At 43.9% G+C, this 72,089-nt stretch overlaps 1 protein-coding gene across 7 annotated transcripts; it reads right to left on the bottom strand.

The window, feature by feature from the left end:
* Positions 1–18,094: 18,094 nt before the first annotated feature.
* Positions 18,095–67,703, bottom strand: FAM120B (family with sequence similarity 120 member B). Of its 7 annotated transcripts, none has more exons than XM_084828090.1 (12): positions 67,669–67,703; positions 60,942–61,998; positions 60,443–60,623; positions 55,603–55,698; positions 48,828–49,000; positions 48,639–48,701; positions 44,092–44,184; positions 26,691–26,897; positions 24,941–25,049; positions 23,931–24,071; positions 21,191–21,251; positions 18,095–19,113 (listed from the first exon to the last, which is right to left on the bottom strand). In XM_084828090.1, the coding sequence occupies exons 2-12, from the start codon at positions 61,959–61,961 to the stop codon at positions 19,101–19,103; spliced, it is 2,157 nt and encodes a 718-aa protein (XP_084684216.1). In that variant the 5' UTR covers positions 61,962–61,998; positions 67,669–67,703; the 3' UTR covers positions 18,095–19,100. The 7 variants fall into 7 exon arrangements, with proteins under 7 accessions (XP_084684216.1, XP_084684217.1, XP_084684218.1 ...); XM_084828093.1 differs by having other exon boundaries at positions 18,098–19,113; positions 23,931–23,989; XM_084828091.1 differs by lacking the exon at positions 48,639–48,701.
* Positions 67,704–72,089: the final 4,386 nt, after the last annotated feature.

Raw genomic sequence — 72,089 nt, 5'->3', positions numbered from 1 at the left:
ACTCCATCCAACACAGGCAGAATAACTTCTTCCTGATCTGTCTTTGGACTGATCAAGAGCACCTCTTGTCTTGTCTAGATTATGTTCCCATTTGTTCACCCTCATCTAGTCCATTACCAACATCAGACAGTGTTTTAGAAGTTGAATAGTGTCCTTAGATTCAGATGAAAAGCAAAGCTAGAATTGGGCATCGTCTGTATACTGGCAGAACTGAACCCCAAAACTCCGGCCTCCCAGCAGTTTCATGTATATGTTAAATACCATGGGGGACAAGATGGAACCCTGAGGGACACCACAGGCCAAAGGCTACAGCCTCAAACAGCAGCCTCCCAGTATGGCCACGGTGACACATGCCTTAGTTACATCCTGTTTAGACTACTGTAATATGGTCTACATGGGGCTGCCTTTGAAAAGTGATTGGAAACTTCCCCAGGTTGGGGAAATCTGCAATATGCAGTTCTGTTAAATGGGAATGATCTGCATGTAACATATGAAGATGTCCTTTGCTTCTAAGTTCAGAGGTAATTGTGTTGAAAAGCATACGGTTGAATGTCATGAAGATGCAGGTATGTGAAGTAGGATATGAGGAAGTATGGAGGATTAGACTTATTTGTATCAAGCACTGGCTGCAAAGTTTGCTATAACAGTAATATGGACTTTGTGAAAATCTGATTAAAAATGCCAACATTCTGAAATATGGAAGGATCATTTGCTGACCTTCTCAGAATTCAGAATGCTGAAACGAGGTGAATTATATAGTTGCCAAGTTTATTATTTGTAGTTTGTGCTGTGGTTACAATTTAGGTATAACATCATATACAAGAAACGATTTATAAGAGATATATGGAACAAACCTAGCCCTTTGTAAGGCTGGGCAGGCCACTTAAAGCCATATTATAATGTCCTCAAACAACTCTGAATCAGCAAACTGATATTTTCTTCATAATGGTAGGCAGTAGCATTTCATAATACTATTTACCTTGCAGTACGCCTGTGTAAGAGTTTTCAGAAGTAAAATACATGCAGCTCTCAACTTGAATTGTCTAGGCTGTAATTTTTAAGCCACAAACTCCATAGCAGTCCCATTCATTTCATTGGGGACTATTTTGGTATAAATTATTTGAGGACTTGGAACACACATATATATACTACAAGCTTTGGGTTGTTGTGGTGGGACTGGAGAGGTGTATGTGTTATGTAGAAATGTGATAAATGGAGAAAAGATATAAATCTTACCTGAAAGTGAGGGACAAATAAAAGTATGACAGGAAGCAAAAGTTTAATAGACTGTGAGGGATAACCAAGGAACTTACAGAACATAAGTAGTAGATCTGTTATAAGTTGAAAGTAGGTCACTTTTGTCCTTGTTTACACTAAGGCTGTCCATACTCACTACAATGCTTAGGGCAGCTTTCCCTGATCCAATGACCTCTAGATGTGTTGGACTACAACTCCTATCATCCCCAACCAGCATGACCATCGTTGTAGTCCAGGCTTCCCCAAGGTGGTGCCCTCCAGGTGTCTGGACTATAACTCCAATCAGGCCCAGCCAGCACAGGCAGTTGTAGTCCAAAACGTCTGGGGCACACCAGGTTCGGAAAGGCTGTTGTAGTCTAAACACATCTAGGGATGATGGGAGCTGTAGGCCAGCACATCTGGTGGGCACCAGCAGGTTGGAGAAGGCTGGCCTAGCATTTCTAGTGTTATGGAGAAACCGTTTGTTAGGAGAATGGCCACTTGCTCTGCAGTGCAGAGATATCACAGCATGCTCAATTTATGGCCCTTAGTCCAGGGGCAGGGCTGCTATTATCCAATATAAATGATCCTACGTCTGACTCTCTGCTAAGTGTCTCTTGAGCTGTATGTTCTAAGATGTAGCCTTTTGCCTGGAACCTGGTACAATTGCCACAGCTGGCCATGGACAGCTTACACACTGTTTCAGCTGTCCTCCTGGAGGGACAGCGTCTACCTAGGCCCCCACACAGAACAAGGAGCATCTCAACACCAGCCTAAAATCCTGCATTTAAAACGGGGTTTTCTGCTTCCGTTTTAAATGCAGGATCACAACGACTCCCTTTACACACGCTTCCCCTCCTTCTCCCCATATCTCAGTCTTCCATTATCTGTCATTGATCTTGCTTTTACTCTTTTCATGGAGGAAACTGAAGCAGAACACAATGGGGTAATTTGATAGCTCATTATCTGCAATCTATGTAAAAATGGAATAAAGGGCACTTAGCGCAGGAGATGCCTTGAATGATCACGGCGTCATGTAAAGAGCCCACAAACTTCCATGAAGGAGCCAGCTCAATCGCAGGAGAAAAGCTCCATGTCAAGGAGCCCAAGGTGTGGAGAGTGCTTGGCCTAGTAGCAAATGGTTTCTCCTGAATGGGGTGGGGCAGGCAGAAGGGCTAGGAATAACACTGCGCACCTCGTGTGCAGACGCATGAGAAGCTGGCAAGCCGTTCAGGGAGAGCTGTCCGGGGGTGGGGGTGGGGAAACCAAGGAGAACGATGAGTATGAAGTGGTGGCACGAAAGATCATCAGAGCAGACAAGGTCACGCAAAGGGCAGAAGTGCAGAAGAGGAAAGGGAAAGGATTCTGAAGAGAGCTGTGAGGCACGCCAACAGGGGTAAATGGAAAGTATCTTCTAGCAGGGTCTGTGCAGTCACCTGGGTCAATAGGCAAAGCTCATCAATCAACACTTGCCTCTCTCTTTTTATGTTGTCAAATGGAAACATACTATTTCATATTTACTTTAAGAACCTGTTCTGGTGTCAGTGGGAACTCTAAGCATACGGATCCAACAGCGTCCGTGCCCTTGACATTGTGCTAGCGTGAGCCAATGCCTGCGCAACATCGATAGTGCTTGCTGGCCTGACGGGTTTCAGGGAACCCATCATGCTGCCAAGTCCTCTTGACATTGCATAAGCATCGTTTTACTCTAATGCAACATCAGTAGCACTAACGGACAGACGCTGTTCGTTCCTTCCCAGGGGAAGTTATACTTGTTCTTATATCACTTAATCACCAGATCTGTACTGTAGGATCGCCACAATACTCTGCAAACAGTACCAATGACAAGCAAACAATAGCAATGGCTACAATAGATTCAGGCTGCAATCCTAAACACACTTACTTAGGCGGTAAACTACACTGAACACATATTGATCTTACATCTGAGTAAACATGCATAGGACTGTGCGGTAAAAGTGTGATTAGGCAAACATCACAGTTAAGTCACCAGTCCCAACTCAACATTATAATAATGTATTATACAGGGGTAAGGCAAACTGGTGCCCCCCAGGTATTTGGATGACAACTCCCATCAGTCCCAGCCAGCATGGCCAATGGTAAGGAAGCATGGGCATTGTAGTCTAAACATCTGAAGGGCATTGGGTTGTTTACCTCTGACTTAAAAAGTGAAACTACATTTTAATCTATAAAATGGAAAGAGATGCTTATCTCAGGGTGGAACAGTATGTGATGGTGGTGGAGCCGATATATTTATTTATTTATGTTGTGTTTCTATACTGCCTTTCTGAAACCAGCCAAGGCAGTTTACAAAAAAATGAGAAGGTAATCATCCAATAAAAAACAGTGTAAGACACTAAGAACAACCTTATAAACCATAATAAATTTAAAAGCCAATTTTTTAAAATGTCTCTCAACCATGTTTCTCAACGCAGCGAGAGTGGGGACCAGTCACAACTCCAGATCGAGAGTTTGGGAGCAACACAGGAGAAAACCGTTTACCTCTGCCTGACAAATGGGTCCCTGCAAGCGTCTCTTCAGAAGGGCCTCTCCTGCTGGTCTTAATAACTGAGCAAAGAAAACAATTGGCAACTGCTGCAGATCTTTCAGTATTGGGGTGATGTGATTGCAATACTGTGTATTAGATAACAGCCTAGCTGCTGCATTTTCAAATCAGGATTGCTGCAGAACACTTATGGTGTGTTCAGAAGACTCCCCACCCTGCCACATGTTCAATAAACACATGAGAGGACAGTGGGATTGTGCTCACTGGCTGACATGTGCATTTCTCTCCACCCCACCTCCTGGTTCTCTTGCTTAACATCCAGCCTGCAGAAGAGTTCTGGAGGACTCAGAAGCGTGCTCACTACTTTGTGACCTTTTACTTGATCTTAATGAAGGTATTGCTCTACTGTGGCTTTTGGGGTTGCTTTATGGGTGTTTCTCAGTGACCCCAGTTTGAAGACATAGGTCTGCCACTGTCACATGTAGTTCCTCTGCTTGTAGGACTCTGTGAAAGCTCTTATGAAAAGCTGAAAAATTGAACTTTAAAATGTTATCCATTGTAAAAAGCATTGGGAGACATGTTCTATCTGGTATAAATCTTTGAGATATTTTGCACACAGTGGCCTAACTAATTACAGAAAAGCAAAGGATACATTAGGTTTTGGATTCCTCATTTGTTCCTACAACTTATGTACATTGCCAGCAGGAGATTCTCTCTGCGATTTGTAGCAATTCTAGAATAAATAAAGGGCACAGAAGAGAAATCTCCATAACCCAATTTACAAGGCAATTGGTATGGATTAATAAGAAGAGAAAATTGAAATAATATGTGGGTAGTTTTGGACATGCCAGGATATCTATGTCTTAGTTTGCATAGTGTGTACAAGAAGAAAATAAGCTAAGAGTTTTAAAAAATGACCAAGAGTAAAGTGATGCACATTGAGGCAAAAAATCCCAACTTCAAGTATAACCTGATGGGATCTGAGCTAGCAGTGACCGAGCAAGAAAGAGATCTTGGGGTTGTGGTAGACAGCTCAATGAAGATGTCAACCCAGTGTGTGGTCACTGTAAAAAAGGCAAACTCCGTGTTAGGCATAATTAGAAAAGGAAATGAGAATAAAACTGCCAATATCATACTGTCCCTATACAAATCTATGGTGCGATCACACTTGGAATAGTGTGTACAGTTCTGGTTACCACACCTAAAAAAAGGTATTGTAGAGCTGGAAAAAGTGCAGAACAGGGCAACTAAAATGATCAAGGGGCTGGAGCATCTCCCCTATGAGAGATTACAACAGCTGGGATTTTTTAGCTTGGAAAAAAGGAGGGTAAGGGGAGACATGATAGAGGTCTACAAAATTATGCATGGTGTGGAAAATGTGGATAAGGAGACATTTCTCTCTCTCTCTCAAAATACTAGAACCTGGGGTCATCCCATGAAGGTGACTGGTGGGAGATTCAGGACAGATAAAAGTAAGTACTTCTTCACACAGCACAGAGTTAAACTATGGAATTTGCTACTTCAGGATGTAGTGATGGCCACTGATTTGGATGGCTTTAAAAGGGGGTTAGACAAATTCCTGGAGGAGGTGATCAATGGCTACTAGGTTTGATGGCTTTGTGCTACCTCCAGTACCAGATGCAATATTCCTATGTACACCATTTGCTGGGAAACATGGGCGGGAGGGTGCTGTTGCACTCGTGTCCTCCTTGTGGTTTTCTGGTCAACAACTAGTTGGCCACTGTGCGAACAGAATGCTGGACGAGATGGAACCTTGGTCTGATCAAGCAGGGCTCTTCTTATGTTCTTATGATTATAATGCACTTTGTACATTAGGAAGTGTTGGAGTGGTGAGGCCTAAAAATGAAAGCTAGTGAACAGAATGGATCCCACAAAGAACTCTGGATTCTACATTTGTTTCCTGCAGCTCAGCTTTGCATCAAACATCAAAAATAACAGTTGTGATCTAAAAATCCAATTGTGCAGCAATGGACTGCATGCAGGCTTGTCTGAACAGATGATTGGCACTGTCGGCAACAATCACCTGTTCAGGATGAGGAAAAAAGAGGATCCTGTGCATTCCCCAAGGAACTAGATGTGAAACTTTTTCCCAGTACCGCTCCCTTTCTTACGCATGAACTGAATCTAGAAGACGCTTCTCTCCCCGAATCCAAAAAAGCATCTCTCTGAATCCAAAAGAAGCATCTCTGTTTCCATGGATGGGAGGCCTTTGTTGAATTGGGATAAATGGGTATATTATATTCCCAATACATCTCCATAGCTTAGGTTGGGATGGGCAACCTGTGGCCTTGCAGACATTTTGGCCTACAGCTCCCTTCAGCCCTAGCAAGCAAAGCCAATGGTGAGAGATAATGGGAGTTGTAGGCCAAAACTTCTGATGGGCCCCAAGCTGCCCACACCTGACCTAAGTGATAAGAAGTGGCCAGGAAAACAACACCCTACTTTTAGAAACCAGTGGATCAGTTTCGGGGTTCACAGGGGACTGTACCAACTAGTGCCATCCTATGTATGCATAGGATACGCAGAAGTACGCAGAAGTAAGCCTCATTGAGTTCAATGGGACTTGCTCCCAGGTAAGTGTGTATGATAGGACTGCAGCCTGAAATTCTTACCCTTGCCAGTATTTTAACCTGGGATCTGGAAGTGTGTGTGTACAGGGTGCGGAGGGGAGAGAGACAGCCTGGGCAGCATAACACCCCCCCCCCCCCGTCTCTTTCCTGCCATTCCTTAGCAGGGATAAAAGTGAAACCCGAGCAGAAAATGTTTGTGGTGCCACTAGCAATCAAGGGTTCCGTTGCCACAGTAACTGGAACACTTCATCAGCTCAGCTAACAGATGGCCAGTGAGCAACAGGCAGCATATGTTCCAATAAACACTGACATCAGCACAGATGGAGGGTGGGCAGGAGGCAGGCCTTGAAACATAACCTGACATTTCCTTCTCACTTGGTGCTGCATTGTTAGAGCTCGCACAGGAAGATTAGCAGGGAAAAGTGAATAGCATTAGGGAATCTGCTCAAGAACCCATTACTAACACTTCAGTGCAGTTTTAGATTTTTACTTAACCAGAATGCAACATTGTTAACAACATTCAGCGGCACAAAAGGAAATGCTGTGGGTTTTAACGACAGGGGCTTTATTTTCATCACAGGCAGGTTTTCCCAAGAACACTAATTAACAGGGTTTGCCAAGTCCTAGGTGTCCTGAACTCTCCCGTTTTATTGATTATGCTTTTAAAAAAGCAAAAAACAATGCTATTTGTATAAATATTTCACTTTTCGGGATAAATATTAAAAACCAGCCACGGTTTTGAACATTAGAGAGTGGAACCAGGTGTTGTTGTTGTTGGTAGTTTGTAAAGTAATATCATTTTGTATCAGGCAGGCTGCTGTAACTTGGCTTCCATTTTCTTTATGGCATGTATTAAAAGTCCTTAACGTGAATCCATCATCATCTTCACCACCACCATCATCGTCATCTTAAAATGAGTGCAACCAGTAACTCCCTCAAGATTTAATTTAAAAAGATACTAATATTCTGAGAAGATTTACATGATAATTAAGGATGGTAAGAGTTTTATAACTTTATGTATGCGAGAAGATGTGAACAATTAATTGAAAAGAACGGTATGAAGCCCCAAACTCAGAACTACAGTGGAAAACACATACACAGACCTGACATACACCCCAGTACATATTCTTTGATATTGATGGTCAAGGAAACCACAATTCAAGTTGGACAGAAATTTTGGAAACTGATAGAACATATATGCTTTGAGTTGCCTCTAAGTCCCCAAAACCACTGAATGACAAAGCAAGTTGCTGACTAGTTCATGTTTGCCCCTCCTAACAGAGCTGGAGAAGGATGAGAGAAATGTGCAAAAAGAATGAAAACATTCACACACAGCTTCCCTCCAATATGCTATAATAGGTATACAGTGCCTTTCTCCCAATGATGCGTGGGAGATTTTCACAGGCGCTTCTCTCTAATGCTAATGAGACTTGTATCTCCATCCATCTTCTGTATGTCAGTAGGAGAACAGACCTAAGGCGCTTTCACACAGCCTAGTAATGGGGCAATGTGGGGCCAGTGGTGGGGTGAATTCACTGATGACTAACATAGCAAGACAGTCAATAGATACAGGCAAGCACTCTGCAAAAGTCAAAGGTGATCACCCATACCTGCGTCTACCACCCAGTTCCCACCTTACTCCACAGTTACTAAATAAACCGAAACAGACCTGACAGTATTTGGCTGATGTTGACAACCTGAAAGGGGCTACTAGCCAAGCTGGGACTGTTTTACTGGGAAATGAAAACTTGGTCTTCTAAAATTGCAGAGAGGTACTAGAGAGAGATAAGTAAAATGCTTCACCAGAAACACCTGGCATATCTATTAATAAAAGGCAATAAACTCAAAGGGGGAAGGTGGGAGGGGAGGTGGTGGGAGTTCCCCATTTGTCAGAGTGGGCTCTGTAGCAGTGGAGAGAAAAGCCAATGCGGGCAGGAAAATAATATATTCCATTACATTCCCTCTCCCCATATTATATCAGGCATTCTATTGGCTAGTTTTGTTTTTACTACCTCAGTATTTAGTAATCTTCTACCCAAGCATCAGACACTGAGCTGCAGACAAGGAGAAAAGAAGCCCTGCCAAATTCAAAAAGACTTTTAAAGGGGAACAGATTAACTGGTGCAATTAATCAATGAAAGTGGTAATCGTTGATTATAATTTTCTTTTTGAGATCATACAGATCCACCAGTATGGAGAATACAGATGTGCCAGCCTGATACACTTCTTCCAGTTTGATGGAAAAGAAACAAGAATAGCTGTTCTTTCCAGGTTGCATGTGAAGCTATTAGAAATGTGGCCTTTTGCAGTGAATCTTTCCTTCTGGCTATATCAACCACAGGCAACGTTCAGTGGAAATTGAGGTTTGAACACATCTGTGTTCACATGTTATGATCAACCACGGTTTATATTGATGGGAAAGAGCCCCATTTCCCTGGGCTTACATGTTGCCCCTTCCCCTCTCTTCCTCTGACATGTACACAAAGAGGAATTCAGAAGCTTCCACTTCCATTGTTTTATTAAATGCAGCTTGCTGTGTTGTCTGAACCTGAACAAACCATGGTTAACCTTAACTATGGTTAGTGGAAACAACCATAGTTTGAAGCTGCCTTATTTTTTACTAGCCATACTAAAGAATAACCACAGTTTACAGTCTGGACAACATGCTAAAGTGTAGTTCATCTAACATGGAAGCGGAAGCTTCTGCATTCTACTTCACAGCTGCGCTGGCAGAGGAGATGGGGGATGAAAGCTGAGGGACGTTCTCCCATCATCCCCGCAGCTTCTGGGAACTCTTCTTTACAAAAAAAAAAAAAAAAAAAGCAGATATCACCCAGTCAGATGGGTCAATAGATTTTTTTTATTTTTTAAAAATCACCACCAAGAGGAGGTGTAGCCATGATTAGATGATCCCAAGCATCCTCTTAAAGCAGCTTGACTGAGAATGGGCTTGGCTAGTATGAGCTTGAAAGGGGAGATAGCTTGGTTTTCCCAGCCCATTCTGAAAATGCAAAAGCGGGTTGGACCCTTAATGACAGCACTGAAAGCAATTAATGGCCCAAATGCCCCACTCTACCTCCTGTCAGTCCTCAGTAGTTCATTCAAGGCATGAGTAGGGTTCCACTCATTAGAATGAGAATGAGGAGAACACAGGGCTGAGGTAACACTGTTTAAAGGAAGCCAAGGAATATACATTGCCATCTAAGCGCACCACTTAGTGCATGAAGTGTAGGAGTAAATTGACTGGTGTCATTTCAAGATCTAATAGAGAGGGGATATTGTCAGCAAGATCATGAGCAGCATCCTCATGAAGGGTTTTTCCACTGCTCTTACTAGGCGACTATTTTAAGCTGTTTTAAGCAACCCACACTGAAGCAACTCTGCCAGCTTCAGATGTCATGACAAGCCATCCTGAGAACAAGTCACCCTAAATAACCCTACTACAAACCATGGGTTCTCAGGGTGGCTTGTTTGCGACAAACTACCCATGACAGAAAAGCTGTGCCAGGTCTGGACGTCACGCTAAGCCACCCTGCAACCCCACACACGGTGGCAACCCACCATTACTTAGCTTGATGAGTGAACCAGATCAGAGTATAGTTCTACCAGCAGGACTAGAACCTTTGCTCCAGAGAAGCCTGTGAGCCTGTTCTGATGATCGCGATGGGCAGGGGTGGCTGGTGCCTCCAATTTTGGTGGGGCAGAGATTCCACTCTGGGTTTTAGTTACAGCCAGCCAGAAGTCTAAAGGAGCTATCCAAGGTGCTGAACCCTATCCCCCCAATGGGCCACCAGCCTTCTCTGGCAACAGAAAAAGAAGCCATCATGACTTCTCCCCCTGGCCATGCTGCACACATGACCACCAGCTGGGGAATGCTGGGAGTTGTAGGCCTTTTCTCTGTCTAAACATGCATAGGATTGCACCTTAAGGGGGCCTTAAGCAAGCCACTCTCTCTCAGCCTCATTGCCCCCTTCCCCCATCTGCACTATGGGAGATAATACTTATCTCACAGGGTTGTTGTAAGAATTACAACTAGAACATGGAGGTACAGCACTTTGAACACTTAAAAGCACTGTACAAATGATAAGTAATAGTAAGAATTCATTGAGGTGTTAAGGCCACTTTGGTGTGGTTCTGATCCCTATTTGTCATTTTCTGTATCTTAATGATTTGATCTCAGTGGAAGTAGAGTTTGATGGGAATTTATTTTCTTTTTTATTTGACTGCATATTTAAGGCTATATTTTCTCCCCGCCCTCAATATACACACTTTTATATTTGCTGACACTGCTATTATCTTTTTCCTATTTTTATTGTTATTCTGTAACATACCTGGGGAAAAAAGTGAAATAGAATTGTCAAAGAAATGTATTCTTTTGAGTGGTTTGACCCTAAGGAAAGGATGACACTGAATACTTCAAACTGATCAAAATGAGAGGCTTGGGCAGCTATTTTCTCAATACAAGGAAGCTCCTTGTGATAAACCACCGTAGAACTGCTGGTATAAAACACTAAACATTAGATCTAGGCGCTGTAAAGAACTGCTCTTAGATATTGCAAACATAACAGAGCTAACTCTGCCCAGTGCAAAGAGCACATTTTCCCTTGCCTTGAAGTCTTTTACAAGCATTGCAGGTGCCTGGACGAGGTCGGGGACGGGACGGGGAACAGGGTCTCCCTCCCACCCACCCTTTTACAGTAGTTGTAGGGCTAAGGGACTGAATGCTTTGTAATGAAGGTGTATTGTAACATGTCTCACCAGGTGGCACTTTGTTAGCAACAATTAGATCCTGATTGATCTTTGAAGGGCTAATTCTTACACTTTTGCAAGGGTCCTAGAAGGAGCAAGTGTTGAGTGGGAGCACTTTAAGAGTATTAGTGGAGGGGTGGGGGGAGGAAAAAAAAAAGAATAGAGCCTCAAGACATTTGCAATACAATGGCCGTGTCTCCTTTGCACCCCCTTAGCAAGCATTAGTTAGCACAGTAATTTGCTCTTACTCCTGTTATTATCCCCTCGGGCCCTAATGGTCACTTTATTAATTAGTTGAAAATTGTATTCTAGGTCAAATGGCAGCTTTGTTCCTCCATTGTTGCAAATTGGTACTGGTAGGCCCCCATAAGTGGGAGCGTTACTGCAAAATGGGAAGGATCCTTTGCTTTTCAAGAGAAAGGCCATGCATGGACCAGCTGCGCTTTCCAGGACCACAGAAGGGATTACAAAATGTGTAAGCATAGATCAGCCTTCCCCAATCTGATGCCCTCCAGATGGGTTGGGCTACAACTCCCATCAGCCCCAGCCAGCAGATGATGGGAGTTGTAGTCCAAAACACCTGGGAGCGCCAGGTTGGGCAAGGTTGGCATCGCCTTTCCCAAGATTGATTTGTTAAGCAGTCGCAGCCTTGTGTGAAAGCACCAACGTAGATGCGATGCTTTTTCATCCCCAGTTGCAAAGGGAGGCACAACAGTTACACCAGTTTCAGAAATCCAGGTTTACATTATGTCCTTTGCCTGGTGGAGGCTAAGTCTCTGGAGTGCCTGTGCCCAGGGCCACAGAAATATATTGTGTAATTTATGTAAATAGATGGACATATATTTTGCTTTGACTTGTGATCTTATGGAAGGTTCACATATAATAGGGCAAACTGTCGCAAGATGTCATTTGCATGGTGCTGGACATATATATTCCCAAGGCCTGGTCCCAGTTCCCACCATACCAAGAATGTTACCTCACAGCCAGTGGAGGCTGGTGGCTCTGATGTCAGTGGAGTGGTGAATCTGCTCTGAGTTTCAGTCAGAACTCTAAAGGAAGTCTGAGCTTCACACCTTGGATAGCTCCTTTAGAGTTCTGACTGGTTCTAATTGAAACCTGGACTGGATTTACCACCCCACTGACATCGAAGCCATCAGCCTCCACTGCTCACCTCTGAATGTCTGGTTTGATCCCATCTCCGTGATGGACTCATTTCCAGAGGATAAGTGATGAAAATAGTGCCAGAAATATCTTATCCTGATAAAATGGTTCAAGATAGCACATAGGACAAATGTTGATATTGCCTCACTATGAACCTAGAAAATTATAGTCTTAGTAAGTGAGCAATTCCAGGGCTGGAGAGTGTGGGAGAGAAGTCTTTTTCTCCATGGCCCCAGTACAACATCCTAATGACAGAAATTATGAATCAAATTTGGATGTAAAAATGAAAAATCAACCAACAAATACTACAGTGTTTAAACGGCAGTTTTAGCTGTGCCTACATACGTGAACAAATTTCCAATATTGCAGTAATGTGTTCATGTTTCTGACTTTATATGAAAATGTCATCTGGGATTAGTCTTGCTGACATCCTGACAGACTGACTGGGTTTCTCTTGTCTTGTCTATTATAGTGGTTATATTTCTGTCATGTCTTGGACCGGTCCAGAACTTCTCTGCAAGCTCAAGCTGCTTCAAAGTCAACTCTTGCCTGGATGGATCTTTCTAAGGAAAGCAGGCATCTAATTGGTAAGATGGATGCATGAGGTAAGGTAAGCTGAGATCAGGTGTGTGAAGGTGGTTCAAGCAAGCATGGTTGGACAGAGAGGAATAGTGATCAGGGCAGGTGGAGTCAAGGAAAAGTCTAGAAATAGTCTAGTTAAAGCATGCATATTGACATGGCAACATTCTTTAAAGTGAAGATGACCTTTCATCTGCAACTTATTAAAATATACATATATACAACTTGGCACAAGGTGTTTGCTGATAAAATCAAACACCAAACTGCCTCCATGAATGTCTGTTCCACCTAACTGCATCAAAAGAGAGTTGAGACAACATGGCCAACTCCATTGGCTCGACTGTGAGCAATGGCCATTTGGCTCCTCCCCTCCCAGAACTGTGTCATGTATTGGTTATAGTACTTTCTTTGTTTCCCTCTTCCCTCTGTCTGTTTTCCTTTTTTGTATAATGTCTATTAAATCATAAGCCATTATTTTCAACTCTGAATTGCCTTGGCAAAATGATAGCACAACACAGTAAGTAAGTAAATAAATAAATAAAGTATATCTGCATCTGATTTTTTTATTTCAGGTGGTGTTGAAAACCTGGGCGTAATTCCCACAAACATGATTTCTGTTTTTCTATAAAGGGAACCTGCAGTACATTAACATACTAAAATATAGAACTGTATCTCTGTCTAAAAGCAGTCAAGGGGTACAATCTACCTCTCTTTTGAATCAAATGAAAATCTCTCTGATTATAATGGAGCTAGTATGTACCTGATAAATGTTATCTCTTTTTTGTTTAAGATAAAATATATCACAATGTGTGGATGATACAAAGTTTTATGATATCCTGGAAATGTTTGTGCAGTGTGCTATTGTACACAAATAGGAATAATAAATCTAATTGATTTTGGAGTGCTAACGTAGCTATGGAAAAAAAGCCAAAATCTTTGGTAAAACAATAGCTGACATAGTTTGAGATTATTGTAAATACAAAACTAAACCATCTGTATGCAGAAACGTTTTACCTCATAGCAGCAATAGCAGAAAGTATTGGAGTGGACCTTCAACAGTTATCAACTGCCATTGCCACCAGCTGCTGTTGGTCCTCATCCTCTTTCTCAACACTGCTACCACTTGCTTGCCTGACAGGCAGAGACCCAGGGAGCTGCAGGCCTTGGCATCTACTGCTCCTCCTTCTCACCACCACCACCATTGTCTGGGCCAGAGTAAGAGGCAGATGAACAAGCAGGTTGCAATGATGAAGAGGAGGTACAACTCTAGGGGGTCTCTTGTCAGTGGGGCCCTGCTGGGGTGTGGACCCTTGGCAGATACCCGACCACGCCTACCCTTGATGCTGGACCTGTACACTCATGGATTTTGTTCTTATGGTCAACACACAGCTATCTTTGATTTTGTTTTTTTGCAACAATTTTTAAAACTAACTTGAGCCTGAAGGCCAAAGAAAACAGCAAAGTAATTTTATCCTGATCCTGAAAATTGTAAAGGATTTTTTTTTCAAACAAAACAAAAAAAGAAAGCCCTTGAATAATAAGATGCCACTAAAATGCACAAAATAAAAAAGCCTCATGCCACAACTGCCCCTGGGAAAAATGTATACCACGGAGGGGTAAGGGTTTACACAAGAATCCCTCAAATAATAAACTATAGGTGGGAAGAGACAAGATTTAAAAAAAAGAAAAGGGAGTCAGTGGACAATAAAGCCATAAGGCAATGGTGAATATCAAAAGACTGTCAAATTTGCATTTAAATCTATTCAAGAGGAGCAAAATCTTAAATACAAATGAACGTGAAATGTACTTAGAATCTAAATATGCCCTGCTGGGACTCTGGTCAGAAAGATCTTGGGCAAAAAAGTAATTGTTTTATCAGATAAGCTCGAAGTACTCCTCAGTTACCTTGAGTTCAATGGACATGGCTAAGTAGAAGCTCCATTTCGTAATGTAATTTCATTTTTATTTTTTTAAAGGGCCTGCTTTTACATCAAGATTTATAAATAAAGTGACCAGAAGGACCACATGTGCAGGATGCTCTGTTTCTGGGGTACACAATCCGCAAGGAAATGTGTCCTTGCACAACTCCACTAAAACAAAATTGTGCAAGAGCACAGCTACAGTATGCCAAAAGAAAAGTGACAGTAGGCACACCCTGCACTTGAACCCCTTTGATCACTGGGCATTGCCAAATGGCACACATCCAAGATGCTTTTGGTGTATATGGAATGTGTGTTTACAAATGGCAGGGCTATTTCCTGAGAGTCCTAGCGGAAAGAAATGGAGATATATTACTTCTTAAAGATCAACTGGGTGTGACTGACGGTTGGGAGTGGAAATGGAAGCAGAAGAAAATAATACAGAATACTACCGAGCACTGACTGGCTAATCTGTGCTTGTTTACTCAGAAGTAAGTCCCCCTGAGTTCAAAGAGGGACTTTGTGTTTGGATGTCCCAATAAACTATGGTTTACCTGAACAGTGGTGAAGCCAGGGCTTGTAGGGACACACTTTTTTATTAGCAGGGACACTGACATCTCCTGCCACCCCCCTCAAAATTCACTATTCCCTCTGAGATTAGCTGCAATCTTCATAATAGCTGGGAGGAAACAAATTTTCCCAGCAACAATATATTGTTCCCCTTTGTAATGTAAAGTATTTTGGGGTGTCTTGGTCTTGAATGGGCAATTAAGACCCATTCACTTTACAAAAGTGCTCCTGTTGGAGTTAAAACTGCTAGAGCTGCTTTGCTGATATGGATCAACATAGCTCTCCTTGGAGTCTCCTTGGGGGCGTGGTTATGGGCACTCTCATGATGAGCTCCTGCACTTCCAGATTTACCACTACACCACTGACTGTGTAGGGAATGAGCCTAGCCTCTCCCTGAAGTCACTCACACCCCACTCCTTTCTCTTCTTCTGACAAGGTCAAAAGGAGTTTGGAAGCTTTTGCTTCCGTTTTGGATTAACTATGTCTTGTCATATTGTCTGAAGCCGACAAACTTTGGTTAATCTTAACTGCGGCTTGTGTGAAACAAGCCAACTTCAAACCATAGGTTTTGAAGCTGTTTCAACAAGCCAATAGTCAATATAAACCACAGTTCAGGGTTTGGCTGATAGGGTAAACTGTAGTCAATCTAAATTGGAAGGAGAAGCATCCAATCTCCTCATGCTGTGCTGGAGGAAAGGCAAGGGGGAAGCCAGCCAGCCTGGGGAAAGACTAGGCCTGTTCCCATCACAATATACCATGTATCATTGTGACATGTGAATGCAGCCACTGTCTATGCCAGAGATGGACAACAACCCTGCCACTGGCCTGGAGGCTGCCAGGGGCTTTTGGAGGAGGCAAGGAGAGGAACCTCCTTGTTATGAGATGGGAGATAACAAGGGGATTCCCCTGGAGGTGGTGGCGGCTGTGCACCTCTCCGGCACTTGCAGGAGCTCCTGAGGCCCACAAAGGCCTGCCTGGGGGTGGATGGGTCATCTGCCCCCCTCCCCGATTTTACTTTCCCACCCCTGACATAAGGTTTCCAGGTAGTTTTCTACCAGGAGACAGATTAGACACAGATTTGTTTGGCATCAGTACATTTGCTGACTCTTGTGCCTTCAGACCAGACCCTGGGAGCAAGGAAGCAATTCCAGCAAGCATAGCAAGTATGCAGGATTTTGGTACTGGCCACAAAATCTGACACTGTCAGCATCTCGTCTTTCTTCTCACTCTGCATTCTCTCTTGAACAAAGCAAGTTTGATGTTCTTATGACTGTAAAGACATGTAAAAGAGCCAGTGTGATGGAGTGGTTACTGTGTCCAACAATGACTATGGAGACTCACATTTCAAATCTCCGCTCAGCCATGACCTTCACGGGGTGACCTTGGGCCAGCCACCAACTCTCAGTCTAGCCTACATCTTTGGGTGATTGTGAGGATAAAACAAGGCAAGGAAACAAACTATGCATGCTTGAGCTCCTTGGAGGAAAGGCTGGATATAAAAGTAAATAATTTATATTGCTGGGTTTGTGGTCCAGCAAAAGCTTTGTGGAAGATGGCTTGATAGGAGGAGGAAGAGAAGGGAGTTCCAAATAACTGGATCAACAGTGGGACAGTGGAGGGAAAAGGGAACATGTGTGGCATGGAAAAAGCAAGAAGGGTAGGTGCTTAAAGAGACACCTTTAAACAGACTTTTAAAGATAAGCATTAAAAACTTAAAGGCACAATTCTATGCATGTTTAGACAGAAAAAAAGTCCTACAACTCCCAGAATTCTCCAACCAGCAGTGCTGGCTGGGGAATGCTGGGAGTTGTTGGACTTTTTCTGTCTAAACATGCATAAGATTGCACCCTAAAACCAGAAGCCAGCGCAAAGATTTTGTCAGTGTGCATTTGTGTCACATACACTTGGGAGCAGAAATTGACATGAACCCACAGACCGGTCTGTCCATTCTTCAAGTTCCTGCAGGAGTAAACTCAAGATTGACTTTTGCTGCTTATTAGATGTGCCCATTATTTAGCAGCCATGGATTCCATAGCTTTGTTTCCCTGCCCTTACTTCGGAGAAAGGAGAAGCCATCCTATGGCTCTAGGATCACTCTCTGGAAGTCGAAAGTTACACCATTTCTGCTGCTAAGCAATATCAGCCTTGCTAAGTAGTTCCAGTCTCCGCTAGTCTCCATTAACTTCACAAAGCTTCTGTAAGACTGCAATTATATGCCCACTTGCTGGGGAGTATATAGTGGGATTTACCTCTGAGTAAACATGCAAGAGGCCAGGCTGTAAGAATTGCTCCAGTCCTGAGATTTTCTAGGGGGAATTTCTCTGGCCTAACGTCACTGCTACATCCAGCTGTAAGATTGCCATCTCATTCCAAAACCTTTGACACAGATTGGCAGCAGCGAGCATCCAGGAAGTTCCTTCATCACAGAGAACCTAGTAGTGTCCTGAGGGACAAAGCTGATAGCTCACCTTAACAGAATCATATCTCACCAGGCAGAAAATGGATCTGTGTTGCTGAGTTTATCACATCAATAGAGGTCTCTCTTTATATATACCTATAGGGGTTTTCCCCCACAGAATGTGGTGCTTCAAACAGCTGTCATAAAATGAAAAAGGATAGTAAGAACTGAGATAAATTTTTATCTCTGGTTCATCTTCCTCATTGTGGAACATACACCAAAATTTGCATGGCACCAGGAGACTGATATCTAGGTTTAAGGTAAGTCCTCTCATACCTAGAGGAAATGAAGTAGATTATCAATACATCTGCAAGTAGAATTCGAGCTTTAATTCATCTTTTTAAAAGATGGGTATGTACAAAATACATGCTTCCAGATCTGTTCAGGACCAGAAAGAAAGGGTTTTAGTTCTGTTGACATTTCCCTGCAAGATACGTATCTCTCTTGTGGATACCCACATATATACAGAATGCTATGATGCTAGTGTTAGGTTGATTTTATTTAGGATGATTTGCATTATGCGCTCATTGTTCCACCTTTCTGTCTTAATGCATCCACTTTACATTTGCCAAAATAGAGGAAAGAAATAGTATTTATCTTTTCTTCCTTGTGTAAAAGCTGGGCAAGATTTCATGTATGTGGATGTTAGAATTTTGCAGCATGATTCATTCCATTTGTTGTTGTTATTTGTGAAAGTGTAAGGTTATTAATGGTTCCATTACATTTTATTTATGTTGTGAAATGCTTTGGGAACAAAAGGACCAAAATAAGATTGGAAATAATCAAGATAGCTTTCTCCCACTTTGAAGATGTTACCTTTCAGTGTAATACATTTTTATTTGTCTCTGCTGAACTTAATCGCTTTCTGACCAAGTTTATTTTGAAGTGCTGTTTTTCAGACTTTGCAATTCACTCTTTGTTTGTGTCATCCAGAAATGTGTTAGAACACTCTCTGCCACTTCATTAGTGAAATTACTAAATAGTGCTGGATCCAAAATTGATCCCTGTAGAAACCTGTTTTTTTCTTCCTTTGACTAATTGCTACTTCTTGGCTGCTGCTTCCCAATCAAACTTGCACTTTCCTTGAGGAAATTTGCACCTTCCAATCCACAGTGCTGCAGTATATACTCATGAGAATATGCGCAGCTTGAAGGAACAAGGCAAGCCAGTTTAGACATCTTATTTCAAAACAATACAATACAATGCATTAATTAAATAAATCATTTCACTTTAGTGATTCATTTGTTATACGCTATCAGAACTACTTGTCTGCTTGTACTCTTTTTGTTCAGTTCCAATCATGATGTGGAGAGTCATCTGGGCCATCTAAACACACAAATAAACTGACATGAGGCAAAAATGAACAACCCATCCACATCTACACAGAAAAACAAAACTTTTGAAGGGTTTGCATTGTGATACAAAATGAAATCAAATTTTTACTCCATACATGAGATTTGAATTCTATCTGTAAGCCTCTCCTATTGCATGACTGAAAGTAATTTGACAGTTAATATACAAACAAGTGTAGGCGAATGTTGATTTACTTCTGGTTTTGTGTTTTCTACAGTTGACTCCACCACAGACAAGTATTGCAGCCCATGTACTAACAGAACAAAGAAGAAGTATACAGCAACATATGTACTACTCTCAGCTGTTTTCAACAGACTATAGTATGTTAGGAGCACAGACTTGAGGAGCTCACAACCCACCACCAGCCCAGTCATGGAGAAATCTTATACACCTATAGTGTTCATGTCAGTAGCATGGTTTATGGATTATCTGGATTTAAAATTCCACTGCCTCAGGACTGCAATTCTGAAACCATCTATTAAAAGATTAGCAAAACATTGGAAGGGCTAGGGGAAGAATGTTCCATCTCTTATGTGTATTAGGGATGAAATGATTTTTACTTTATTTTGGTGTTAAACATTTTTTTAGGTAGTGCATTTAGGACAGCCTTCCCCAACTTGATGCCCTCCAGATGTTTTGGACCAGAACTCCCAGCACTCCTGACCGTTGGCTATGCTGGATGGGGCTAATGGGAGCTGAAGTCAAAACAACTGGAGGGCACCACGCTGGGGAAGGCTAATCTGGGAGAGCCATTTAGAAGTACAGCAACGCTATAAAAAGGCACAGCAACACTATCAACAGATTCATTAAATTTGGGCTCCAATGCCAAAATCTGTACTAGAGAATTTGGACAATATTCCAACGGTGTCATTCTGCAAACTCAAATAGTGCTAGTGGAGCTCTGCTGAATCTTTCCATTGCACAAGTGGTTGACCATTACACTTGCACAACTGGTTGTGCAAGCAGTTGTGCAAAGGTTATTTATTTACATTTATATCCCACCTTTCTTCCACCTTGGAACTCAAGGTGGCTACATGTGGTACCCAGGTGGTCTCCCCTCTAAGCACCGACCAGACCCAGATTTGCTTAGCTTCAAGCAAGGTGACTGCCTCACGTGCCTTCAGACCATGCCCTGGGACCATGGCACAAGAGTTATGCGCAACTGGTTGCACAAGCAAAATGTACAACCACTTGCACAACCGTGCTTGCACAAACACAACTTTAGTTGGATTCTTCTCTTATGCATAGTTCAGAACCTGCTAGCACAACATCATTTGCGCTAATGGAAATGACACAGTTCGACACTGCCCTCTGGTTCCTACATTTTGACAACAGATTGTGAGTATTAAAAGGGAAGCAACATTAAAAAACAGTATGGCTCTACCTTTGGTACTTTTGTAATGTTTACAGCTACCTTCTATAGTAGGTCATGTACATCCCATAAACTGAACTGCAAAGGCTCCCGCCACTTTCTCTTCAGTGGGAATGCCTGACCCATAGTTGTTGCTACACAGGGCAGTGCAGGGTCGTGAGGGTCAGATGGGGGAATTCTTGTTCAGCTGATAAAGCTCTGGACCTCCACATTGGGGTCCAGAGCTTTATTGGGCCCTGTTGCGCTCATGCCCTGCTTGTGGGTTCCTGGTCAACAGCTGACTAGCCACTGTGTGAACAGAATGCTGGATTAGATGGACCCTTGGTCTGATCCAGCAGGGCTCTTCTTATGGTCTTCTGTTCTTTTGCTATTCCTGGTTTTGCTGGACAGCATTGACTCTCATGCTTATTCTACACAAAGCTTAAAGCCACAAAAACTGGAATGTAAAGAAGGGGCAAAAAAATCCTTTAGAAATACATTTAAAATTCTAAATAACTGATCATTTACATTTTTTAATTTAAACAACTAAGGGTACAGTCCTATGCGTGTTTAGACAGAAAAATGTTCTGGCTGGGGCATGCTGGGAGTTGTAGGACATTTTTCTTTCTAAACATCCATAGGACTGCACCCTAACTCACTTTGTACCTCTTTCTATTACTTTCTACAGCAACTGTTTACCGAGGAGCAAGCTGGAATCTTTGTCCTCTTAGGGGTCGGTGTCTTGACCTGTATCCTGGACCTGAGGGGGGAAAAGATGACTGTTTAATGTTTAGAGAATAGGAAGGAACACCTTCCTTAAAGCATTCCAGAAAATAATGTAATTAAATTAAGGAACATATATCCCACCCATTCAAAAAAAAAAATCCCTGGGTGACACAGTTTCCCTGAGTGACAATGTGGGGTGGGGGTGGGGGGCTGTAGAGAGAGAATGGGAAGACCCATTCTGCAAACAATATTTTTCCACTGGTAGAACAAGGATTTTGGATCCAACCCACTGACTTCAGATTAATTGGGAGAAGAGGCAGAATGAAAAGCTGAAATGTACAACCTAATGGATGCAAATAAATGGAAATATGAATGGTCTACCAATAAGGGCCAATTCATGCACCCTGCAGGCATCTGAGAGCCACTTTAAATGTAAGTATGCTGGGCTTCCCAGCCTGTATTTAGCCAACTGTGTGAAGCAGCCCCTGCCTGCCACTGCATACTAACGTAATTTTCCACTCAAAAGTGCATTCACTTAAAATAACCACAGCACATTCACAGTAAACAGAGAGAGCTATGGAAGCAGCTGGCCCTGTTCTCCTGCTGAGTGCGAAATCAAACATTAGACAATCATAAATTGGAAGTAATAAAGTTTTCAACTGTTACTTTTCAGGGCCGGCCCAACCATATGGCAGAATGAAGTCCCTACTTGAGGTACCACAGGAGGTGGCGGTGGGGGGGTGGGGAGTATCTGTTTGTGTATTTGCTGGACATGAGGAGGAACTCATACCTCCCTCTCATAGTGCCTGCCTCCTAAGAAGGAAATGGCACAGTTAGAGGATCAAGTCCTATATTAACTGTTACAGATGATTCCAGTCAAGAGGGAAAACTCCTGATCCTTTGAGGGAATTGAAGCTGCACCTCTTCCTTCCTTTCTGGGCAGTGGGTGCTGCAAGAAAGGGTTGTGGTTCCTCTGAATTCTCAGCTAGCAGCTTGCCTCCATCACTTCTTCCAATGAGGGGACAGGGGTGGGAAGGGATGCACAAAGTGCCCCAACCACACACAGGACTCCAGAAAGGGCAGAAGCAGCTCGGCCTACTTTCTTCTCAGGCTACCACAGTAAACACAAGAGGATTGTTTGTGCAGGCCTCTTCACCCTAAGTTTAGAAAAAGCTTGACCCAGTTCTGTACTCTGTGCTGCGATAATCCTGCTAAATTAACCCCAAACTGGCCACGTACAGAGACAGAAGACTTGGTTTGAGAAGCAGTTGTTTAAAATGGCAAATGAAAATTTGGTTGTTTCAGCTGATAAATTAACAGGTGCTCTAAGCTCGATGTTTACAAGAGGGCTAATATAGGGCTGCCAAACTGCGATGGTGAGATAGAGGGAAATTACAGACAATTAAGTGTGAAATTTTAATTGTCACATTGAAACCCTGAATAAAAGTCAGGCTTGAAAGAGGAAAGGCCTTTATTGCAACTGTAAGCTAGCTCTCAAATATGTCCAAGAATAATTAAAAAGGGATCTTGCATAAAAGCCCTATCGTGCTTTACAGAACTGGGGGACAAATAGAAATCTGAAACTATAGGTGATCCAGACTGTTGACCAGGGCTGGTTACAGGGAGCACATGATTCTCTTGTTACAGCAACTTCACTGGCTACCGGTCTGTTTCCAGGCAGAATTCAAAATGCTAGTTATGACCTATAAAGCCCTATACTGCTCGGGACCAGGCAACCTGAAAAAAATGGCTTCTCCCATATGAGGCTGCCTGATTCGTAAGATCTTCTGGAGAGGCCTCCTTTCGAGACTGCTGCCTTCAGAGGCGTGTTTGGTGGCGACCTGAGAGAGGGCCTTTCCGCCAGGCCGTGGAACTTCCTTCCAAGGGAGCCTAGGTTTCCTAACTCCTAACTAGGTTTCCTAACTCCTAACTTTCCTAACTGTCCTTCCGCCAGTGGACAAAGACTGTGTTATTTACGAAGGCCTTTTGCCTTTAAGTGGGTCTCCTGGGTTGGATGCTGTTTTTATGGTTTTTTTCCTGTAATTGTTATTTTGTTTGTATTTTAAGGTATTATTTTATTGTTTTAATCAGTTTTAATTGTTTCTGAAAGCCACCTTGAGTGCCATGTTTTCGTAGAAGAGTGGGGAACAAAATAAATAAATAAATAAATAAATAGGCAGGCAATTGGTGGGCTAGCCAGTGAAATTCCTTCAGAATTCCAAACAAATACAGAAAGCTTCTGCTGAAGCAGGAAAAACTTGCATATATGAGAGAAATTTAGAATCGAAGGAGATATTCTGTTTTGATGTGATTACCTATTTCTGCCATTATTATAAAATGCCATTGGGTTGGATCCAGACTTAGTCATAGTTAGGGCAGACCCCTTGTAATAAATAGGGCTTAAATTAGTTATAAGTCCCATTGATTTCAATGAGTCTATTGTGAATTGTGGTATGAGGGGGGGATCCCCACAAATTGGCTGGAGAGACTTTCTGTGAGTGGAACTTTTCCTCTCTCAGAAGGCAGATCCTGGACCTAGCCCATTATTAGCAAAAATTGGTTGTCCCACTTTCCTTAGCACAAAGCCACCATCCCCTTCATTCATGCTTTGTGTTAAAAACAAAACCAAATACAACAGTGAAAAAGGATTTTGTAAGTAAAATAATGTCAAGATTGTGGCTGATTACTCGTTTATAAAATGTGCTCTTTTTACCTGGAGGCTGGGATTCAGATGAGTAACCAGGTGGCTGAGAGCTTCTCCCAAGACATTCCCTGTTTTGATGATGATAAGGATAATGGTGTGGCTGAATTCTTGGGTTCTGAAAGCGAGAACCTCCACATCTTCCTTGTCTCTCTGAAAAAGGATCTATTTCACTTGACTCTGATAGTGCACTAACAGAAAGCAATCCAAAGCTTCTCATTTTGCAATTTTTAAATAATTGAAAATATTTATACAGAAATTCATTTGACATTTCAGCTGACAAAACTGTTGCTGTTCTAGGCACACAGGAAGCTGTCTTATCTAGCCCAGTATTGTTGACCCTGACTGGAAGCAATCTGGGATTTATTTCAAGCAAGAGTTTTTCCCAAGCCTACCTGGAGATGCTGGAGATCAAACCTAGGACCTTCTGCATGCAAAGCATGAGCTCTACCACTCCTTCTGTTTTAAGCACAATTGGAAAAAATATGGAGACATGCAACTACTTATACTTTTGAAAGTGTAGAAGCAACAAACATGGCGTTTATGGTGGGCATACTTCGAACAGCTTCACATCCGATGAGTTTCCCACACAAACAACACTTTTGTGTAGAAAACCATGCACACCTTGTATGTATATGGTCCCATATGAAGAACACAGACATGTCTCTTTTGCCACATGAATTGCCAGTCAAGGTTTCCCATGTACACACCTGACCCTCGCAATCTGATGACCTGGAATGCCATTTACATACAAAATGCGTCATCTACTATGTGACCCCCAGCACCGGTTTACTTCACACTGCTTGCATACCAACTGTAGCTGCATCCGGTTCCCTTAAAATCTAAACTGTGAAACATCACATAACTGGCAAGCTTCTGTTATACATTATTGTTTTTAAACCAGCAACATCTCTCTTGCACTCCCTTGTTTGGGCAAAGTATCAGAGGCCATTTTACTCCAGCTTAGGGGTGACAATATTGTCAGTGCAATGGATTTACTGAAGAACTCACACGACACTTACCTTTCACAAAGCTGTTCAGTCGCTGTCTGCTCTCAATTTTTCTACCTTTTGCTGAGCATGCTTTGCAAATAAGGGACATCAGGTTCTGAAACTTTGCAAGCCAAGATTCCTGTAGACAGGAAAATGATAACTGGCAAATTCTCTCTTTTTTGAGACAAGCTAGGCTGAAATGCCTAACAGGTTCAGTTGAGACATCACACCAAACTATGATGTGCAGTAACCATAGTTTAGATCTCAAATCCACAGTTTGAATTTCCAAATACTCAGACAAACCATGGTTTAGACTAGAGCTGCTTGTCTGCTTTCCTTTTCCATTTGCTCAGCACTTCCATTTTCATGGCACAGAAGGGGAGAAAGGGAGGGGCACTTGAATTTTTGGTCATGGTGCTTGGCCATGGCTTCGTAAACCATGATCTCTTCATCAGTAACCATGGTTAATTGAAAATGGAAGCAAAAGCTTCTGATCTCCTTACGGTTGTGCCAGAGGAGGAGAGGGAACAAGGCATGCATGAGCCTGAAGTGTGTGTCTGTGACACTGAATTCTGGTTTAGCATTATGTGCAAATGCAGCCATATACAGTAGTCCTCTGGCATTGTAAAGGCTAATCTATCATAGCTTGAGCTTTTGAAATTGAGAGCTTATTTCAGATACAACTTAGAACATAAGAAGTCCTGGCGGATCAGACCAAAGGCCTATCTAGTCCAGTATTCTGTTCCCACGGTAGCCAGCCAGTTGCCAAGGGAAGTAGGTTTGTTTTGCTCTTGCTTACAGTTTTATCTACTGGCTCTGCAGCATGGAAATTCATCTTAGCACCAGCTTCCCAGGGCATTTATCTAGACCCTACTTTATAGAATACATGTTATTTCTAACACAGTTCTTCAGTGGCATGCGTTGGGATGTCTGTGGATCCATGGCTGCACGTCCCAACTAGCTTAGTACTGTTTACTTCCAGTTAGGCCAGCTGTGTTACAGAGACATGAGTGGCATGGCTCCCAACAGTAGGATGGATCCAGAGTTAGTCATGCTTAGAGTAGACCCATTGAAATCAATGGGAAAAGTTAATAATGACTGGCTTAAGTCCATGGATTTCAGTGGGTCTACTCTAAGCATGATTAAGTTTGGATCCAACCCAGTATCTCCAGTTTAACCAGACAGGATACATTTGACTAGAGAAAGGCAAAGGATCTTGAAACAAGTCATTTTTTAGTTTTTCATCAAAATAAAACTTCCAATAGAACAAATAAAAGCCTTTAATGCAAGATATGGTACTGAAAGTCTCTGTACATCCTTCTACTACTAGTTTTAACAGAACCAGCCAGCAAGTTAGATAACTTCAGAAACTACTGAATTTTTTTGGCAACGCTTCTTCATATAATCAAGAAGACCACCGTATCTGTACTTCTTTTTATTACTGCTGCAGCAATGGAAACAACAAAAATTGGGGGCTATTTTCAATTTGTCAAGATGTTTTTTTGCTGCAGTGAAATGAAGAGACATGAAAGTATAAGAGACTGCACAGGTGAATATGAACAATTAAGATTTGGGGCAGTATCCAATGGGGCCACCTGTGCTTATGAAATGGATGTACTGCTAGTGTAAGCAACCTCTGTTGCAATGTCGATAGAGTAAGCTGGTGCAACGCCCCCCTTGGATACTGCCCATAGTTTTATTTTTTAAGAAAAGAAGTTTACCTTTCCCAGATACAAAAGGTTCCCCCCATCCCCACTCCAGCACAAGCACATGTACTTACATTGCCTTCCAAAAGCTCATGTAAAGGGCATCCTCTGTGGGCCTGCTCATATTTCTCTTGAAAAAGTTTCCCATCAAATACACGCCACGGCATTAAATCGTCCATTCTAAAGGGGAAGCCACAGGCGCTGTTGGCCATAACCAGCACGCACAGGCCCCGGATGAAGAGAGAGCCAAGCTGTACAGCTCTTGAATCAACCTGGGCAAGCTGTTAGAAATTTTTAAAAAGGAGAGAAATGTGGTCATCCGGCTGGAAGACACGTAGTCATCTGTGTTGTTGGCTTCCTCCATCATGTAGGGATCCTGTGGCTATCACTGCCATCCTATACAGCAGGGGTGGAGAATCTTAGGCCCACAAGCCAAATCTGGCCTGCCTGGGGTCCCAATCTTGCCCTCTTTGGATCTTCAGATGGCCACGCTCCCTTCTTTTGGCCCCACCCCCTTCCCCCCAACCACTGATTTACTGGTGTTTTCCCAGCTTTTGTGCAGTTTTTCCCCATTTTAAAAGGTTGAAATGCCTCTCCTAAGGCTTAGTGACTGCCAGTAAGGGCTTTGCTCTAAAATATGTTGGATTTTTTGTAATCGTGCCCCTGCTGCTTTTGCCTTTGGCCCCGTTCCCTTTGTCTTCAGCCTGCCTACCGCTGGAATGTGGGCCCCCGAGAGCTTTTCCAAAACTGAATTTGGCCCTTGGGCTGAAAGAGGTTCTCCACCTCTGCTATCCAGGAAAAGGTAGAGAAAAAATCCACCTAATTCCTGCGGAGATGAGGACCAATACAGTTCGAATACATCACACAGATATACAAGGCCACTGGACAAAAAACCCCAATCCATGTCACTGAATTCTGAAGATGTGCAAAAAACAAGAAGGCACAAAATGTTTCTTAACAAAAATTGTACTTCCGAAAACACACACACACACACACACACTTTACTGTACAGGAACTTTAATTACAAAATTTCACAATAACGTACAATAATGAATGATAAAACCGTAATAGGCCCGGTTTTCTAAAACCAGTAACAATCTAAGCCAAACGTGTGCTGGAAGGTGGGAGCAGCTCCACCAGTAAAAAGCTATAAAGACTTGTTTAAAAGGGGAGGGGGGCTGAAAATCCAGGGAGGAAAAAAAAACCTGGAATATTGTGGGGGCCTCACGCTTGTCCCCTCCCCCATGGCTAGGGGCCTGCTGCTAGTTTACCTTCCCAGCCATACCAAACATGTGCAACATTGAGAACATGCCCAGTGTGGGGCTGCCTGAATGGCAAAGAGGCTGTGCCAGCTGCAGCCTCCCCCCAGGAACACCGAATAAGAAACCAAAGAATCGGGGGGAGGGGAGAGGACGGAGGTGACGGTGAAGCAGGAGGGATCCTGCTACCTATCCGCAAGCTGCTTTTGCCTGAACGCTTTCTAGCAGTGCCTCGCAGAGTCCAAACCCTCTGCCCACGGCAGGATGAGAGCTAGGACATGGTCCCACCTGGCAGCTCTTGCTGTGAGGTGTGCAAATTTTGTCTTTGATGAATGACTTAATTACTAATGACAGACATCCCCATTAATTTTAGGTGCTGTTCCTGCAGTGCCGATACCACTGAAGTGATGCTTCTGGCCTTTTTTTTTTTACAGCCAAGACTACGTGGCTGGAGGAATGTTATATATTTTTTCTACTCAAGGGCTTAAAATGCACATTGATCACCTATTTGAACTTACCACGTGGTTCCATCTGTGACTTAGGCAAGCATGCCATAACTCCCCCCCCCCCAAACACCGCCTTTTTTCTTTGTGCACATGAATGTTCAGAGGATGATGTCGTAATAGAAGCCTAGCTTCAAATGTATACAATCATGTTTTAACCTGCTGCTGGGCAAAAATGTCAGTCTCTGCTTTTTCTATACCTTTTGTGACTCTGTGGTATCCTTTGCAGCCACAGGAATGCGGAAGCTTGTTTTTCCATGAGACATGCAGAGACCCGGCTTCAAATCCCTGTTTAGCCAGAAAATTAACTGGGTGGCTTTGGGTCGGTCATTGTCTCTTAACCTAACCCTATCTTGTAGGCTTGTGAAGAAGAAGAAGAAGAAGAAGAAGAAGAAGAAGAAGAAGAAGAAGAAGAAGAAGAAATGTACCTCTGCCATTATGCCACCACGGAGCACCTTGGGCCAAGGGCAGGATACACATGTGACTGACATACGGACAGAGTGGGCTGGATTTAGTAAGAGAATTTCTCATCAATGGACAGTTTGTTTAGGCAAGAACATGGTGGTAGCTGGCAATTTTAAATTCCCTGGAGGGTACTGTTCATCTGCTCTCGGCAGTTTGGTTACTTAAGGCCTAGGGTGCTTCTAGACAAAGTGTCAATCAAAGACACTACTGGGGCTGTTCACACAACACACTAACCCACGCTCTGTGGTTGAGTGTGGGTTGTTGTTGGACCATGGGTTACTGTGTTGTCTGAACCCAGGCCATTTTCTGCATGGTGACTTGTGTGGCTTGTTAACCACCTGAACAACCCAACAACAAACCATGGGTTCTCAGGGTGGCTTGTCTGAGAAAAATATGCCACCCTGCAGAAAATGTACTGGGTTCAGACAACACGCCAACCCACAGTTCAACAACAACCCACACTCAACCACTGAGTGTGGGTTAGCATATTGTACGAACCTAGTCTACCATTTTTGTGCTGCTATTTTGTCTTTTCCTCCTTAGGGTGCAATCTTATGCATATTTACACAGAAAAAAGTCCTACAACTCCCAGAATGCCCCAGCCATGTTTGGAGCCGCCCCCCCCCCCCGCCCCCACAAGTCTATGTTTGAGGCAGGGAGATTCCAGGATAAACGCCTTGTCTGGAAGCACCCCTAGGTAACAGAGGGGATTATTTGTAGATGAATGGTGAAGGACCAATAATGTTTAAAAAGAGCTACTTTCTTCCTAGTGTCTCTTTACTAGAGATACAAACCAGCACGAGGGAAAGGCATTGAATGACATGCAAAAACAGGGGAGAAAACATTCTCAAAGTGACTAAAAATACTTCATTAAGCCAAACATGTTTCGGAATGGTTATTTCTTCATCAGGGGCGTCCACTTGTCTTCCTACATGTATGCTTTAACAAGTCTTTCTAATACTTCCTCTCTTTGAAGCCAACTTTACTAAAGATGCCACCAGTTGCCTTAGACAATGGAAAATTGCAGCATGTAAATACACCTTTACTCAAAATACAACCTCAACAAGGTGGTAACTTCAGTTGGCCTCAATCAACTTGAGTTGGCATCAATCAAAGTCTGTGGAATGATCATGGTTCTGCCCACCTTTTTGGCCATCTGGAATGTAAAATGCCATTTATTTTGAAAACACGCTTAATATATATTCTTAAAAAAAAGCCTAAAGCCTAAGCTAAGTCCTTCCTGCTTAGTCAAGGTAGAAGCAAAGGCAATGTGGTTGAAAAGAAGGAAGAACATACCAACTACAGCATCTGTTTGAAGAACAAAACTAGAATAACCAGTTCTTAAATGTCCCTAATGCTTCATGGTAAATATTTAACAGTAAACAAATCAGCAGTTTGGGGTTTATATGCTCAGAAAGGTTTATTTGCTGTGCTTCATTGGCAGATTTGTGTAAAGCGATACTTTGGTTGAACAAAACTCATATTTACTGTAAGCCAAGGCTCTGGAGGGAACCTAAACAAAGATCACAATATCGCTTTACCTTTCTGTGTCCTACTGAAAAGAACCTGAACATCAAAACAGAGCAAGAAACTCACTACAAATAGAGCCCATGTTTATGAATCAAACCAAAACCATTTAAATTCACTTCCAAAGTTCAAAGGGATTCATTTGGGGGCACACCCACAGAACAGTTCCCTGCACTCCTGTTTTGGCACTGAGTAGTGCATAGAAGGGAATGTGAGAACTGTACCCGGAAAAGATGGGTTTTCCCCGTTTCCCTTGGGAAAAGGAGGAAGCCAACCATTCGGGAGACATCTCCTGCCATCTGGGCTAGTTGATTACCAGTCTGGGCTGAAAACATCCTTCCCATGTGAACTGTGAGGACAGGATATGGTCACCCTGGCTGATGGCTTATGCCAGGGAATGGATGTGGAGAGTGCAACCCTGTTGGTTCTTTTAGCCCTCTCAGTGGCTTTTGATACCATGAACCATGGTATCCTTCTGGATCGCTTATCTAGTTTGGATTTAAGAGGCATGATACTAAGGTGGTTCTGATCTTTCCTGGAAGAGTAGTCTCAGAAGGTGGTGCTGGGGGACTTCTGTTCCACCCCATGGCCCTTGTCTATGGAGTGCCACAAGGTTCCATCCTGCCCCCATGCTTTTAAACATCTACATGAAACCATTAGGGAAAGTCATCTGGTAGTTCAGGCTGAAGTGTCATCAGTATGCAGATGATACTCAGCTCTACTTTCGTTTCCATCTACACATCTCAGGGAAACTACAGAAGTCTTGAACCAGTGTCTGGAGGTGGTCTGGGGGACAAGCGGAGAGTTAACCCAAACAAGACTATGGACTGGGAAACTGATTACTCTGGATGGAGGTTTACAACTGGTTTTAGGTGGGGTGATACTCCCCTTAAAAGACCAAGTGTGTAGTCTGGGAGCCTTCCTGGACTCTGTGCTAACTGGGGAAACTCAGGTGGCTGCGGTGTCCAGGAGTGCGGTTTACCAGTTTAGGTTAGTACATCGGCCCTGTCTGGAGAGGACAGACCTTGCCTCGGTTATCCATTCACTAGTGACATCCAGGCTGGACTACTGTAATGCGCTGTATGTAGGGCTGCCTTTAAAGGCTATCAGTGGCTACTAGTTGGTTATATAGCTGTAGTATCAGAGGAAGTATGCCTCTATATACAGTTGCTGAGGAACATGGGCTGGAGGGTGCTGTCACATTCATGTCCTGTGTGTGGGTTTCCCTTGGGCAGCTCGTTGGCTATTGTGTGAACAGAATGCTGGACTAGACAGGCCTTTGGTCTGATCCAGCAGGGCTTTTCTCATGTTCTTATGAGCCATTCACACACTGCTGCACAATTATTACTTTGCTGTGCTCAGGGCTCCATTTATGGGCAGACAACCACCTGGGAAGTTGGATTAAGTCTAGGGGACACCTCCTATGGACTATCTACTGAACTATCTGGAACAAACTGTACATGCAGTTTGGCATGGTATGAATAAATACAGATTTACAGATCCTAGCATGAGGTTTATTGTCTTATAAGACATTTTATTATTTATTTAAAACATTTCTATCCCGCCCTATATCATTAAGATCTCAGGGTGGCATACAGATAAAATCAATTTAAACAGTGTAAAACAATAAATAATTTAAACACCTAAAACACCTAAAACTAAAACAAATACCAGTTAAAATCTAAAACAATAAAACAGTTAAAACAATGTGCTAGGGAATGCATTTAGCCCTCAAAGATTTGGTAAAAACCCATGTTTTTACTTGGTGCCGAAACAAGACCAATGTCTGCGCCAATCGGGCCTCCAAGGGAAGGGTAGTCCACATGGCTAAATCATGCATGCAAATTGTGGATCAAAGTTGTGAAATGGGCTACAAATGCAATAAAAAATAAGGTATTAGTTGAACTAATGGGGGTGGGCTGCTGAAGACACTCCTCACCTGGGGCTCCTTTTGGTTTACGGCTGCCCTGGCAAATAAGTGTGTTTGTTTGGGCCCACTCTACATTGTCAGCAAATATGTGCAAGATAACAATACAAACAGTAACTGAGGTCAGATGTGGGCAACACGGGGGTAGGGTCCGGGAGCTGCCACCCCACCCCAGACTTCCCGTGGGCTATAGTCCTGTTGCTGCTACTGCACTGGCAAAATTTGTCAGTGGCAAAAAAAAATGGTGGTTTGCCGCTAAGTTTGGACAGTGACTCACTATGGAGGCTTAAAAGGACACATTAAGTTTGTATTTAAGCTAAATTTGTCCTTTTTAAACCCCTGAAGCAGTTTGCTGCCAAATTTGGCAGCAAGCCACCAATATTTTTGCCACCTCCACACTGCCGAAGTTTGGCGGTGGGGGCTGCACCAAAGGCTGGGGGGGGGGGATGTTGTCCCTCTCTGCTTTACGCTTATAATTGATTTATTTATTTAAAATATTTTACTGAAATATGTTATTTTATTTTTTTACTGTGTAAGTTGACCAGAGGATATTTACTTTGAAGGATGGCATAGACACTCTTAAAATCTAACTTTTGGTTTCATCACAGAATTGAGATCCTAGCACTACATGAAGAGTGTTTCCTTTCCAGCTCTTCCACTACATAACCTCTAGGTGGCACTGTGGTATACTCGAATAGTGCAATCATACAAGTGGGAGAGTGTTTTCTTTTGCTTTCACAAATAATAATGCATTTTCCCTGCTCTAAAAAAACTTGCCAAAAGTGCTGTTTAAAAACAGAAGAGAAACTGGAGGGTCATGACATTGTCTAAAGAACTCATAAAAAACCATGAGTAGGGAATGACATGTGCACAATAATTGTCTTGTGTGGAAGAGCTCAAAATAGTGAAAAGGTGCTACCCATACTCTTGATTCTCCTCAGCTTCCCCACTGGCCTTCCCCCTGAATGTCTAGGCAGATGTGAAAACTTGCATTCCTGTTCTTGTGTAACAAAGGGCCAGCAGGCAGGTGCAGAGGGAGCAAGAACAGATGACACAGGCAGGTGTGTGCACCACATGCCTTACTCACTGCAGGCTCCCTCCCTCCACGCCACACCCTAGTCTGGGCAGCAGCTGCCACTGAAGAGTCTAGGTCACCTCTTAAAACAGCTACAAGTTACCCAGATAAACACGGTCTTCTCTCTTCCTGCAATCTTTTTCAGATTAGCCTGAAGGAAGACTGCTTTTCAGACTTTCTATTACCTAGCCCTTATACACCAATCACATCAGCGGGCAAGATAATATTTAACAGGGAATGATAACTACTCTGCAGTTGCTAGTTTTCTCCATCAGTGTTTTGTATGGTAGCCCCCTGAAATTCTCACTCCCCATATTTTCTCGACAGGATTTGACAAAAAGAAAATCTGAAACAGAAAGGCTCCTATTATTTTAAACACTGTTTCACAGTGCAATTATAAGCATATTTACTTAGAGTAAGCCCCACTGAGCTCAATGCGGCTTACTCCCTGATAAATCAGATTAGGAGTCCAGCCTTATCACTGCAATCCTATACATCCTTACCTAGGTTTAAGCCCACTGAACCCAATGGGATTTACTTCTGTGTAGATGCGCCTAGGAGTGCGCTGCAAGATGCCTTGACTTGCGTTCCTAACAGTCTTGACTGCCGCCATCATTTGTCTAGTGTTTATTCAGAAAGATTCCTTAGCCACTTGTACAGCAGAAGAAAGAACATACAGAAAGAGAAAAGCTTTCAATGTGCTCAAGTGTTTATACATGCCCAGTTCTTTTTAATTTATATGAAACAGCAACTCTTGTGTAATAACAGAAACTGCTTTTGAGACTCCTCTGAGTTTTAAAAGTAGTCTGCTGTGCAGCAAACGGCGTGGAGGGAAGTGGGGTGGGAAGAGCACTGCTGAATCTTGAAAGATGCAACATTCGAAGAGCCCTGTTGGATCAGACCAAAAGCCCATCTAGTCAAGCATCCTGTTTCCTACAGTACCCAACCAGATGCCTCCAGGAAGCCCACTAGCAGGACGTGAGCGTGGGCGCAATAGCTCTTTCCTGTTGCCGTTCTCCAGCAGCATGCTGCCTCTGACCATGGAGGTAACATGTAACCAGCATGATGAGCGGCCAATGTTAGCTTCATCCTCCACGAACTTGTCTAATCCCCTTTAAAGCCATCCAAGTTGGTGGCCATCACCACATCTTGTGAAAGAGAAATCCATAGTTTAACTAGGTACTGCGTGAAGAAGTCCTTCCTTTAATCTATCCTGAATCTCCCACCATTCAGCTCCATTGGATGACTCTTGAGTTTTAGTATTATGAGAGAGGGAGAAAAACTTCTCCCTCCTTGCTTGTTCCACTGTTCTTTAAAACATGGGCGCAGGGCCAAAACAGACATTGCTTTAAATCTGTGTCTAACAACTATGCATTTTGTTCATTTTTACTCTAGAGTAGGCATCAGAGGAGGGCACAATCCAGGGCTGGATCTACACTTACCACCTTTTTTAGCTTCCAATGAGGTTTCACCGCCCGCCTTTCACACTACGCAGTACCCGCCTCGAATTGGAACCGGAATTTCCCACTTCCGTGCTCCCGCTTTCAATACCCTAATATCCCAGTATTTCCCCTTAATATGCTCTGATTTTCCACCTTCACTACCATATCTGGTCGTAGTCCCCTCCCCTGCCTGTCCATATACAGTAGGGATGGCGGAGAATTTCTCCCCGAAACTTCGGGGGGCCGAGCGCCAACGTGTTCGGCCCCCCGAACAAGTTTCGGGGAGAAATCCTCCGCCCGCCCCCCGCCCCCCCCCGGGACGGGACTTACCTTCCCTGAATGTCCCTCCCGGCGGCGGGTCCGGCTGGCGGTTTGTCCGGTGTTCGAGCAGGGCGGGAGCGGCAGCCGGTCTTTCGACCAGCTGCCGCCCCCGCCATTGCAATGAAAGAAAAAAAAAAAAGTCCCCTGATAGGCTACGTGACGATTCACGTAGCCTATCACGGCAAGATTTGCAAAGTCAGCCGTGATAGGCTACGTGAATCGTCACGTAGCCTATCACGGGTGACTTTAAAAAAAAAAAAAAAAGTGTGTACGGATAATGGCGGCCCCCATAGGGAGCCGCCATTCCCGTTCCTTATTTGGTCGCTGTAGTCTACATCAATGTTTACATAGACTACGGCGAAAATAAGGGCAACGCTATTTGCGTTGCCCTTATTTTCGCCGTAGTCTACGTAAACATTGACGTAGACTACAGCAACTAAATAAGGAACGCGAATGGCGGCTCCCTATGGGGGCCGCCATTCGCGTACGCGCTTTTTTTTTTTTTTTTAAAGTCACCCGTGATAGGCTACGTGACGATTCACGTAGCCTATCACGGCTGACTTTCCAGATCTAGCTGTGATAGGCTACGTGAATCGTCACGTAGCCTATCAGGGGACGTTTTTGTTGTTTTTTTTTTACTTTCGTGTTCGCGGCCGGGCGAGGCGGGAAGCCTCCTCCCCGGCCTGAATTTCGGCCGGGCGAGGCGGGAAGCCTCCCCCCCCGGCCTGAATTTTGGCCGGGCGAGGCGGGAAGCCTCCCCCCCCCGGCCTGAACTTCGTGGGGGGAGCAGTGAAGCGCTCCCCCCCACCGCGAAAAAGCTGCGAGAAAAGGTAAGCGACTTTCGTTCACCCCTAATATACAGCAGTGTTTGTATTTCCCTCCTGTCCAATCACAGCTCTCGATGGCCCCATGTCTTCTTCCGGCTACGGATCGCATAGCTTCCTCAGCAGCCCCCATTTCCTCAGCAACAAGCAAAGGGCTGGATGTGCGCACGCTTGTCTGATCTCGGAAGCTAAGTGGGGTCAGCCCCGGTCAGTAGTTGGATGGGCAACCGCCTGGGAATCAGGCTTCCTGCACTGAGCAGGGGGTTATTCTATCCCTTCAAATGAGACTAAGTTTTACCCCCTCCTATCCCCCACTCCCCCCTTCATGGATCACTGCCTTGTTGTGGCGAAGGGGCTTGCGTAACTCAGTGAAGCCATAAGCTATGCCGTGCAGGGCCACCCAAGACGGACAGGTCATGGCAGAGAGTTCTGACAAAATGTGGTCCACTGGAGAAGGAAATGGCAACCCACTCCAGTATTCTTGCCAAGAAAACCCCATGGAACGTATCACAAGGCTAAAAGATATGATGCCGGAAGATGAGCCCCTCAGGTCGGAAGGTGTCCAATATGCTACTGGGGAAGAGCAGAGGGTATTTCCAAGTAGCGCCAGAAAGAGTGAAGCGGCTGGGCCAAACCCGAAAGGACACTCAGCTGTGGATGTGTCTGGTGGTGAAAAGAAAATCCGATGCTGTAAAGAACAATATTGTTTAGGAACCTGGAATGTCAGATCAATGAATCAAGGTAAGCTGGAGGTGGTCAAACATGAGATGGCAAGATTGAACATCGACATCTTGGGAATCAGCGAACTAAAATGGACAGGCATGGGCGAATTTAATTCAGGTGACCATCATATCTACTATTGTGGGCAAGAATCCCTTAGAAGAAATGGAGTAGCACTCATAGTCAACAAAAGGGTGGGAAAAGCAGTACTGGGGTACAATCTTAAAAATGATAGAATGATCTCAGTACGAATCCAAGGCAAACCATTCAACATCACAGTAATTCAAGTCTATGCCCCAACCACTGAGGCCGAAGAAGCTGAGGTTGATCGGTTCTATGAAGACCTACAACACCTTCTAGAACTAACACCAAAAAAAGATGTCCTCTTCATCATAGGGGATTGGAATGCTAAAGCAGGAAGTCAAGAAATCACCGGGATAACAGGCAGGCATGGCCTTGGTGTACAAAATGAAGCAGGACAAAAGCTAATAGAGTTTTGCCAAGAGAACATGCTGATCATAGCAAACACTCTTTTCCAACAGCACAAGAGGCGACTCTACACATGGACGTCACCAGATGGTCAATATTGAAATCAGATTGATTATGTCCTTTGCAGCCAAAGATGGAGAAGCTCCATACAGTCAGTAAAAACAAGACCTGGAGCTGACTGTGGCTCAGATCATGAGCTGCTTCTTGCAAAATTTCGGCTTAAATTGAAGAACGTCGGGAAAACCACTAAACCGTTCAGGTATGACCTAAATCATATCCCTTATGAATACACAGTGGAGGTGAGGAATAGATTTCAGGGATTAGACCTGATAGACAGAGTGCCTGAGGAACTATGGACGGAGGTCCGTAACATTGTTCAGGAGGCAGCAACGAAATCCATCCCAAAGAAAAAGAAATGCAAGAAAGCCAAGTGGCTGTCTGAGGAGGCTTTACAAGTAGCTGAGGAAAGAAGGGAAGCGAAAAGCAAGGGAGAAAGGGGAAGATATATGCAACTGAATGCAGAGTTCCAGAGAATAGCAAGGAGAGACAAGAAGGCCTTCTTAAATGAACAATGCAAAGAAATCGAGGAAAACAACAGAATGGGAAAGACTAGAGATCTCTTCAAGAAAATTGGAGATCTCAAGGGAACGTTTTGTGCAAAGACGGGCATGATAAAGGACAAAGAAGGCAGGGACCTAACAGAAGCAGATGAGATTAAGAAGAGGTGGCAAGAATACACAGAAGAACTATACAGGAAAGATCTGAATGTCCCTGATAGCCATGATAGTGCGGTCACTGAACTTGAGCCGGACATCCTAGAGAGTGAAGTCAAGTGGGCCTTAGGAAGCATTAGTAACAACAAAGCTAGTGGAGATGACAGTATTCCAGCCGAGCTATTTAAAATCCTAAAAGATGATGCTGTTAAAGTGCTGCATTCAATATGCCAACAAATCTGGAACACTCAACAGTGGCCACAAGACTGGAAAAGGTCAGTTTACATTCCAATTCCAAAAAAGGGCAACGCCAAAGAGTGTTCAAACTACCGCACAATTGCGCTCATTTCACATGCCAGCAAGGTGATGCTCAAAATCCTACAAGCTAGGCTTCAGCAGTATGCGAACCGAGAACTACCGGAAGTACAAGCTGGGTTTCGAAGAAGCAGAGGAACTAGAGATCAAATCGCCAACATTCGCTGCATCATGGAGAAAGCAAGAGAATTCCAGAAAAACGTCTATTTCTGCTTCATTGACTACGCTAAAGCCTTTGATTGTGTGGATCACAACAAACTGTGGCAGATTCTTAAAGTGATGGGAGTACCAGACCACCTTACCTGTCTCCTGAGAAACCTGTACGAGGGTCAAGAAGCAACAGTAAGAACCAGACATGGAACAACCGATTGGTTGAAAATTGGGAAAGGAGTACGACAAGGCTGCATATTGTCACCCTGCTTATTTAACTTATCATGAGAAATGCCGGGTTGGATGAATCAGAGGTCGGAATTAAGATTGCTGGGAGAATTATCAACAACCTCCGATATGCAGACGATACCACCCTAATGGCAGAAAGCGAAGAGGATCTCAAGAGCCTCTTGTTGAGGGTGAAAGAGGAGAGTGCAAAAGCTGGTTTGAAACTCAACATTAAAAAAACTAAGATCATGGCATCTGGCCCCATCACTTCCTGGCATATAGAAGGGGAAGAAATGGAAGCAGTGACAGATTTTACTTTCTTGGGCTCCAAGATCACCACAGACGGTGACTGTAGCCATGAAATTAAAAGACGCTTGCTCCTGGGGAGGAAAGCTATGGCCAACCTAGACAGCATAGTAAGAAGCAGAGACATCACCTTGCCGACAAAGGTCCGTCTAATCAAAGCTATGGTTTTCCCAGTAGTAATGTATGGCTGTGAGAGCTGGACTATAAGGAAGGCTGAGCGCCGAAGAATTGATGCTTTCGAACTGTGGTGCTGGAGAAGACTCTTACGAGTCCCCTGGACTGCAAGGAGGTCAAATCAGTCCATCCTAAAGGAAATCAACCCTGAGTGCTCATTGGAAGGACAGATAATGAAGCTGAAGCTCCAATATTTTGGCCACCTAATGCGAAGAGAAAACTCCCTGGAAAAGACCCTGATGCTGGGAAAGACTGAAGGCAAAAGGAGAAGGGGACGGCAGAGGATGAGATGGCTAGATAGCATCACGGATGCAATGAATATGAACTTGAGCACGCTCCGGGAGAGAGCGCAGGACAGGAAGGCCTGGTGTGCTATGGTCCATGGGGTCACGAAGAGTCGGACACGACTGAACGACTGAACAACAACAACATCCCCCACTCCAGATGTTTTTTTAAAAAATTCAGGCATTATCCTTGCAGAATCGGGGCTTCTCCGTGATGTTTTTTTTCCCTAATTCAGGCATGATCTTCGAAGCTTCAAAGTTGTGAAGCTTGATTTGACCGGGGCCGACCCCACTTAGCATCTGAGATCAGACAAGTGCGCGCAGGAAAACAGCAGGAAAACAGCACAGTGCCCGAGTGTGAACTGAGCTCGTGCATTCGATGAAGCACTGCAACGGGGAAAATGGGTGAGTGTGAATAATCACGTTTTAATGCGAGAGCGTTTAACCCGACGGGACACCGAATTCATTGCAATGGCAGGAGCAATGTAGATCGGCCCCAGATCTTTAAAGCCCCTTTACCCGCAAACTAGGGGATCTGTGGGGCCCTGTGCCTTCTCTTGAGCTACAATGAAGGGGGGAAAAGACGTCATTGTTTGTTGTTAGGTTAACTCTGGGTTGTTTAACCCATTAACTACCCAAAGTGTCTGGGCTTGGACATCATGATAACAACTTACGAACAGGTCATTTGTAGGTTGTTTATGCAAAGCAGAAATAGCTTGTGTGCAGCCCGCATCCCAGCAAATCGTGGGTTGATTAATTAACCCACAATTTGCCACCGTGACATGCAAACTGGCACCCAGATTCAAAGTAAAGTCTGCTTTGGCCCATAGTACTGAAAATACTGCTCCTGCTGTTCGCACTGGAAAGCAAATATGAGAGAAGCACATCAGTAACAGAAATTAAGGGGAAAGCATTTACAGATCAAACTGATATTCCAAGATGGTGGTGTGTATTCTGAAAAACAAGGAAAATATCAGCATTCCGCACCAAAGGTAATGAGCACACTTAGATGTATTTGATAGCTGGTGTACTTTATTCTCCTTCCAAGTACACCTAATTTGTAAAATGGATGGGGAAGACTGTAGGATGAGGGAGGAACTCAGTGTGCTGAACACCCCACTACATACTAGATTCTGCATTTACATGGCTATTTTGGATGACTGTGAGCCAATCTACATTACAACTTTAACCTGGTTTCAAACCGGTTTATCTAAAGGGATCCTGCAGTTTCATGAGGGTACTGAGAATTCTTTGCTAGAGACCCGTGTCCCCTGCCCAAGCGGCCCCTCTTCCTAGAGCTACAATTCCCAGAATTCCTGTATTTGGTAGCCGTAACCACTAAAAACAGGTTTGAAACCAGTTTAAAGTTGTAATGTAGATTGCCCCTGTGACCATTCAGAATAGTACTTCATTGAGTGCAATCTGAAGGAATCGTACACAGTGAAATGCTTAAGTCTCATCAGTTTTCATGGGATTTAAGAATATCGACCATTTCAGATGATGTACGCCTGTTCTGCAAAATAAAAAAATAAAAAATTGAGGAGTGACCCACATTCTGTTTGTGGATAGTGATCATTTTAGGAGAAATGTTTATAGCTGTTTGCCGTTTTGCTTTTCCTGCAGCCAGTTAGACGTCCAGAAAAGGCACAATCGACACAAAAAGCAGTGTGTATTTTCTCATGGTGAAAACAGCCATTTGACTTTTATTTTAAATAACTCTGTAGATTCAGCGGCTTCTCAGAATTGTTCAAGAATGCTGCATTGATTGACCAGTGGCGATAGATGTCAATTTATTAAGTCAATTGATTTCTGGTATGTTCAGACCTTGTCTGTCTGTCTGTCTGTCTTTCTTTGTCTTTCTTGTTCTAGCTTGCTACAAGGAACAAGCAGAGTAGAGCAGGGCTGGGGGCGGTGGGGGGGAGGATGCTCTACTTGGCGATACTTCTCTGTTATTTTAATCCGTTATTCATTTTTAGATAGGATTTAATGGGCTATCTGCTACATAAATACTCACTTCTGTGTGCAATATGTTGTTATGCAATAAAATGTTATGCAATAAAAATACACAATATTTGATGCATGCACTGAAAAAAGAAGCATTTTAGGGTCAAAACAAAATTAACATTCTGTTAATCGCATAGGTGTAGCTGAGCACATTTTTCTTTACTCCAGAGTAAATGCATACGGCTCCAATTCGGATTGGATCAGTGGACCCAGGGAGGGAAGAATTAGACCATCTACCCCTTTGCCCCCAAATTCCACTCCTGGTGCGTGCGTGCGTGCGTGCATGCGTGTGAGAGAGAGAGAGAGAGAGAGATTGAGAGAGAGAGAGAGAGAGAGAGAGAGAAATAAAAGCAAACAAGCCTCCATTTATTCCAAGGGAGACTTTTTTCCATTTTTTTTTAAAAACCCACCCCATGGCGTGAGGAGAGAGTGAAATTACAGGAAAAAATGGGGGAGAAGTTTAATCCTTCCCTCTCTGAGTGTGCTAGTCCCAGTCTGAATTGAGACCATGTGCAGTTACACTGGAGTACAGAAAAATATCAGGCTCAGCTATACCTACGCCATTAGCAAAACGTGTAGTTTGCCCCACCGTCCTATTTCCAGCTGGGATGTGATGGGCCTTTGACATACAGAGCTGTGTGGGTATCAGAGCCCACATAGATAAAGAGACCCTAAAGTAGAGCACTGGTGATTTTTCATTTATTTTTGCCCCAGCCGTTCACATACGATAGTAAGCATACGAGAGCTTCGGCTATTGGGCGGTATAGAAATGAAATAAATAAATAAATAAATAAGCGAGCAAGCACCAACCAACAAAGAAGGAAAATGCTTCACAACATCCTGACCTATGTGGGAGGCAGCCTCAAACACATACATGCTGTAGGAATAGTCAACCAGATAAAGGTAGCTTCAGAGTGCTTTACAAATCTATATAAAAAGTGCTCATAAACATGCCTATAAAATACGTCAACATTTCATACAGCCAGGCACTTAAAAGATTCTGAAATGTAAAATCTTATGCTATGTGTCACATACACGCTCCCCCCACCCCAACGAAGAGAAACATTTTCTTTTAGTTAGGAGCCACACTGATTTAATTACAGTGTTTATTTTCTCTCTTATGTTATGCAGATGTAATGCTAATTCTGCATGGCACTAAAATTATTCGATGAAATCAGCAGACGTAAATGCTGAACACACACGCGCGCGAAAGGTTGTTTTTAGCTGCAGGAGTTGTGAGGGGGAAGAAGGCAGGTACTGACAGGACACAGAAGGCAGACAGAGCATGCCTGGAATTCCAGTGTAAATGTGTCAGTGAACAATGGGAAATGGCACAGACACACGACTTGCAAGTGGCTCATTTACCTTGTTATCAAGCAAGCAAGCATTTCAAACAGTGCTAGTGTCAGTTCAAAGTAACCCAACATTCCAGTAAAGAAGCCACACCCCTTCCTAAAACTTTCTTCCCCTTTAAGTAGCTTATGCCTGAAGCTGCTAAACATGGAGACATAAAAACACACACATCTGTATACCACAAAACAGAATCACAAGCCTGGGATAAATTAAAAAAAGAAAACACGGCAATGTCTGCTTGCACCACAGTGAGGGCATGGGGGAAGTATTAGATTTGTTTCTCTGAAAATGATACAATGAATTTAGGTCATCAGCAAAAGATGATAACTAAGCATTGGTTTTTCATCAGTCTATGAAAAACTAAAAAATTCAGTTATTTGCTGAAGTAAGCAGAAGTAATGTTGACACCTTAATATATATTTCCTGCAAATAATTATTTGCTTATATTTACATGCTCACTCAGAGCAGTGCAGCTTCCTACAGGAGCTGAGTGACTATTCAAAATATTACAAAACTGTTGGGTCTCCCCTAGCTATTGCCCATGACTCCTTACGTCATGTCAGCCTCTTGAAAACTAAGGAGATACAGAATTTGTGGCTGAATTAGTAACATGAGCTTTCAATCCTGACATCAGTACCTCTACAGCTAGGGTTGCTTTTTCTTCCCTCCACTGGATACTAGGATCAGTTTGCACGTTACAACAACTCATGGTTTTTTCTAACCCTGGGATGTTGTAAATGGGAGCGAGCATGCTGGTTTTTGCTACCCAATTGCTCCCATTGCAGCTGGGTGGAGCTAAACAACCCAGAGATGCTCTGTTTCGGGGTTGTTGATCATGATGTGCAAACTGGGTATTCTTGGCTGTTGGGAAAGAGATAACCCAGAGTTGTAACACATAAGGCAAGGCTTCAACTCAACAAATCACTGGACCATCCCAGGAGGGTGGTGAGGAGCTAGGCAAGTAATGCCTGCATACGAAGGAAAATGAAGGTATCTGGACCTTCCACGGTACTGCTAATCTGGCTGTAAGAGGAAGATGGACAAGCAGGCAGTGACAAGGTGATGGAAGAGAGGAGTCTGAGTGAGATCCCAGCTCAGCAGACAAAGTGCAGTCACATCTGGGGGGCAGCAGCGGCTAACAGAAAAGTGAGAGCTCCGATGTGGCAGGTCACATTGAATCTTTGGAACAGGGGCCTGACAAACTGAATCAGGAATCCTTGTTTATGCATCTGAAGCATACAAATAAATCAGGATAGTCAAATGACATCCTGACCCTCATATCTAATCTCCTGAATTTGAATAACTCTGAGAGAAAAGGTCAAAGAGAAAGCCAAAGGTTGTTCGTCTTAGGGTTACCACCGGCATTATTACGTTGGTAGATGACTCATGTCTGTACCTGCAAGTCTGCAAGCTGAGCAGCTGACTTCCCCTCAAGGCATAGTGCCTGAGCCATAAATGCATTCAGGTCTTCCAAAGAAAGGCTATCCACCTGAGACAGACAGAGAGAGAGAGAATTTTTTTTTAAAAAAAAGGAAATGTAGCTCAGAGCTACGAAAAACGTTCATACTTTTCTCCATTATCTAAATTCCTTCTTACAGGAATGTCAGTCTTGCACCACAGAACTTATCCATGCATATTTGTTTAAAAGCCAATTATGCAAACAAACAAACAAGCAAACAAAAAGAGGCTTTCACAACACTAGCTCCCTGGCCCTATGAATGTTGTCTTCACCCCACCCCAAAACTCAGTTTAATGTTCCAGTTCCTTGAGGATTGGATAATGAGCTGCACATGCTCAAATAGCAACAGGTAGGTAACATCAGTGCTCATGGTTCTTCATAAATTATTCCCCCCCCATGTTTAAAAAAAAACAAATGGTGTCCCCAACCAGTCGTGTCCGACTCTAGGGTGCAGTGCTCATCCCCGTTTCTAAGCCGAAGAGCCAGCGCTGTCCAAAGACGCTCCCGTGGTCATGTGGCCGGCATGACTGAACACTCAGGTGCACGGAACGCTGTCACCTTTCCCGCCGAGGCGGTACCTATTTATCTACTTGCGATTTCTTGCTTTCGAACTGCTAGGTTGGCAGGAGCTGGGACTGAAGACGGAAGCTCACTCCGTCACGCGGCACTCGGGTCTCGAACTGCTGACCTGCCGACCTTCCGGTCTGCAGTTCAGCGTCTTAACCACTAAGCCACCGTGGCCCCAATAAAACACAAGGGGTTAGATATAGATTTATGCTGGATCAACTCCACTGATGGAAGTGGACTTCCCTGCCCCTTCCTTCCCACCGCAGCCCCTCCAACCCCTTGAAAATGCAACTCAGAGAGTCAGGAGACTCTGCTGAATGGGGTGAGCTGCAGGGTCGGGGGGAGGGGAATCCCCCAAAATTGGGCCAAGGGACCTTCCACAAGTGGAGCCCTTCTTCTTGTGGAAGGCAGATCCTGGATCCAACCCATACTTTGCACTTACTTTGGAAGATATTATTTGGGTGCAACCCACAAATGACTGCTATTTCTTTGCAGAGTACGAAGCAAGCCAACGATAAAGGTGCAGTCGGAAGGAGATCAGTATGGAGCAACATACAGTACAACCAAGTTCCATATGAACATACAGTTGTCTAATCTATGTGGAAACATAGTGTATGGGGTTTAGTGTTCCTTCATTTGACTTGAAGCTTTGAAGTGGTTTCTGGCTATAGCAGAGAGAGGGCATGCTTACGTTACTGTAATCTGTGTTCAATCCATCAAATGCTAGATCTGCTTAACTGTACTACTACTTCTACACAGAGGATTGCTTCTTTGCTCTTTGTTAATCAGTACTATTATTTCATGCAATGCCATTCTGAAGTTTGAAAAAAAAGGGGGGGGGGTTAAACCTTTTTGAAATAACTTCCTGAATGTTTTGACTAAATAGAAACATGGATAGAAAGCTGATGGAACTAAAGCAAGCTGATCTGAACTGTTAGGTACAAAGGCAAGATACAAAGACTCATGTGACAGCAATTTCCTTTCCTTGCCTCTCTTGCTGCAGGCTGTGGGAATTTATACAGTTGGGAAACTGCTTCGACTGGTGTCTGTGTCTATTTTAAAGTTACCCTTAGTTTAAGCTATTACTATAAAAACAACCACTAAAGAGAACATAAGAGCATAAGAAGAGCTGTGCTGGATCAGACCAAAGGCCTATCTAGTCCAACTTTCTGTGGCCAGCCAGCTGCCTCTGGGAAGCCCACAAGCAGGCCAGAAATGCAATAGCACCCTTCCACTTGTTTTCCCCTGCAACTGGCACTGAGGGGCATATTGCCTCCAATACGGCAGGTAATATGGTCATCATGACTATGAGACACTGATAGCCTTATCCTCCATGAAAAGGAGTCAGGCCTTGTATGCAGCGCTCAATCCTGAAACATATGAAGAATTATGTGCCTCTGAGCATATGTAGATGAAGTGCCTCTCGACTGAGTTATTTCAGAGAACCCTCACGCATGAATGAGTGAGAGGGCGTTCCGATAATACGGTATGGTTTCCAATCAGACCTCAGCTCTGGCATCTCTTTTTCTAGACATTAAGCAGCATGTATCAGTGCCCATTTGAGGTACACACACTGAGATTTCTAGAAGTGCCATTTATTGTTACCACAACAGAACTGTACTGGTTTAAAAAGGTAAAGGTGTCCCCAGCCAGTCGTGTCCGACTCTAGGGGGTGGTGCTCATCTCCATTTCTAAGCCAAAGAGCCAGCGCTGTCCGAAGATGCTTCCGTGGTCATGTGGCCAGCATGACTGAACACCGAGGTGCACGGAACGCTGTTACCTTTCCTGCTGAAGCGGTACCTTCCCGCTGAAGCGGTACCTTGTACCAGTTTAATAAGGGGCAATTTCCCCACAATTCAATTCATCCCACTTCAAAAATGTGTATGGACAGAAACCCTGTGAATCAGACCTTTTGGTTGTGCCTTGTAGGCAGGGCTTCCTTGGACCAAAAGATGAAATAAGCTTCAACTAAAAGTTGGGTGGAATGTGACACACAAATACATGAGTATTTCCAGAGAGACTTTAAAAAAAGGAGAAAGGATCTCAAAGTGGAAAAGAAACCACATTGTGTTCACACATCACTAAAAAACATGATGGGGGGTGGGTTGGATGATCCAGGTTTAGTCATACTTCGAAATCATGAGTAATTTAAATCCCATCAATTTCAATGGGTCTAGTCTAAGTATGACTAAATCTGGATTCAACCCCAGATGCTTCTCCAATACATTTGAATGAATAGATAATTAAGTCTAAATGCACTCTAAGCAATGTGACCCAGCAACGCATCAGATAATACCAATTAACCTGCAGAACAGACAAGGCTTACATTTTTCAAAAATGTTTACTAGCAGTTAACTTACTCCCCTCCTGAGGCAGAGGAAAGGCAGTCCCTTGGAATAACTATTGCTGTCCCTCTGACCTATTTCCCACACCAAAATTCCAACCATGTCCCTCGTTTTATTTTGGATAAACATCTATGACCACAGCCTATAAAATCCATTGGGTTAGATCCAGAACCATGGTCCACCAGCAGAAAGATACTTTCCAAAGGATTTTTGGAGGGCGTCGTGGGGAGGGGGAAGAAGAGGACAGGGAAGTGTCATTTCTCCAGCGGCATCCTTCCGCTAGCGGAATGACAGTTCTGGGTCCAATTCTTCCATTATGGAGGGGGGGAAAGGTAGGAGAGCCCTTAAAGAAATCCAAGAAAGTCCTGCTCCAGACTGCTGTCTGCTCCAAGGGAGTGATGTAGGTATGCAACATGAAGCAGTGGTAGGAATGGGGGTATGGGGACATCAGAACCATAAAAAAGAAGATAACATCAAGGAAAAACAGAATTCCATAAACATAATCCAAATGTACACAGGTATAAGAGCTCCCTGCAAACTGGGATTAAGGCATAATTTCACTATAGGGAAGATTCCATGCAAATGTGCATCAATTTGAGGCTGTCCTCGATATTAAAAAGTATGAGGCGTCCACTGCTTCTACAGAGCCCCATATATGCAATGGACACCCACCTCTCCCAGGTGTTCCCTGGGGCCATCGGATCATGGTTTAATGATTGTACATAGCACAAACCAAAAAACAGTGTCCTACTCCCAAGTGGCCGATAGAGATTTTTAGATAGCAGCCTCCCTTACGCTGCACCGCAAACTGCTTTGGAAACAGAGGGAGCTTTACCAAATCATCTCTCTGGATGACGATAAGAAGCATGGCTCTTCTTATGTTCACCTCTTCCCATAAAACAAGAGCATCACCCTAGCTAATACATTTGCTATTCCTTGTTAAGAAACGGTAATCTCTTTACGTAGCAGTTTGACTGTTAAAATAATTCAGGCTGCTTACAGACAAGGCTTTTATCATGCTGCTGCCCAGCCTCATTCAAGAATTTTATGGGGGGTCGAGTCATTGCCGTCTTCCACTCATATCTAGGGATGTGTGATTCAGCAAAATTCAAGTGCATTGAAGTTCTCTGAATTCCATCTTAAAGCTTGTTCTGACTTGTGCCCATATCAGATTGTGAGTTCTGTGCACATTTTTTAAATGTACACATTTTCTCCCATTGATTAAAGCGTGTATGTGTGCATTTTTCAAAAGTATGCATTCTTCGATGTGCATTTTTCAAATGTACACATTTTTAATGAATTTTTAATTGTTGTTCCACACATCGCATCGCAAGCTTGGAAAAGTATGGACTTCAACTGCACTCGGAGTCTGCATTTTGTTCTGGGAGGTTCGAACCAGGTAAATTCTGGCCAAAAACAGGAACAAATTTCTCATTTATCCCTCCCATGTTTTCCACCACTTCTTCTGCAGAAAACTGGTTAAGGAGATAAAGACAAAATAGCTGCATAATGCCTTCTGACCGGCAGCGCCAGGAGCCTTCCATCTAAGGCTGCAATCCTATATGCACTTACCTGGGAGTAAGTCTCATTGAATTCAATAGAGCTTACTTGTGAGTAGATGTGTATCGGATTGCACTGTAAGGAGACAAGAAATCAGTTAACCTGTTACATTAATCTAGAGATATATTTTTACTCCTCTATACAGATAACCTGCACATATGGACATGAAGAGATGAGTTACAAAATTAGGGTTTTCTTTACTTGCAGAATGAGGTAGAGCAACAAGGCGCAGACAGTACCGACGGGAGCTTCCAGGGCCTGAAGTTCCTCTGCTAGGTCTTGAAGTTGAAAGCATGCCAGAAATGTGCCACAGCGTCGCTTTTCAGCCTCTGGTCCTCTGCTGAGCCACAGCGATCTCAAACTAGGAGTGCCACCTAGGAAAGAAACCCGCTGCTTGGATCATTGTAGAAGCAAGCCATGGCAAGCTGTGTTGATTGAGCTTCAACGGGAAACAATGGCTTACCTCGGTTTTCTTTCTTTTTTTCAAGTTTACAGTAACTACAGTGCAAATATGTATGACTCTCAGAGTGAAGAAATATCAAAGACGCGGCCACTCAGGCCTCGGGGTGGCGGGAGTGGGAGGGAATGACATTTTACAGTGGCGCAGGATTATGAGGCTGAAAGATCTGGTGTCGTTTGTCAAATGGATTTGTCTGCATAGGCAAAAGACGTAGCCCTATTGTAAGGTTAACAAAGATCGGGGTGATTTGAGGCTGCCTGACCCTTTTCACTTCCTTCTCATACGTATCTTGGGCTCCGATCCAAGCCCCACAGAAGCACTCCCGAAAGGATCCCCTTCAATCTCTCCCCTCCTCCCCCACCATGTCACCTCAGTACCTGCTGTGCGGCTCCTAGTCCAAGCATGCTGCAACTTGGCAGGCAGGTTTAAAGGGAGACCCTTCCAGGCCGCATGTTACAGCATGGGAGGGGCCGCGGCTCAAGGGCAGAGCACACGCCTTGCACGCAGAAGGCCCCAGGTTTGATACCTGGCATCTCCAGGTCCAGCTAGGAAAGGCTCCTGCCTGAAATCCTGGAGTGCTGCTGCCAGTCGGTGTCGACACTACTGGGCGAGATGGACCAAGGGTCTGACTTGGTAGAAGGCGGCTTTCTATGCTCCTATCCAGTAGCCCACTGGCTTTCTCCCAGGGCCCTGCTTGTGGCTCTGTTCCTGTAGCATGGGGGCAATATTGCAGAGGAAGGGGGATTAGTGGTGACTCTGCATTCTGCTCATGCAGGATTGCAACCTAATACACATTTTAAAAATAGAGCTGCATGGGGAGAATATTTGCTCCCCCTTGCCTCCCACACTGGAAGGCTGTTGCTCCAATCAAAAGTTCTGTGTGTGCTTTGATGTGTGGGCACAGGAGCTCTGTGATGCCCACAGGTTCTCATTCATTTCAAAAGCAGGAATATGCTTGTGCATCTGTGCCCTCCTCTGAATCAGAGAAGCACTTGCGGTGGAGGCATGCTCGGACTCCGTGTGTGTACCAAGTGCTCCTGCTTGTCTCAGAAACTGCTGGGCTAGGCATTTGTGTTCTGTTCCAGGAGTCACTACTCGTCAAGCAAAAGCCCAAGTGTGGATAACAGTCCCAGACCAAGGACACCACGGCTTATTACAAGGCTCCAGAACTTCTTTCAGCCCTAGGGCTGCATTGCATTTTGGAGAAGTGATTGGTGGGGCCAAAAGCAAAAGGGGTGGGGCTAAAACACCAAAAATACAGGCATATTTTAGCTCAACGCTCTTACTGACTGTAATTAAGCTTTAGGAGAGGAATTTCGGGGGGGGGGGTACACAAAAGCCAGGAAACTACCAAATGAGTGGGAGCTGGGGAAAGGGGGTGGAGCCATGGGAAGGGGGAAGAGCCTTCTGGGGAACCCCAGAGGGCCAGACTGGGACCTCTGGAGGGCCAGATTTGCCCCCCGGGGCTGAGGTTCTTCATCCCTGGCTTATTACTTTATTCTCTAAGTAACCAGTATGAAAGCATGCAAACCCATATGCATCCCTGAACATGTAATGCTGCAGACGCTGTATCTGGATTCCTTTTTGTCCCTTCATATCTTATGTTATATCTTATTGTCATTGACTGGAAAAGATTATATTTGATTGCTAGATGTGTTGCCTTGCCTTTAGTCAACTGAGTAATACTGATTATGTATACAGCAAAGCTGTATTTAGGTAAGGTCCTGCTGGAAACCTATTTTGACTTCGTCTTTCAGGGAAACAAAAGATAAAATGGGTTAAGCTGCATTTGCGAACACTTCTTTCTCTCTCTCTCTCTCTCTCTCTCTTAAACTACAAACAGAAGCTGCATTCCTTTGGGTGAACCACCTGGCTACTATAAATGATTATAGTGTTGAGGTGTCAAACAGTGGGTGAAAAGTGTTTATTTAGCAAACAAAACTCACTTAACCAAATGGTGCTTTTGCCCAGGGAGACAAAACAGAAAATAAATATTTTGACCATCACCCACAAGACTTTTTTTTTTCATATATTCCTTATATATTTCATAAGATCGTTTTCTTTCATATAGTCTGAGTATGAATATATTCTAAGATTAGGGTCCCAAATTTGGAGAAAATGTGTGCTTTCCCAATTCATACGGGTTGGAAACTTCCACTGAATGCAAATCGGCAAAATTTTCAGTTTTTCACAAATTAGGGGTACTTCCATTTCAACACACACACGAATGTTGAGATATATGGGTGCTGGCACATAAGCAACCCCTCCCGCAATTCTGGTGCGCAAATGGGACCACCACTTGCACAACGGAGATTTAACACTTCCTTTAAGAAGCCCCAAAATAAGTGGCAATGCTCGGTTCTGGACCAGGACAGTCTGGCAGAGCTCCCTTATGAGAGCTTCACTGATCAGCTCAGTTCCAGAAGTGAGTGTTTTCACTTGTTTCCAATTGCTCGAGAAGCGCTAAATTTCTGTTGTGCAAGTGGTGGGTCTTGCTTGTGGAACGGAATCAGCAGGGGTACAACACCCTGTTGGATACGCCCTATGTGTGGATGTTGAGAGAGAGAGAGAGAGAGATTCCTTCTCCTTGAACGATCAAAGCAAGAGTGGTAGTGTAAGAAAAAAAATTAAAGTCAAACTGGAAAAATTAAGAGCACCACAAAGACTCAACTGTGATAAACAATGGTGTTGTGGAGACAGGGCTTGCAAGGTTGAAGCACAGGACTTTTTGATTAGCGGGGATGGTGATGACCCCTCTCAGGCTTCCCTGTTTCCTCTGAGCTTAGCTGCAATCCTCACAGTAGCTGGAGTGGGGGATGGATTTTCCCAGCAACAATATATAGTTGTGAGCTAAACATCTTGCAATGCGAAGTATTTTGGGGGTGGTCTTGAATGGCCAAAAAAACAACAAAACAATACAAGGCCACACAGGAGCCTGTTTATTTTGTGCCACCTTGCCCAGTGTTTCATGTAAGAGTTTTATTTGGGGATTTTCTTGTCTTGAAAGTATGCAATGTATCTGTGAATGAATCTAGTTGATTAGTCCGTGTTATTTATGTATTTATTTATTTATGTAGTGCTGTATATGCACATATATGTATGTGCATAAAACTGAAATGTGTTCTGTATTTTAGGGAGCTCCTGAGGAAAGAGGCAGTCTCCGAAACACGGGGCAAGCTGGCACAAAATAAACTGATACCTGTGTGACCTCGTATCCCTTTTGTTGCTTTGGTGCCTCCCTGCTGTTGGCTGGTCTTGACTGGGCATTTAAGACCCATTCAGTTTCCAGCCCACCCACCCTTCTGCTGGAGATGAAAACTCCTAGAACTGGTTTGTTGATATGGAGCAACACAACAGCTGCCTGCATTTTGGGGGCATGGCTATCGGGAATGTCATGATGAGTACCTGTGCTTCAAAACATACCACTACACCACTGATAAGCTACAAGGCACTGATAGTAGTAATGTTGGCAATAATTTAAAGGTTTTATAATACAATCCTAAACATGTTTACTCAGAAGTAAAGCCCACTGAGCTCAACGGGGCTTATTTCCTAGTAAACATTCTTCGAACTGCAACCTTTGCGTAAAGAGGCACAGGATCTCACTTCTTACTTCTAGTAAAGCCCTGATGCATCTTTTACATTTCTGTAGCAGTGATGTTCTCTGTGTCCACAATCCTGTTATCCTTGCATGTGTGGAGACAGTAGAACTCTCATGGGAGTCAAGAAGAGCACTCCCCTTTCAACCTGCTGTGGCTGGTGAACCTGTGCTGTATTGGGAGCATGGAGAGGAGTGGACGGCAAGGTGATTTTCTGTCTGGAGGGCCTGTAGGAGGATCTACCTGGAGCAAATTGCTTGGCCAAATTGGAGTGCATCATGCAGTGGTTTGCTCAACATGGAGGGAGACAGTTCTCTATAACATGTTCTCCATTCTCATGCACAGGCAGTCAGGGGGAGATACACTGTGGCCAACATGTCAATACATGTCATCTAATTGTAGTGTAATTGCTCTTACATCCCCGCAAAAATATTATGTTTCTATCATTCACTTCTAGGTTTTAAGATTCAGGTATAAGTTCCTAGTATCTGATCTGATCCAAATGAAACATACTTTAATCTTTTTTGGAGAAAATTTCACAAATCCATAAAAGAACTGAGGGTAAAAGTTGTGACTCTATGTTAAAGAATAGCAAATCATTCACTTGAGCGGAGCAAGATTCCATCCCTGCCTTTGTTTCCCTTAATAACAATAGAGAAAGTACATGGACAGATGAGATGGGCACAAATTTATATATGTTCCAAAATTAGTCTTTAAACAAGCAAACAAAATGTTAAATTTGTTTTTCCTAGTCCAACTTTGATTGAAATGAAATAACCTCCTACCAAAGCATTTTCAGATTTAAAAGTGACACACAGCCAAGCTCCTTATTTGGTGAACTACAGAGTCATGCTGCAGAAAATAAAAAGCTTCATGGGAGAATATAAGGCATACAAACATGGACTGCAGATTTTTTAGAAAAATATTTGTTTTGGAACAGAGCACTAAAAATAAACACTGGAAGTCCTCCTCTCCTTCTTTACTAGTCTGCACCAAAATAGAAGAGAACAGTCTTTCATTATGGAATTAGTAGCAAATATGGTTGAAAGGCAATTTCTATTATAAAGCTTTGCTTCCAGGGCATTTTTGGCTGAAATTCCTCATACTTCTATACAGCCTCATACTTCTCATTCTTTGTGAAGCAATTTCCAAGTGTGATTGATTGGTGTCATTGCATCTACCCAAGAAGGGAATTTCTCCATGTTATGAATTGCAAAATTATTTGCAATGCTGTCTACTGCACTGATGAAAAGCGAGAAGCATGTCACGGAACCAACTGTGCCCTTTTCGCTATGCTTGATCCCAATCCAGGCTCAGTCCAGATAGCTGCATCGTAACTGCACGTGTAATAGTATCCACCTGCAGATCAGACCACACACGGGTTCGGGGGGGGGGGCGGGGGGATTCATAACACCTAACATGCAACTAACCCAGCAGTATGCGCTACTGTAGATACAGGCTCAGCCTTTAAGGTTTCTCAGTTTCAAAGCTAAACCATACAACATGTTAAATATGTAGCATGCAGCTTAGCTTCTCTTTCTTTTTTTACTTCCAAGTAAGCATGTGTGGCCCCATCTTGATCAGGACCACTGCACATGGGTAGGAAAGGTTTAAACTTGTTTGCCTAAATCCCACCCACATAACCCGTGTGGGGGCTAAAGAAAAAAGAAGAAGCTTCCATTGGTGCCAACGGTGGCTATTTTCTTCCTTTAGCCTGCACACAGCGGAGAGATCAAATTTAGGAAAACAAGCATCAAGGAGGGGAAGGTTTAAACACCACCTCTCCATCCATGTGCAATAGTCCTGGTCTGAATCAGGACCCTGCCAGCTTACTTGTATTACCTCCTTAATATCTCCTTTTCATATAATCGGCAAGGCAGTAGAAGTCCTGAACAGTTGTCTGGACCCAGTAGTGGCCAGGATAAAGGTGAACAAACTGAAGTTCCAATCCAGACAAGACAGAGATATTAAGGGGTCAATCCTATGCATGTTTAGACAGAAAAAGTCCTACAACTCCCAGCATGCCCCAGCCAGCCATGTCTAAACATGCACAGGATTGAGCCCTAATTGTGGGTAAAGTCTGGTTGGGTTGCACTCCCCTGTAAGAGCAGGTGTACAGTCTGGTACGACTGTTGGATCCACCTCTTCTCCTGGAGGCCCAGGTAGCAGGAATACCTTTGGTCAGATTCGGCCAAAACATTAGCTATGACTGTTTCTAGAAAAGAGGGACCCGGCTACAGTTATACATGCCTTGGTAAACTCCAGACTGGGCTACAGTAATGTACTTTATGTAGGACTCCTTCTAAAGATAGTCTGGAAACATCAAATGGTTCAGAATATACCAAACCACTTGTTTGGGGGAGTGGGGTGCAGACAGCGCATTTTATCTATAGTGAAAGAACTGTACCGGCTCCCAATTATTTCATTTGTAGGATAGGTTGGCCTGCTAAAAAGGCAGGGCTATATTGGTGGTGGCACCTAGCTGTGGAACATCCTCCCCAGATAAGCCAAGCCCGCTCAGTTCAGTCTTCCATAGGTCAGTAAAGATCATTTTATTCCAACAAGGGTATGAGAATTAATTCTGTCTAGATCTTTGTTGATGTTTTATGTGGAAATTGTACTGGCTTGCCATGGATTTTTTTTTATTATGGTAATGCGGTTCTTCTGTGTTCTAAAGTGTGGAATGTTACTGGTTGATGTTTGTTCTTTTTATATGTTGTAAGCCTCCCTGAGGGCTTATAAAGCCACCTTGGCAGCTACCCATTTCAAAAATAAATGCATTTACGTAAGTTGACTTGTGAAAGCTGTCTGGGTCTCCAAAACCAAAATGTCTCAAAGGATATCGAACCAACATTACACGTCTTTAACTGTCATATATTTAGTTCAAGTTTCAATACAAGATGAAAGTTCATTCTACCTGGGAGATGCTTGGGCTGTATTGGGTCTGGTTGCTGCAGGGAGTTCCCAGCATACACAAACCACTCCTTTACTACAGGGCAGGCTCCGTGGACATCTAAAGAACAGAGAACTGGATCAATGAACTAATGTGAGAACGGATATTTCACAAGTAGATGTTTTAACCCCTTTAAAATACCAGAAAAGACAGATTTAGGCTGCAATCTCATAGCCATTTACACAGGAGTAACCCCCACTGGCCACAGTTGGACTTCTGAGTCAATCTGCATAGGACTGCGCTGTTAGGCTGCAATTCCCTACCCACTTACCTGGAAGTAAGCCACTGTTAGTGTATTTAGGGTCAAATGGGTTAAACTCCTAAATTAAGACAAGAGTTTAGAAATAGAAAGGGAACTAACTAATACCCAATCCTATAGATTTGCATATCCGTTATGTGAACACAAGGTAGGAAGCAGCATATAGCGTCTTAGCTACATCAGCATTCTGGGCAAGCCAACTGAGCCACATCTATCTTGAAAATGGTGCAGGGAAGTTGCAATCACAAATTAGGTGACTACCATATTGCACCAAGCTTCATTATAACTGAATGGCCTTTAGGATAGCTAAGTTGCTCCCATCCTTGCCTTCATTGCTTGCTCCCATATGCTGATATCTTCTGGAGAGGTTCTTGTGAATCCTGCCAATTTCAGAGTTGTGTTCGGTGAGAATGAGAGGGAAAGAGAAGGCCTTTTTGTGGCCACTCACCACAGGCTGTGGAATTCTCACTCGAGAGAGACTTACCTTGCCCTTCATTGACAGATTTTCACCACTATGACCATGGGAAGCTGCCTTGTACTGAGCCGGACATGGCTTTCCAGGGTTTCAGACATGGGTTTTTCCAGCCCTACCTGGAGATCCAGGAATTGAACCTGGGACCTTCTACACGCAAAGCAGGTGCTCTACCATTGAGCCACGGCTGTGTGCAAACCTTCCAGTTTGGACAGCTCTTTGGCTCTTGCTATTGTTTATTGTTAAACTTTTATCTGCTTTTTTGGTCATGTTTTAAGCCCACTTGTTTCTTGGTTTTTATTTATGATTTTGATATTTGGTTGTTTTTAATTATCTTGGTTAAAAAAAAAATACTGTTGCTAGCCACGTTGGATATGGCTCATGCAAAGGCAGAATATATTTATAAGAAATAAATGCACTCCCATTTATTTAGAATAAATAAATACACCTTAGTCCCTACATTATCCCATGCTGAACATCTTTGCTTTGTGTGACATCATTAGTCTACATTTTTGTGGAGACTACTTTCAAGGGCAGTATAATTTTTGTATTGATTTTCTAATTATAAAAGACAGCCATCCAAATTCAGGATATAAGACACAGGACAGGGTCCTTTTAAAGTGTAAAGACTTCAGCGAAAAGATTTCAACTGTCGTCTTCAACTAAACCTCACTTCCCACGTAATGACATTTCTAATTCAGTACAGAAGACTTGCGTGCTTTCAAGAATTCCAGAGACTTAATTCTTTCCCTCCTTAAACCTAATTTAAGCATTGCAACAGTATTGCCAAGCTTTAGAAAGTCAACGTTTAGTACTAGGAGTTGAGTCACATTTCCATATTTGAGCAACCAACAGCTAGGCTCAATAATCAGGGCATGTGCTGTTTTGTTTTGTTTTTTGGTTTTAAGCTTTCATGTTTTATATTGTTTTATGCTGCGCTTTGTGGTTTTAATTTTTGTGAACCGCCCAGAGAGCTTTGGCTATTGGGTGGTACAGAAATAAATAAATAAATAAATAGGTAAGTAAGAAAGAAAGATCCATAATCCTGGGGCACTGACATGAATCCCTTATGCACCAGCACGAACAACCAAGCTCTTGCTGGCCCCAGGGGAATATGGCAGGAGGAGCTGTCCACCAAACCATCAGTGGTTGTGGGAAAGGGGCGTGGCCATCTGGAGAACCCTGGATGCCTGGACTGGGACCTCAGGAGGGTCAGATTTGGCCCCTGGGCCTGAGGTTCCCCACCCCTGGTTTAGCTGCTCCCACTTACAGCAGGAGGGATCATGTGGGATGCACCAGCATGTTGCCTCATTCACAATAAGCAGAATTCTGGCTTATCATGCAGTGTGAACGCCTGGTGCTCATAACATGGCATGGCTAAACACATCCTTAGGTACAGATAAATCCTGTTGCTTGTATACCTGGAAATAAAGCTACAATCTGATTGAAGAAATTTTCATCAATTAAATGTCAGTTTTTGAGTGATGATGAATCTATCAATTAAATTGGCATCACAATAAATTCAAGATTACGAATGAAAAATGACATGTATTTTAAAAGACTAGGCTTATTTTCTTCTACTACAGAGCAGGCTCTTTGTAAAGGCTAAAATAAAGAAAACCGAGAGGTACAGTATCTTGGTACATGGAAGTTCCTTCTGACATAGAACAGAACAACTGTCTTGCGGGAACATGCCAAATGTTCACTATCTGTACTATAGCATCCTGTTCCCATCATGACCAGCCAGATGCAACTGTCCCAGCCACTCCTTTAAGACAGAAACGGGCATGTGACAAGGACTTTGCTAGGCTCTCCAAGCCCTCAAAGAAGAGACTGGTAGGCAGAAAGCAGAACCTTGTTTGATCCACCAAGTCACTGCCTCCTCCCCACTCCAAACTGGAGGGAGTGTGTGGCAAAAAAGCCCTTGAACAGCCCTGATGTCAAGGATAATGAGGACAGATCAGAGTGCAACACTTTTAGGATCCTTTTAGCCTTGCTGGAACGTGAGAGTGTCATTCCTCTGCGCTTGTCAGGGTGGAAACTGAGCCCATAGAGCTCCAGAGTAGTTCTGATTCTGAGGAGGAACAGCAATCCGTGGGAGAGGAGCTCACTCATCTCTCACAAGCACAGCAGCTGGCAGAGATTCCTCCTGCCAGCATTCCTGGGATAGATAGTGACCCTGGCAGTGAGAGAGCCCTAGAGGGGGGCTTGGTGGACGCTTGGCGCAGATGCAGGGAGCGACAACAGATGGAGGGTGCGGAAAGGAGGCGTAGCGCTCGTTTGGTGCGCAAACAATGGTCGCATCCCGAGGACCCAAGGGAAAGAGGGAGGATCTCTCCCTAGCCCAAAAGTTCAGGGTCTTCCCGTGATTCTTCTTCAAACGGGGATGAACTGCCTTACCTGGAGCTTAGGCTACTCTGCTATCTTTCCCCAGTGCTGTTCCTTGCTTTGGTGCTAGCGACTAGTATTCTGAAAGAGTCATAAAGTAATAAAGGAATAAAGTCTTGGAAAGAATTCCTCGTCGTCTGTGTCCTGAGTTGGCTATTGGTGGGGACTGCAAGAGGCAGCTAGGGCGCTCCTGACAGCGCCCACCACGAGATGGGGGATGATCGGCGGGCCTCTGCGATCTCCCATTACCTGATGGGAGAGCTACTTGGCCAAGGCAACGAGCTGCAGGACAGCTACCCCCAAAACAAAAAGTTTCAGAATAGCATAAGGTTCGCTTGGTGATAGTCCCCAATTAACTGGAGGTCTATTTTTTAATAAAGCCACAGAACGTGGGTTGAACCATCGGCTTGATTAATCAGTTCATTCTGCAGCCCTACTTGGACGTCAGTCTCACCATCTTCAATAAAGCTTACTCCCAGCAAAATGTGTATAAGATTGTAGTCTCTGTTGTATTTCACATAATACTTCATCTTGACTTCTAGTTCCTGATCTAGAGGGAAATATTGCAGATAGGGTGCCAATGCTGGCTCCAGGCTTCTGAGTGCCCTGGGGCAAGACACCCTCCACAGGCCCCCTCCCTGAGTCTACCTTCTCACCACATTGTTATCAGCTGCTGTTGGTCCTCATCCTCTTTCTCATCATTGCTACCACTGGCTTGCTTGGCAGGCAGGCAGACAGCCAATGAGCAAGCAGGCCGTGGCATCTCCTGCTCCTCCTCCTCACCACCAGCATTGTCTGGGCTGGAGCGGGAGGCAGGAGAACAAGAAGTTTGCAGGTGAGGAGCAAGTCCAGGGGGCTCTTGTCAGTGGGCCCCTGCTGGGTGTGGTAGATGCCCAACCATGCCAACCCTTGATGCTGGATAGGGCAAATCCCCTTCCTGGATCCTGTCTTGCAGGATCAGGACAAACTGGAGAAGTGCATTTCTCAGATACTAAACAGTAACAAAAGACTGGGGGGCATTACAAATCAAAAACCATGTTGTTTTTCTGAAAGTAAAAATAAATCCTTTTAGAATTAAAAAATTCTATGTATCAACTCCATGTCATCCCAAATTCTGTGTTGACTGGTCATATAGTATGGGATTTTTTTTTTTTTAATTTCCTGCTATATTTCTAACACAAAATTCATTGTTCAGGCACTATTATTGCCTAAGTAATTTTGAAAAAGAAGGTAACACTGTGCGGGCAATCCTCCAACCTAAGATTATTATTTCAACCCCCGAAATAAACATATTTTTTGTTAAAACAACAAAATGTTTCTGGTTCTTTTTCAACCTCCTAAGCTAGTCTAAACATAACTATTTTGCTCTGCTTTGTGATCATTAACAGCTTTCATGAGCATTTTATTACAGCACTTTAAAAAAATGTCCTTAAAAGGTTCAGAAATGCACCAGCATGCAAATGCACACCGTTCCTGATTTAATGATTTCTAATGGTCTTCTCTTTATTAATTACACGTAGAATGCCTACAGCACCAAGGCCTAAATTTCATACAGATGTGAGCCTCTCAAACGTGGATTTCACAATTCACAAACATCTTTTGAAAAGCCCATTGAGGAAAACTGTAGTTCAGCCAGTGCTCTTTGCTCCAAACTGTTACACAGTAAATTCCAGCACAGCCTTTACCTTTTACAGACTCCAGCAGGATCGAATAGATATGCTGACGAGCAAGGCAATAGACACGTGCCTGTCCAGGAAGCTCTGCATCCTGTTCATCTTCCAATGTGTTGCTGCATTCAACCTCTCCACCGCTCAGGACGTTGTACACCATATAGCTTTCGGCTCTCACGTGTTGCTCTTTCGCTATCTGTTCTCAGGGGAACAAAAGGGCATTCTTGGTTTTCGCTGTTGTCATTTTACATTTTATAGCTTTGGGAGACCAATGAGGATTTAACAGTAGAGGAGAAGGACAAATGAGCCCATCTCCAAAAACAAAAGACTTGTGGCAACAAGGGAAGTGATGAGCTCCGAGAGCTTCAGCTATCGGGAAACTCATAAATTGAATAAAATAAATAAATAAATAAATAAAATAATACATTATGCATATATAATACCTGTTTATATTGGTCAAGGGGCAACAGGCCATTTGTAACTATATGAAAAATGACTTTAGGAGTTGAGTTACCTGAAAGATTTCCCGATCTAAACAGAGAGGCACACCTTGTTGCAGTGATGCTACGGGGCGATGTGAGAAGTCACAGGGAAGCCACGGGGACTGCTGCCCAGGCAGGAGATAAGACTCTATTCCTTTGCAAAGGATAGACTTATCTGATCCCCAAGACAACATTTCTGTCAAAGTGATCAAACTCTCATATGAACGTGGAATAGCTGAAATATAATTGGCCACAGCTAGAACCATCCTTGTCCTTTTATCAGAGCACTGACTTTTTGCACAGGATGAGGCTATGCATTGATTCCGAAAACCTTCCATAGCCCTTTCTGGAACAATATCTGTGCCAAGGAGGCAGGCAAAAAGGGGAAGATCTGTTACACAGAGGCCCAGCATGCTGCAAAGATTCTGCCTTGAGAACATGATCGTTTCCAGCTTCTCTAAGCAGAGCTTATTAACAGAAAAATAGGGAGCAGTGTCATAAATCAGATAGTCGGTGTCTTCTCCAAGGATTCCCATGCAATTGTTATGCAGTCCATAAGACGCCACTTCATAGTCTGCCTCTTGCAACGAACATATTGTCTCTTGACCAAGGGTCTTCAAGGCGAAGCGTGTAAAAGTGGCCAACCCAGACGGAATAAAGAACATCCCCCTCCCAGGTTGCTGCTTATTGGTCTTGATGAACTGAAAGACCCTGGCTATTTCTTTGTTATTTTTCAATCTCCGCTTGACCCATTCATCTCGCTTTTTCTGCTCCACCAGGCCATCAAAGTAGAATACCAGTTTGATACCAGCTGCTGAGAAAGTCTTTATGAAACCATCCAGGTTCGAAAGATATTCACACCACTGGCCACCACAGACCCAAGATTCCGGTGTGTACCACTGTCGAAGACAAGACATGGCATCTACTACAAGAACAGGAGCAGACCCAGGATACCTGCTGTGATGGTTTTCAGCCATTTCTTTCAGGTTTACTACCATACACCCACCCGGACAGGCATTGGTCACAAACCAATGCAAGCCTCTAACACCCATACTTGAGCTCTATGTAAAATTCAATTTCTTCAGCAATCTAAAAAAAAAAAGGAAATAGGAAAATAAAAAGATGAATTAAGACAATTTCAATAAACAAGACCATCATGAGGCAATATGACATTTTTTATTTATTTTATTTGTGCCCCACCTTTCTACCAAAAAAAATGGCACTCAAGGTAGTTTACAGAACCAATTAAAATGGATTAAAACAATACATTAAAGTACAATAAAAACATAACAATTACAGGAAAAAAAATTAAAAACAGCAGCCAACCCAAGAGACCCACTTACAAGCTAAAGGCACTCTTAAATAAAGTCGTCTTTGCCTGCCAGTAGGACAGCAAAAAAGGAGCAAACATGGTCTGGATTACTGGAACAAACATGGTCTGGATTACTGCAGTGTATTATGCGTGGGGTTGCCTTTGAAAATGGTCTGGAAACTTCAGCCGGTCCAAAATGGGGAAGCGAGATTTTAACAGTGACTGGACAATGCGATCATATTATGCCAGCATTTTTCCATCTGCACTGGCTGCCGGTCCAAGTCCAGGCCGGATTCAAAGTGCTGATATTAACATTTAAAGCCCTAAAAGGTTTGGGGCCAGGTTATCTGAAGGATCGCCTCCTCTCCTATACACCTGCCTGGACCCTAAGTTCAGCTTGAGCAGTCCTTCTCTGGGAGCCCCTGATAAAGGAAGTGAGGTGGGTGGCTACTAAGAAGAGGGTCTTTTCTGTTGTGGCACTCTGGTTGTGGAATGAACTTCCCAGAGAGGCTCACCCGGCGCCTATGTGAAGACTCTTTCTGGTGCTAGGTGAAGACTTTCTTATTTTCCCAGGCATTTCAGTCTTTCACTTCCTGTTTTAAATCTGTTGTTGTTGTTCAGTCGTTCAGTCGTGTCCGACTCTTCGTGACCCCATGGACCATAGCACGCCAGGCCTTCCTGTCCTGTTTAAATCTGTTACTGTATTTTAAATGTTTGTATTGCTGCTGGGTTTTATTTTGCATTTTACTTCTATTTTATACTGTGGTTTTGAACTTTTAAAGTGCATCTTAAAGTGCATCTATTTTATGGTTTTAATTGTTGTGAACCGCCCAGAGAGCTTTGGCTATTGGGCGGTACAGAAAGGCAATAAATAAATGAATAACCAGCACTTTGAATTTTGCTTTCCCCAACCTGGCACCCTCTAGGTACGTTGAACTACAATTCCCATCACCTCCAGTCAGCAGGGCCTTTGGAGAGCACCAGACTGGGGAAGCCTGACTTTAGGGTTTGCAAAAGAGTGTTCTGCTGAACTGAAAACATCTCTCTGAGCACTTTTCCAAATCTTTAAAAGGCCTTTCCACACTATCAGGTTTGTGTGGATTAAGAACACTTTTGTTTTTCATTTGTTCCCCCACAGAAAGTCAAGGTAACTCTACTGTTTGAGGAAGAGAAATACTCAACATGTAAATTAAATTCAACTTCCCATCCTTTTCATTGTGTATAATCTGAGTTTCCAAACAGTATTTTACCAGAAATAGCCACAATCCACCATGAACGTCTCCTCAAAAACCACTGAAAGGAATAAGAACAGTTTTCATGTGGTTGCTCTTGTGCAACTGCCATTGATTTCAATGGGCCTTGTGGAGACATGCCAGTGATTTGTGCTATATATACCTTCCCATACTATGTTTCCCACTTCCGAATGAAACCTGTGCCACAAAGTACTTAAGTTTAAATAGCCATTTAGATGTATGATTGAATAAACCAGTTTATATTATTAAATTCATGGGCTCAAGAAGAGATGAAATCTGTGGGACACCTGTGTCCCTTTGGAAGTTATTGGACTCCAGCTCCTATAAGCCCCAGCCAGCATAGCCAATGGTCAGGGATGATGGGAACATAAGAAGAGCCGTGCTGGATCAGACCAAAGGTCCATTTAGTCCAGCATTCTGTTCACACAGTGGCCAACCAGCTGCCCACGGGAAACCCACAAGCAGGACCTGAGTGCAACAGCACTCTCCCACCCATGTTCCCTAGCAACTGGTGTACACAGGCATACCGCCTCTGTTACTGGAGGCAGCATATAGCCATCAGGACTAGTGGCCATTGATAGCCCTATCCCCCAAGAATTTTCCAATCCCTTTAAAGCCATCCAAATCGGTAGCCATCGCTACCTCCATATTTTAACTATGTGCTGTGTGAAGAAGTTCTTCCTTTTATCTGTCCTGAACTTCCCACCAATTAGCTTCATGGGATGACCTCTTCGGGTTCTAGCATTTTGAGAGAGAGAGAAAAATGCTCCCTGATCCACTTTCTCCACACCATACATTATTCATTCATTCATTCATTCATTCATTCATTCAATTTCAGTTCATTTCATTTCTATACCGCCCAATAGCCAAAGCTCTCTGGGCAGTTCACAAAAATTAAAACCAAACAGCAGACAATAAAACAACTTAAAATATATAGAACATTAAAACCACACTATAACAATACAACCACAATAAAACCTAGCAACAGTGCAGGAATTTAAAATACAGATTTAAAACAGCAAAGCTAAAAGTCTAGAAAGCTAAAATGCCTGGGAAAATAAAAAGGTCTTCACCTGACGCCGAAAGGAATACAATGTAGGTGCCAGGCGAACCTCACTAGGGAGCTCATTCCAGAGCCGGGGCGCCACAGCAGAAAAAGCCCTCCTCCTAGTAGCCACTTCCCTCACTTGCTTTGGCAGGGGCTCATGGAGAAGGGCCGCTGACGATGATCTTAAGGTCTGGGCAGGCACATATGGGAAGAGGCGATCCTTCAGATAACCTGGCCCCAAGCTGTGAAGGGCTTTGAATGTTAATACCAGCACTTTGAATCGGGCCCGGAAATGGACTGGCAGCCAGTGCCCAGAAATGGACTGGCAGCCATTTTGTACCCCTCTATCACATCTCCCCTCAATCATCTAAGCCAAACAGTCCTGGGGGGTGTTTCCACCAGCGATTTACTCCGGGTTGGCTGCATGTTGAGGTAGTTAGGGATCAGCAGCCCCCCCCCCCCCCCCGGAAAACTCAGGGGAAAAATCCGGATTTCCTGAGACTGCTTAAAGTCTGATTCTTTCCCTTAAGTCGGGTTCTCCCCAGTATAGTTGCTGTGTGCCCCAAGCCCTGCATTTATCTCGGGCATGCTAGCCCTGCCCAAGGGTGGGCCATGACCCCGGTCAAGGGGTGTTTCTTGTGTGTTTCCCATCCCTGCACAAACCCATTAGTGTCTCTTCAGAAGTAGATCCCCTTGTGGTCAATGAGGCTTGCCCTCTGAATGCCCACATCAGAACTTACAGAGATCCCCTCAACTGACATGGCACAGTTTAAAGCCCAATTCCCTAAGCGCGGTAAAGCGCAATCTCAAGGTGCTGATTCTCTGTTGTTTGGTTAGGAACCAACCTTCCTAAGGTTGTTAGCCTTAGGAAGTAACTACTTTGACCCTTCGATCCTGCGGGTTAAAATGGGGGCCGGTTTCCATCTTTGTGTCCCCCCCCCACTTTCTCAGCACAAGCATATGTGTGTTTACTCAGAAGTAACTCCCATTGTGCTCAGTGAGGCTTGCTCCTAAAATGCAGGCGCATCTGGACTTTCAGGGGAAAGGAGAAAAGGGGGGAGCCTCTCTTATTGGTTGAGCAGCCCCTGCCAGGCAGATGATGTTCACTCCAACCCCCAACCCCACCAGGAAGTATGTTCTGTGAAGCAACTCTTACTGGTGAGAACTGGCTCGTGGAGCCCTGCATGGACCAAAGCGCAGCAAAGCTGATTCCTTTTAAAAAATCCAGTACTCCTCCATTTGCTTCTCCTTCTGTTGTCTTGGAAACATGGCCCTGAATGTTGTAACCTTTCCTCCTAGGGGAGTTACTCCGGCCCCTCGATCATTTTGGTTGCCCTTTTCTGCCCTTTTCCCAACTCTACAACCTGTACTGGGAGCTGTATTGCAACATCTGGAGGGACACTGATTCCCTACCCCTGCTGCATAATAAAAGGTGGAATCTCCTATAGGTCAGTTACTGAAAATGTAAAGAATGCAAGGACATAATTATGTTTTCAAAATACTTATGAGAAATAGAGTCATTAAAATCTCAACTAACCCCTATTTAAAAGGAAGTCCAGGTTTTAAAAAACGAATTACCTCATAAAAAGCAAATATGATAATTCTGACTCTTTTAATGATGCAAGACTTTTACTTTACTGAAAAGAAATTCCCCTCATTTCTAACACAGATAGTTAAGAAATTCACTGCACCTTTTAATTAGGCTGGCATCTTATCTTTCACACTACTGATTTCTCACATTTTCAGTTACAAACTATCTCTGAAGTGTTACATTCAGTATGCTCTACTCAAAAAATGGTGATTAAAGATTGTTAACATGCAACTTTAAAAGCTGCCTGTGGGTTTACTTCCTAGCTCCATGATTTAAAAATTCCTGTCCTTCAGGTGCAATTCACAAGTCGCTTTTCACTGTAATGCAAAAATAAATGTTTGAAGCAATCAAGATTTAACATGAAATTACTTTTCCACAGATGCTACTGAAAGTGCTTCCTAGGTGCACAGTCACAAGCTTCTTTCCAATGTTATGAGCACCTGCTTATGATACTAAGCTTTGCCACAGAAGTCTATATGGCAAGTGCAGGGCTGAGCTGAGATATGGAAATATGCCACCCTAGTTTAGCCTTAATACTCCAACCTGGCATTGTAAATAAGCCCATAAAAGTTAGTAGCTTGCAAACATTTCTGGTAGCCTATGGGGGCCGGCAGAGGAAGGATGGAGAGGTCCATCTGTTCTCTAGCGACCCATCGCATTTCCAGATCTCCTTTGCAAGCCTGCTCACTCGCACACAATTCCTTGTCATCACTGGCAACCAGGCAAGTGCTTAAATGCAAGGGCTGCTCTATCTAACAATCCACACTGCTTCTCAAGACACAAAAAAGTCTGAAGGCAAAGTCCCTGTTATTTTTCATCACCCCTATAAGGTCTATCTTTTGTTTCATAGGTTTATAGATGGCAGAAGCACTGCATGAACCGGGTACTACTGTTTCGTCAACACCAAGCTGGCAGGGCAAGGGTTGCAACCTATCCCTTATGTTTATAGTTTGTTTGTACGTCAGAGCCTTTGTCCATAATAGGTAGAAAAATTATGGTGGATGGCACTTACACAAATTTCTCATAAGAAAGAAAATCCCAAAGGACAGCAGCAGCATTACAACCAACATGAATCGCCGTTTGTGTATGTGCCACTTTGACAAGACGGAATGGGAAGGGACATGTTATGTACACCAATAGGGTGCACAATGTACATTGCTAACAACCTGATGACATTGTAGAGCCAAATAAAGGGGAATTGAGGCAGAAACTTGCAAGAAAAATTGAGTTTGTGTTCCCTGCTCCCTCAACGAGTTCTTGTACAAGGCCCCAGCTTTAAGAAAGGGCAATAGGAGGCAGGATCCATAAATCCCTTGATGTCCTTCCTACTCGTCTTGCCCTAGGTTGGTTAATTACTGGAGTAGCCATCATTTGCCAAATTAAAAGGTGGCTGCCTGCTCCCCCTTTCCCTGTCCTATGAGGCACACGGTGCCCCAAACAAAACTCCGCATTCGGCCTAGGGAGCCGAGGCTGAGCGCACTCCGTTTCGAGGCAAGAAGCAGAACCGGAGGCCATTGCAACCCGCCGCCGCCCCTCGCGCCCTGCCGCCACTAACCCGACTGAACGGTCTCTTCGGCTTCCCTTTAGTATAACGGCGCCGGAGGCTCCAGACTGAATGAATCTCTAGCGAGATTTCCGGTTCCCCGTTGCCTTTCATAGAGGCCATGTGCGGGGTTGAGATGCGAAGGAATGAAATGTAAAACCTCAAATAAGGGCACAGTCCTATCCATGTGTAGACAGAAAAAAGTCCTGCAGCTCCCAGCATTCCCCAGCCAGCCACCGCAGCGGTAGGGCAAGCATGGCTGGCTGGGGAATGCTGGGAGTTGTAGGTTGTTTTCTTTCTAAAGATGCATAAATAAAGTAAGGGATAGAGGCTTTCCTTTCGTGACAGTACTTTGCAATAATCACACACGCCCCTTTCAAAAAATGTACAAAAGAAGCTACGAAAGGATGACACTGTATTTCACAGCTGGGGTTTACATCTCTTTGCCACCCCAGGGCGTCTGGGTTTTAAACATCTCTTGGCAAACAGGAATTCAAAAAGATGGAGATGTAAATGAGGAGAAAGGCCTCACCGGCTGAATTTCTATCTGTTATCTAGGATTTAAAGGCACAGTAATGTGACCTACAGGTTCACTTTGGTTGCCGGGCCGTCAAGTATCCCAAACGGGGAGGAGGGGGGCGGACTCAGCAAGCTGGGCAAAGCTAAAATAATATGGGGTAGAACACAACTCCCATATGACACTGAGAAATGTGTTTCAGCTGGAAATTCAACAGGTACAACACTAAGGTGGCCAGGTGTCCTACTTTACACAGGACACCCCTCTTTTTGATGGTGTTCTCTGTTTAATGGGCTGCCCAGTTCAAGTCCGGTTTAAAGTCAAAGAACCATAAGAAGGGAGAGCCAGCAGGGGCCTTGAAACGGCCCATCAAGAGTTAGCCCCTCAATAGTACACTGAGCAGGCACTGGCCAGTTTTCTCCACTATGGTGAGATGTAGTGAATTTCTATTTAAATTGTAGTTATTACTTCTAAATGTGCAGATGCAAATATTATGCAAATTGGTGTCCTGTTTTCCACCCTCTTTGGGGGTAATGAATGTCCTCTATTTTAACAAAGCGTAAGTGGCCACCCTATATCTCCCCCCGCCCCCAATAACGGAAATAAAGAAGTGTTGAATTTGGACTTCTTGAAGACCAAGACTGTCGTGTGTCAAACTGAAGGCCATTAAATTCTTGGTGGGCACTTGAACCCGTGAGGGTTCAAGTGCCCACCAAGAATTTAATGGCCTTCAGTTTCTTGTCAGTTCTGACAACAGAGCACAATATCAAACAACCTATTCATTTCAACTGGACTTCTTCTCAGGTAAGTGTGCATTGGGTTACAACCATGCAGCTGGACCCCACGCATATGTACTTGGTCATAAGAGCCACTGGGTTCAATAGGCCTTGCTTCCTAGAAAGCAAGGACTGCAGCCTGACAGTGCAATCCTACCTATGTGGAAAAGGCAGGCCTGCTGTTCTCAGTAGGACCCAAGGCAGGATGTTTAGGAGCGCAACGTTTGGCTGTAGAACCTCAACGGGGATTCATGTGTTGCTTTAAATCCAGCCACTTGGATATTTTTCCTGGGATGGAAAAGAGGGAGGAACACCAAATGTCAAAATCGGCCTAGAGGCGTTGGACCTCAACACCCATTGTCCCCAACCAGAGCCACCCTTGACCAAGGTGGCTGGGGTAGATGGGATTGTAGCACAACACACCCGGTGAGCATCCCGGTTGGGGAAGACTAGAAAATCAAACTCAGATGCTGCGCAGCTCTTCAGTTTTCTGCTGCCTTCTCCCTGTCCCCAACAGGCTACCTTTTTTCTACCTGAAACTCCTGTGGTCAATTCTGACAGACCAGACCACGAGGGAAGCAAGGGCACCCAATCAATGCACAAAGGAACGAGGGCATGCGGTGGCGGGGGGGGGGGGACGGGGACTGGGGCAATGTGCCCTGGCTCCACAAAGCCTGCGGCCCCCTGCCTCACCTCCTGTGCCTACTGTTGGCTCCACACATTGCCTTGCAGAAGGCAGTGGCAGGACCCCCAACCTCACATCTGCCTGGGCCACGTAAATCCTCCAGGTGGCAGCGGGGCCCGGATTATTTCCAAGCCCTGCAATGAAAGGGTGCGACCTTTCATAGCTTTACTCAGAAGTAAACCCCACTGCGTTCAATGGGACATATTCCCTAACAGGCTTCCCCAGCCTGGTGCCTTCCAGATGTGTTGGACTGCCATTCCCATCATCCCCAACCAGCATGGCCAATAGCTGGGGATGATGGCAGGTGCAGTCCAAACACATCTGGTGGGCACTAGGTTGGGGAAGGCTGCCCTTGAAAGCCTTTTCAGTTGTACAGTGATTCCGATGTACATGTGATATGACATTATCCATTCAGTCGTGTCCGACTTTTGGCGATTCTATGGATCATCTCCACGTATCCCGATCTTGTACTATTTCTTTGAGCTGTTCCGTGCTCTGGTTGGTATCAATGATGTACATATAGAACAGCCTAATCGGAACCGGAAGTTCCTGGGCGGAAGGCTCTCTTTTTAACCTCTTTGCACAGACGCTGGCGAACACGGGGAACGGCGATGTGGGATTGCGCATGCGCAACCTTTTTTCCCTCCCACTATGGTTTTCCCCGACCAAGAAAGTGGCGGCGTCGATCACGTGATCGTCTCACCAGCTGCCGAAGCATCTTTCCCGGCACCCTCCGCACCCGTACAGAATAGAGATTAAGCAGATAAGGCAGACAAACGCGGGGACGATAGAGATACGCCGGGGGAGAGAGCTGCCCTGGACTCCACAATGGCGCGCACGCACCAAGCACCAATCTGGGCAGGTTGAAGATGCAGCTTCCTTCTCTGCCATCTGAAGTTGTTTATTTTTGGCAAGGTCGGAGCACAAGACTGTCCCGCATGAAGCTCTCGCATACGTATATTTTCTGCTACTACAATCTTGCTCAGCCCTTAAATCTTTCTCATCATATAATATATATTTCATACTTTTCTAGAACCACTCACTAGTTTTCTCTCCCATAAAAATTATCCGTTGTTTTTTTCAACCCGCCACCCTGGGTATTCAGTATCAGCATGTTATCTTCAAAAGAGAAACATTTTTCTGATTTTTCATCCTGCGCTACAAAGAATATTGCTTTTGGTATTGTCATTCCCTAACACAAAGTATCCCCTATAGTTAATGTTCATAAATAGCGAACACCGTCAACACAGGAGATCCTTCCTCCCCCTCCCCCCCGTGGAGAGACAATTGTTGTTTGTTGTTGTTCTGTGAAAATGTATTCTGTTTGTATGTTTGCTGGTTTTTTTACTAAGGCTCGAGGTGAGCGACATAAAGCAATACTCTTAAAACTGTACATATCTTCTAAAATGTTCTATGATTTTAGAAATTGTTTCCAAGGCTTGTTTAAACGCCCCTCTCGCTTTTCAACAAAAAAACCCCCTATTTTTGCTTCTTTTTTTATTGGGGTTCTTTTCTCTGTGTCCCTTTCTTGGAGCTGGGCTTTTAAAAGATGGTTTCCTAGCAGCAGAATGCAGAAGGCCCATTCATATTACAATGGGGAGAGAGGGAAGAAAGAGGCTGGTTTGTTTAAACTGCCTCTGTCTTCATTCACAGCCTGATATCCACCGGCATTGTGCCGGCTACAATGGAACTAAAGGACGTATTGTGACCGAAAACAAATCAAAACAGAAGAAGCGATGATCAGAGAAAGGAGTCATGCAACAAAATTGTCCCCAAAATCGAAGTCTTACATCTGAGATTTATGTTACCTTTTGGCTGCTTGGCCTATTGACCGGTGTTTCTAATAACCACTAGAGTTTAATAAACAAAGCCTCACATGGGAACTTTCGTGACCATTTGCAAAAGGCAGAAAAGGTGCAGCCAGGGCTGTGTTTTGTTCCTTTACCATTGTCCTTCTGGCCTTGCAGGAGTTTTGCATAGAAGGGCATCAGTGGCTTCTCTGAAGGTTTCCTTGATCAATAGGTCACATATAATTCTAAATATAAAAATACTCTGGGACTATTAAATGTGCTCCCCTCTCTTTCCCCCCCCCCTCTCTCTCTCACACACACACAGTTTGAATGATGAACTCCTCTCTGAAGTCCTGTGATGATCACATAACCTACTTCAATCCGATAGGCAACAGGTGGAAGCTTGAATAACTTCACATATTTGGGCGGGGGCACAATGGGGAGCCAATTGGAGGATTAGATCAGATGTTATTGCCAGTGAAAATATTAAATAGAGCAGGGCTCTGGGGAACACAGATTAATATATTTAGTGACTTTGGGTACACAAAGGCTTACCATTGTAGCCACGTCTGAATGCCTGTGAATAGGATAGAACATATGCGGCCTGTCACCGCAGGTGCCCACATCTGTTCTTCTCCAGGCAGATGCTCGCAGAAAAAAAGGGG

This window comes from Heloderma suspectum, chromosome 1 (assembly GCF_057233095.1).
Source record: "Heloderma suspectum isolate Gila_16-S chromosome 1, 16-S_ref, whole genome shotgun sequence".
Taxonomy (NCBI): Eukaryota; Metazoa; Chordata; class Lepidosauria; order Squamata; family Helodermatidae; genus Heloderma; species Heloderma suspectum.
This window is presented reverse-complemented; position numbering and strand designations above follow the sequence as displayed.

Coding starts and splice junctions, on each gene's coding strand:
- FAM120B (XM_084828090.1), bottom strand. CDS start 61,961: ATGGGTGTTAGAGGCTTGCATTGGTTTGTGACCAATGCCTGTCCGGGT. Junction 49,001..55,602: donor ACAGCCCAAGCATCTCCCAG/GTAGAATGAACT, acceptor TTTCTTTCCTAG/GTGGCACTCCTAGTTTGAGA. Junction 44,185..48,638: donor TCAATGAGACTTACTCCCAG/GTAAGTGCATAT, acceptor TGTCTGTCTCAG/GTGGATAGCCTTTCTTTGGA.